The sequence below is a fragment of the Lepus europaeus genome, chromosome 7, assembly GCF_033115175.1.
Source record: "Lepus europaeus isolate LE1 chromosome 7, mLepTim1.pri, whole genome shotgun sequence".
NCBI classification, from domain to species: Eukaryota; Metazoa; Chordata; class Mammalia; order Lagomorpha; family Leporidae; genus Lepus; species Lepus europaeus.
In genome coordinates, this window is record NC_084833.1 from 43,041,233 (window position 1) to 43,113,321 (window position 72,089).

Here is a 72,089-nt window from a genome sequence, read left to right on the forward strand (position 1 = left end):
CATTATTATTAACGGTAGAGCATTATAAAGAGGTCTGATGATAACTTTTTAAACCAAAAAAAAAAAAAATCATTCCAACCAACCAAACAGCTCCCACAAGCAAAATGAAGATAATATACAGACAGGAAATTTAGTGATTTGCACTTATTGCTTGGTACACAAATGTCGCATTTCCTGTTGAATTATATTAAGAAATGACAAGCAAAATGCCTCTTCCCCATCTAAAATTCTATGACTCTATGAAAGTAGAAATTACAGTCCCCTAGCCCAACATTAGGTGTATGCTATTTTTGGTTTGTTGTGAAGATTATTTATTATGCTCCTGTGCATGGATATGTATAAGATTTACAGATATAGATAGATAGATATACTTTTAATATAATTTATTGTCCTATATATTTAAAACAAATATCTCTTAAATGGGAATTTGAATAATAAAATTGTCTACTTACAGTATCTCTAATAAGTTTATCTTTTCATATTATATATATAGCTCTGTGGCACAAGTTTCATATAGTATTTAATTTCTATTGAAGAAAGATATCTAAATCATTTTCTATTTATTTTATTGTTAATATTGCATTTTAAGGGCTTTACCTCCATATTAAATTTTATTAGATTCTTTAAGGTGTATATATATTTTTTTCCTAATGCAAGTTACAACCGGTACAAAGTTGTAATAAAAAATACATTGAAGTCTATTTCTTTTTATATTTTTTTGCAAAAAGTTATGTGATATGTTACATGAAAAAATTGGATTTTATTGAAATGTGAAGTGTTTTATACTGTTAGGTAAATGAGTGGAAGAACATGAAGCATACCCCTCACTTCATAAGTTCTCTTTCAGAGAAATAAGTGTTTGTGTCCAAGCATTACTTATAAAGTTGTGCAAGATACTCCTTTTTAGGACCAACAAAACATCTCACATTATGGTATCATAATAATTATTCAATACAACTTGCTAGCAGCTAGTCCACAATGTATTTCTTCAATTAAGAGATAACTCCATGATTTACATTTAATAAATGTTGTCAAAACAATAATGCAACCAACTTAACAGTTTTCTCCTCTTTTTAAAACAGGACTTCTGTGTGATATCTTGCAATATAGTGTAACAAATATATAAGTGCATTTTACATGATCAAGTAACTTTGGCCTCTAACCTTTGTAGGATGAAGTGTGTCAACTATTTTAGTTGTGCTTTATTAAATGGTGATGAGTTTTAGCTCATATGAACCTGATGAGTAACTACTTGTTTCTACAGTTTTGACCAGTCAAACCTTAAATTACAAATCCAAGAATGGATGACTTGGAAATGATGAAACTTCACAAACTCTACAGATTGCACTTGATGGTAATTTCATGGGTTTGTTCTGATTTAATTTTCATTTTTTACAGCAAGATTTGCCTGGTTGATATGTTTACATGTTCACACCACATTTTTTGAACTTTTGTGCAATCACAATTAATTTAATCACAAACACTAAAAATAAATCCAGCAATTAGTTTTGTTATGAATACTCATCTCGGTCCTTATAGGTATATGAGTCTTGTACCCCTTCTTGTACAAATTCCTCTTTCTTTTCCCAACCATTGGGCCAACCTCCATTGGCCTGTGTTGTGGCCCCATAAGACTTGGTGGTACCATAATTTATATAATTTTGAGTAATGTCCCCTGTTTCTTCATCAAGTTCATCTTCATGGATAAATCCACATTTTTCTTCACTTGTTTCCTCAGGGTCTGCCCAGGGTTGTTTCTCTCCTGACGCAAATATTGCATAAAATATAACTCCACCATAATGAACGAGGGCAGCAATCAGGAAGACATACTGCCACTCTTCACGTGACTGCAGTGACAAAAAGTGGCACCATGAGAATAAACTCTCCATGATGGAAAAGCTTAACATCTTCATCACTGAGTTCTGCCTAAAGCACTATCTTTGGGGAAATCTACATCCTAAATATGTAAAACTAATATTCTGATAGAAAACTATAACACTATTACTTTCCTTATCTAAATTTTTAAATCTAAAAGTGCTGAAATAAAATTCTAAATATATCCATGGTCTTTTAATTTTACAAATATTCATATTTTCTTCATTTACATTGATTTATCTACCATTTTATCCTATTCCTTTTGTTAATTTTCTTCTGGTAAACCACAGTTTTGAAGTCCTAAATATACACATAAGGACTAATAGCTAATAATCATATTCTTCCATGGACAACTGTATATTTGTCTAATGTGAGGTTAACAAATCATGCACAGAAGACTTCTATGTGCCTTCTGGGAGTAAAATGAATTTTTAAAATTGCATCAGGGGTACCAGGAAGGGTGTTGAGAAGCATATTGTTGATTGCTTGACAATGTGGACTCAGAGTTTCTAGAAAGAGATTTTTTCCTTAACTCCAATTATCTTCCTGGTCAGAGGTATATGTCAGTGCATTCAATGCCAAAAAGAAAATATTAACTCTTTGGCAACCATATGAGGGGATCTTCTACAACTGAATATCTGTTTTGCTCCATCTTACCTTATTCTTGGTCATTGCACCAACAATAATAGGGCAAACCATTCCTGACAATGTGCCAACCCCATTCGAAATGCCCATTAAGATGCTCGCATATCTTGGAGCAATATCCAAGTGGTTAACATTGAAACCTGAAATACACATATAAGCTTTGACTCAGACATTCACAAATCTCTTAGAAGTAAGTATCTGTAGATTACCACACCATGACTCCTTAACAGATGCTGGGTATAAAACATGTGCTTGATAAAAGCTTTTTGATAATTTACCTCAGGGATATAATATAATTGGATATAATTTCTTGCCCAACACCTAATGTGCAATCCTCACTTTAAGTAACAACAATAAAGATAAATGGTGACAGTGGGGGTGAACTGAGTAGTAACAAATCCAAATTATGTTTTCTAAGCATTGGCTTATTTTTAATGTGAATATTTTGTTATTCATCACATAATATATATATATTTGCAAAAATATGTATATGTGGTTTTATATATTGGGTACTTTAAGAAATTTGTGGAAAATGAAAGTTAAAAATTTTGAAATTCATTTGTATTTTCCATTATATGTATTTTCTGAAAAATGTTGGGAGTCCCCTCATATTTATATGGCTGTACAGTTGTCACATACAGGGTTACAGGAATATTAAAAGGTGATGAGAAACACATTGTTTATTGATTGGGGAATTTTTGTATAGATATATAGATGTAGATAAAAATATTTATGTAAACAAAGTTATTTATACATATATAATTATATATAGTGTCTGTACATAAAACATTTATTAACAGTTAAAATCATAATGTCATAAGTGCAAAGAAAAATGTATCTTACCAGATATAGCAAATCCACTGAATCCAACTGCAAGTACCAAGAAGGAGATTGCTACACCTCTGGTATGAGAATAGCCAACAACTAGAAGCAATGTGGCTTCCATGCCAAAACCTTCAAAAATAAACACACGAAATTCATTAGAAATGAGTACTATTTCTATTGACTAGAAATATCACCTCGGAGAGTTCATATTAAAAAATACTTTATCCTTAAAAAAAAAGACTTTAATAGTAGTAATAATTGATGTCAGAGATTATTCTTCCTGTGTTTTAACAAAAATACCCAAAACAACTTAGTTTCAATGATACAGAAGAGTTGAGATAGTTATAATATATACTAATTACATTATTATGCATTTATCTAGAATTAGAAGTTATAAATAGCTGGAAGTAAGATAGAAAATGATTTTAAATGAACAATCAAGGCAAGAATTTAAATGTAACTAAGTAATTTGCTATGTGTTGCAAGTTTTTCATTCATATATAGGAGAATTTGCTGAAACGTGAGTACTTACCACCACAATTCATGATCTTTCTCACCATAGTAGTTGAAAGAATTTGCTTGCTTCTCAAAAAATCTGCAATTTGCCCTCCAATAGGCACAATAATTGTCATTACCAAGTGTGGCACAGCAGACAGCATACCAACCTGATGGAAAATAAAAAAGGCAATAAATATACATGACAACAAACAGTGTGTGTAATTTAATGGCCTTGATTTTCTGAATCAGTCATCAACTCTTTAGCAACAAGGGAAGGAAAAATGCTTTCTCCAAATGACCACTTACTACCAGAATAAGCAATAACTTCCCAGAATGACCAAAGCTAAGTAAATTTACTTTGATCCATTTTTGTCTTCTAGAAAAAGGAAATGCTTTTTTATGCTATGTTTGACTCAGTAAATTTTGAATTTATGAATCAATTATCCTGAATCTTGTCTCATAGTGGCTTCATTTGTATGTCCATTTTATATCTTAAATGTTTTTCTCCACAAATTCATCATTAGCAATAGAGAAGGAGAAGGGGGGTTGAGGAGTAATAGAGAGAAAGAAAAAATATTTTTATTAATTGGATAAGCAAAATGCAAAGCTTTGATTATCAATATTTCACTCTTTTGGCAAAGGGAGTGTGCAAAGCACTATGAGAAATGCAATATAGAGGATAAAGAAATAGAATTTTTGTGAAGTTTTAACCTACTGTCTCAATAATTCAGGGTATTGAATCTCCTAGTCCCTTAGACAATATATAAATGTATTCTGTTTGTGACCTCAAAGGGTTATAGTCATTTCAAAACTTCATGATGGTTCTTCAACTGTCTTTACACTTTTCATTGTCTTATAAGTAACACTTCAGAATGACTAAAACCTTCTTAGAGGAGAATGCAGTTACCCTAATGATTAAGATTCCAGTGTCATACATAGGAGTGCCTAGATTTGACACCCAGATCTGGCTCCTTTTCTAAATTTTTAAAATTTGTTTTATTTTAATTTTTAAAAATTTTATTTAAGGTATAAATTTTATGTATTTCACATATACAGATTTAGGAATATTTTGATACTTCCCACCCTACCTTTTCTCTCTCCTGTACTCCTACCCTACCTCCTCCCTTTCAATTGTTTTAAATGGTTTGAAAAGAATTGGAATTAGTTCTTTAAAAGTTCTATAGAATTCAGCTGTGAAGCCATCTGCTTCTTGGCTTTTCTTTCTCAGTAGGTCTTTCTGATTCAATCTCTGTCTTGGTTATTGGTTTGTTTAGATTTTCTATGTCTCCATACTCAATTTTGGTAGATTGTATGTATCCAGGAATCTATCCATTTCTTCTGGATTTTCCCATTTGTTGGGATATAGCTCTTTGTAATAAGTACTGATGGTTCTTTTTTTAAAGATTTATTTGTTTATTTGAAAGGTAGAGTTACAGAAAGGCAGAGACAGAAAGACAGAGAGAAGTCTTCCAACCACTGGTTCACTCCTCAAATGGCCTCAAGGGCCAGAGGTGGGCTAATCTGAAGCCAGGAGCTAGGAGCTTCTTCAGGGTATCCCATGAGGGTGCAGGGGCCCAAGGACTAGGGCCATCTTCCTCTGCTATTCCAGGCCATAGCAGAGAGCTGGATTGAAAGTGGAGTAGCTGGAACTCAAATCATTGAATATATGGGATGTTGGCTCTGCAAGCAGTGGCTCTACCCGTAACGGCCGGCCCTTGATGATCTGTGGTATCTGTGGTTACATTTCTTTTTTCATCTTTGATTTTATTAATTTGGATATTCTCCCTCTTATTTTGATTAGTTGGGCCAATTGTATATCAATTTTGTTTTTTGTTTCCAAAAAAAAAAAAAAAAACCCAGCTCTTTCTCATACTGATCTTTCATAATTATTTTGGTTTCAATTTTGTTTATTAGTTCTCTAATTTTAGTTATTTCTTTCCTCCTTCTAATTTTGGGTTTGGTTTGTTGTTGTTTTCCTAGGTCTTTGAGATGCATTGATAGCTCATTTATGTGTTGCCTTTCCAATTGACTCCAGCTTTCTGCCAATGCAGGCCCTGGGAGGCAGAGATGATGGCTCAAATAACTGGGCTCCCGCCACCCACATAGGAGAAATGAATTGAAGTCCGTGCTCCCAGCTTTAGCCCTAGCTGTGACAATTGTGATCATTTGGGAAGAGAACCAGCAAATATATCTCTCTTTCTCTCTCTCTCTCTTCCTCTCCCTCTCCCTCTACATCTCCCTCCCCCTCTGCCTCTGTTTCTCTTTTCTTTCTGTGTGTATTTATCCCTCAAATAAATAAATTTTTAAGTACTAAAAATAACTTCTTAGAGTATCATTATTTATGACAATGACACAATGGTTTGGTCCTTATTTTAAGGTTTTCAAGGGTAAGCTAAATGTTTTGAACATATAGATAACTGATTCTTCATAGAAATCCCTGCTCATTAGACCTTGCCCCATCTTCCTCTTTCTTTATCTGGGTCAAACTCTGGATTGTATCTTTCTCCATATGGCCCAAATTCTTTTTAGAAATTGGCATGCTGCACTGTAGGAAAGGGCAGACATCCAACACTACTTTCCTCTGGTCCTCATTAAGAAGCTGAAAACAAATGAATGGATGCTCTAATCGGACTGATCTCTACAATCTAACTTTTCAAAGAGGTGGCTAATCTTAGCACTTGTCTTCCCCTGATATGCCATTCCCAAGAGCTTGAAAAAATTTACCTCTGAATATAGAATGGTATTAGTTAACATATTAGTTCTAAAATATATTATATATAATCATCCTAATAAAATTTTATTTAAGTATATAACATGTTAAATAAATAAATTTTCTCTATATATACATATACACACATATGCGTGTGTGTACATGTGTGCTTACTTCAAACATTTCATGGAGAATGGAGTTAAATGGTGCTTATTTTGGCACAAGAAAGCATTAAAATTCATGCATTCACGGGGTCTTCATGATTTTCATGGAAAATGTATATGAGAAAACTATGCATGGATTTTGAAATTTTATTGTGCTAAAGTAAGCTTATGTTTAATTTTGCTCAAACTTTTAAAGTACTTTGAAATTATGTGAGTATAGATCATAAAAATAGATACAGATATGGATACAGTTATACAGACATATAGGTATAGATACAAAAATAGATATATGTTAGTTCTGTTCCATTGAGTCAGTATACCTAGAAAAAATAGCAAATCTTTGTATTTGTGGTTTTATCTATAGGACACACTACTTAACCAAAGTTGGGGAGAATAATCATCTGTGCAAATATTTTATTTCACTTAAATTTTGCTTCACTTCTGAAACATAGTGTTAACCATTATCTATAAGTAGGAGAGTAAGACCAGCAATTATTCCAAAATTTCCCAAGGTTACATATCAGAACTTTATTGTGGAGTTTGAATTCAAAGCCATGTCACCCTAGATTCAAAGCCCAAGCTCTATTTTTTCCATCACTTCCTCTATACATTTTTTAGGGCAGCAGATTTCTTAGCAGTCTAAGCAAAATATTCAGAACAATCTGTGTGTGCAGAATTTACTCACAATTTTAGTTAAGTATATAGCAGGTGAATCAAGCAGGTAAATCAATATTTTTGGCTATTATATTTAGTTTTTGCAAAACAACATTGTTTTTAGTCCGTTTCAGTTAATTAGAGTACAGGGCCAGAATGACTGCATGGTTTGATTAACATCAGTTGGCTCCTTCCCTCTTCCCCATAAGACCTGACTTTATTAATAGCCTCCCAGTGTCATATTTGTCCTAGATTGTGAAAATGGACTCACACCTCCAGCAGCCTTTGTTGAGAAGTGTAACACCTCACAGAGCTCCCAAAGGCTACCCTGCAATGCTTGATCCACTCCCGAGGGAAGAGCCCTGTCTAAAGCACTCATTCTTCTCCGTGATGGAGGAAGCAGTTTCCTTAGAAACAGGGATAACAAAAGAGCTCTCAGAATAGCTACTCCTAAACTCAGGTTTGCTTCAGTCCCAGGCCTCAGAGTCTTTCAAGTAGAGACATACTATGAATAGCGAGCCCAGCTGGACTTATGTAATGACGTGAACAGAGATGGCAAGACTATTGCCAGTACAGACACGTGTATTCAGGACTCAGGAAAGGGCTTGGCACAAAGATGGTATTCAACAAATACTTGTTAAGTGCCTGAATGGATATATAGTTTACCTGAATTTGAATGGCATAGTAAAGGGAATTGAAATAGAAATCAAAGGATCTCCGCCTGAGCTTGTTGCTGTCACTTATTACTAGCATGGCTTTAGGCAATTTGAATACTTTCCCTAGTTTCTATTTCCCTATCAGTTCAATGGAAATTCTGATAGGTATCCAGCTGGTCTTCCAAATACATTGCTTATGAATGTGAAAAAGCCCTCTAAATTTCAAAGTCCCATATAAAAGCAAAATAATATGTATGTATTCATTTTATTGTTATGGAAAAATCCTAAAATGATTCTATTTCCACAACTGTAAACAATTGTCTATGGATGGCCTTTCATGCTGTGCCATAATTCTTTTTTTTTCCAAAGCAGTAGGTTTTGAAAATTTGCAAGACAAAAACCAAGCTTTTATTCCCAAACTTAACACAAAGCTTTGTATATCATGTCCAACAAATGGTCATTAAATTAATAAGTCAGATGAACAAAGATTTTTTCAGAATTTTTTTGAAAAACATCATTTAGTTGTATATATTTCTGGGAATACTGAAGAACTATATTCATAATTGTCTATGTACAAATCCATTTGAATAGAATAATTTTATCTTGAACATACTGTAATGTCTCTGACCTCAGGTAAAAAGGAGGTTATGCTTACTTATAGGAAAAAGGCTACACTGCTACTCAACCGATTGGGATGTAAAGTTCATGAAAGCAGAGACCGGGTCTGTATTGCCTGCATTTCTAACACTAGAGATTGGTCTCTAGTAGGCAATAGCATACAGTAGACACTCAAACATTTACTTAGCTTCTATTTCCCAGCAGTGGATTTTCAAATGAATATATGAGTAACTCATTAGATTTAAGAGATAAAACTTTAACAATGGGATTTAATATTCACTTGAATACAAAAATCAGTCTTTGTGTAAATAAGGTTAGTTGTTACATACCTTGCTGATTTCAAATCCAAAGACTTCCTCAAAATATGCTGGCTGACTAATAAGCAATAGGTAAAAAGTCCAGCTTCTGCAGAAATTTGCAACAATTATTGCATAGACTGGCATAGATGTAAAAAACTTGCGCCATGGAGTCTTGAATTTCTGAAATTCCAAAAAGAGAGTTATTCTGACCATTTAAATGCTTTTCAACATAAATAAGAATACATGGTATTTTATATTTTCAGGATGAGTATGATGGGACATGAGAAGGAGGTAAGAGGTAATAAATTGGCAATTACAGTTGTCCAGATAACCTTAGCTACAGGAATAATCATTGAAAGGGAAAAATATAAAAGAAGAAAGCCTCTTCTTCTGATTAAATTCTTCTAGCTTTAGTAATATACAAGATTCCTTGCTTATAGAAAATTAATTCCAAAAGCATAGGTCTTGGTTTCTAAGGTTTAAGCATTTTTTTCCAGGTAAAACTCATGGCAAAAGCAGTAGTCTTGTAATATTCAAACTATTTTATTTAAAACATTGGAACTTCATTGTAGTTGGGAGAAGAAAGATAAGAAGAACAAGCAGTGTAGTTTTTTTGCCCACATCTACAGTCAATTATTACATTACCCATAAATAAATTCTCCTGATAGATAATGGAGATCAATATAAATTTTGTGACCCTGGAGTGCAAAGTTCTATAAAAGTCATAATGTATTCAGTTGGGTAAAGCATTTGGTCATTTAGCAAACCTCGGGCATACCATAACTCAATATAAAAGGTATTCACGGTATTCAAACTTAGCAATCTAATTGTTATTGGCTTTGCTGTTGATATCCTTTCAAAGTTAAACCTAGTACATTTAACAATATTAATTACATTTGCCCAAAGAATTCTTCCCTAAGACTTATATTTTAGACTTTAAGATATCTCTCATATCTCAAATGTTTACTTTCTTTATTACTTTATTTGGAACACCAAAAAACTGTTTGGCAAAGAAACATTAGCCTAAAATAATTTCATAATGATCTCCTGGGCTTTGGGTCTTGCTCTGGCAAAATTACCAAGGGAAGAGGCAGACTTTTTTACGCAGGTTTGGTAATTATTCCTGGATATATAACCTCATAAGTATTAGTGTTGATGTGACTGTTACTAAGGCTGTTAAGGATCACTTTAAATGTTATATAGTAAGATGCCACAATTCATAAACACAAATACATGTGAAATAAAAAAGAAACAAAATAAATAAAACAAAAAACTGTCCCAATGATATGTAATAAGTGCTTGTGATTCTGGTCCAAAATTTCCAGCGACAGCTTCATCTAAAGAGTTCAAAAAGTGCATTATTTAAAAAAAATTCAATACATTCTAGGAAAACAGTGCCAGATAAATATATTTATTTCACAGATAATAAAATTGACCAAAAGATAGGAATGCCTGCATTCTACTATATTTGTGAAAGAAACAGCATCAAAATACTAGCAGTAGTAAACAACTTCTCCCTGCTGAGAACATATTCCATAATTCATACTAGGATCAGCTCTCCTAGGAACTTTAGGTGGTAAAGCACACCATCAAATGTAAGAGAAAAGTAACTAAGTAAATTCCTTTAAAAATTCTGGGGAGCTAGAAATACGCTTATCATATCCTGATAAGAACCAATTTATTGAACTAACTGCTTCACAGGTGCGTTTAGTTTACAAATTTTCATGAAGCTCTTCATTTACACTTGTGCATTTTTTTCGGTATGTTTATTTAATTATATTAAAGAGATAAAAAGGATTTAAGAGGCATTACAGGCAACTGAAAAAAAAAAAGTGATCTTAATTATATCTGGACTCAACTAGCAATAGTTGTTTGCACCTGTGTGGTGGATTAGGGATGTTCCTGTGTAGGGGACCAGGTTCAGTTCCTCTTTCTGTGTCCCAGTCCTGACACAGAGTCCAGCAAGTGGCATATTTTCCCCAGAGGCTTAAACCTAAGTCCAGACCTTGAACATTCCTGGGCATTGATAAAGGTGTCTAGGCTGTTGTCTAAAACACTTAAAGGAACTGGCCCTGTCCCTGAATCAAATTCCTTAAACTAAGCCCTGTTCCCTGCAGACATACATAAGAATATCACTTTTTCTCACAGTCTGGTTGAGAATAGCTGCTGCACTTTGTGAGTTCCCCCAATAAATGCTCTGGACTCTTCACTTGGGCATTGAGTGCCATTTTCTTTGGGAATCACAGCCAATCCTTCTTCAAGATGATGTGGAGCACTCCCCTATGGGAATTCCCTTACTGCAGCTTTTGAGAGGACTCCTGCTTGAATTTGGCTGAAAGAAACAATCTGGTACTACTCTTTCTGCTTTGCCATATACTGAATTGTTCACAATAAAATGTTCAAAAGGCAGAGTTACGCAGAAAGGTCGTCCATCCACTGGTAGATTCCGCCAGATGTTTGCAGCAGCTGAGGCTGGACAAGGTTAAAGGCAGGAATCCAGAATTCAATCTGGGTCTCCCATGTGGGTGGCAGGGACTCAAGTACTTGAGCTGCCTCTCAGAGGGTCCATTAGCAGGATTTGGAATCAGAAGCAGAGCTGAGACTCAAGCCCAGGCAATCCGATATGGAATGTGGGTGTCTCAAGTAGTAATTTAACTGATGTATCAAATGTTTATCCATAGCCTTGGCAGCTCATGACAAGAGCCTTGGGTGATTACTGACGTCATAAATAAGAGTGTCAATTGTTAAATCAACAACGGGAGTCACTGTGCACCTGTTCTCCATGTAGGACCTCTGCCCTTAATGTGTTGTACTATGAGAATTAATGGTAAAACTACTACTCAAACAGTACTCTATACTTTGTGTGTCTTTGTGAGTGCAGTCCATTGAAATCTTTACTTAGTATATACTAAGTTGATCTTCTGTATATAAAGATAATTGAAAATGAATCTTGATGGAAAATGAGATGGGAGAGGGAGTGGGAGATGGGATGGTTGTGAGTAGGGGGGAGGTTATAGGGAGAAAAGCTGCTATAATTCAAAAGTTGTACTTTTGTAATTTATATTTATTAAATAAAAGTTGAAAAAAGTTTATTCTTGGTGTTTTTATATTCATTAAGGCCAAAGTATACTCAGCAACAATGGAAACAGACCATTCTACCTGGGGTGAAATGTAAAAACTGTCTTTCACCAGCAAATGAAGTAGAGAGACAGAGATGCGATCAAAGATACTTAGAATGGGGAGAGGAAGCATTGAAGAGGAGAAGAGTAGACTCATATTGTGAGGATCAGGGCCCTTTCAACTATTAGCATAAGAAAATTCAGCTACTGTTTACTGAACCTGTCTAAATACATTACTTTTGCTAACTGGATTTTTAAAATAATGTCAAATGATTGTTTATTTATAACTATAGTATATAACAATGACAGATGGAGTAAAATATTTGCTTTATCAAAATAGACCTGCATTTTCTCTCTCTGTAGGCAAATATCTAAGAACTCCAAGTTTTACATCATTATCATTATAATAATCGATATTCATAATAGTAATCATGATGATGACATTTTATCAATAAATGATTAAATTAATAGCATTTTCAAATCAGCTATTATTGACATTCTTGGTTCAGTATTTCCTAAACTACATATAAAGTAAATACACATTTGTGAAATCTACATTTTGAATACACATCAAGTATAAAATAGTCCTTTGCATGACTGTCTTAAAATTTCCTGCATTTTAAAATTAACAAATATAGGTTGTATCTGTTTCAGTTAAGGACCACATTAAACTGTCTTAACTTGATTGGATTTGCACTTATAGCTACTGTCCTCTATATTTTAAGATGCTTAAGACAGGATAAAGTTTCAATAAATTACAAAGGAAGTAGCAACCATTCCTAAGGGAGTCTTGGAATATGGATGAACAAAAAAAAAGTTATGATTGATACCAAATCAGTTTTGTTGAATATGAACTTGTAAAATAGTTTAGTTCATCAGGGGAAGTGTGATGAGGGGAAAGAATAGGAATATACACCATAATAAAGTCCTTACTTCCATTGCACCTAAAAGATTTGCACTCTCTCCAATGCTTTCTTCTATGTACCTACGTTCTTCATCTGTAATAGTAGGATGCTTTGCAGGGCTCTCATAAGACACCAAAAGCCAAAACATGTACCAGACCATTCCAAAGCTTCCTGCAAACAATAGTTCAAAATGAAGAAGTTAATGAAAGCCATCAAACATACTGCTGTTGAACAGTCTTTTGCTAGGATAAAACTACAATAATATTATGAAAAATACATTGCGTGGGATGGAGAATTGGAACTTTGTTTCTCCAACTGACTTTAACCATTTCTTCTTGTCTTTTATTGCTAGAATTCCATTTCACTGACGACAGGTCATGTGGTTTTATCTCTTTTTCTCTGTTAAAGAGTAGTGGTACAAAGAATTTCACCATAAAAGTGATTGAATAATGGAGTTGAGATGATATTCATATAGCCAATAAATGTTTACTGAGTGGTTCATATTTCATGCAAATATAATGAACACTAAAACACTCCTGCCCTTGGAGAATTTTCTGGGGCTAATCTGTTTCTTACTTGTCTGCCTTGCATATATGAAAATAGTCTGCATTTTCAGATAAAAGAGATGTTTGTTCCCCTCTCCTATTAGCACTTCCAGATCTAGCAAATGGGCTATTAAATAAAATCCAGACAACTATTTTAGCTTGAGTGGCTGTATTATATGAAAAATAGACCCTTGCAATTAACATGGTAGGATTTAACACTTTGTTTAACCACATAACTTTATTTTCAACACATTCTATTTATTGCCTATCGATCATTCTTTTGGCAGATGAAAGTTATAAATTCCAAGGCCATAAACTGCTTACAAGTCTTTTTCCATCCCCTTCTTTATTTAGTACTCACACCATTAAAACGTGTCCTTATTGCACAATATAAATCTGAAAGCATTAATAATGGAAAGAATTGCAAGTGATTTATTCTGGTTTCCCAGAAGTTAGCCATTTCATTTTTCCCCTCATTCTGTTCTCTGTCCCTGGAGTAACAATCTAAATGCCCCTGATCTCTTTAATACGTTTTTTGGCCAAGTCAATCTCTTAAGAATTGTTCCTTAATACTATACATATCTTCTGAAGTGCTGTATTCCTTTTAGTTACTGAACATAGCAGCAAACATGATTTGAGCTTGAATGGTGTGAAAAGTCATTATAATGTAGTGGTTACAGAATAGGACTCTCTCAGATTTGAAGCTTGACTGTGAAACTCATTAGGTATGCTCATATAACCCAAGCAGTAACTAAATCTTTCTAAATGAGTATAAAATGGGATAACAATTCATTTTCCTTGGATTGTGGCAAAGAAAAGTTAAAGAAGATATTATAGAAATCAACTTGCACGGTGGCTGGAACAAATACACACTGAATAAAGGACTGCTCTTCTAATTTATTAACAACTGTCATTACCACTGCCTGAACTAAAGTTCCAGACACTCTACTAATTGTTTTGTATGCATTATCTTTATTTTAACTTGTTATACATGTCATATCTCATTAATTCGTAAAATTGAATTCTGAACATAAGCCTAAATACCCAATTTTTGTTATTTACACACCAATAAATGTACTGATATGATATTTTGAGATTACAACAATGTTTATACTTTGTGTCATTCAGTAATAAATATTAAATGAGATATAACTAGATTGGATTTTATGAGTATCTTGTTTAATATCATTATTTGATAATTATATCATATCTTCAACTGAGCTATTGGTTGGGGCACAAACCAGAATATTTAGTGAATAGCCGTATCAATGTGTTCTATATACCACATAAACAAGTGCTCTTAAATTCCACTGAATTATGGACTCTTGAAAACTTAATGATAGATGTGGATTAAAATCTCATAAGATCTTCCTAGAAAAACTATATTTGTGTACATGCACATGCACACACATGACACACACATACACACAGCACTCATACATGGCTTACAGTTTTGGTTCTTTGTGGATCCAAAACCTATTCATGGATTTTGAACCATGAAAAGAGTCCCTATGACAAAATAGCCTTCATAATATTCTGCAAGCAAAAGAATTTGCTCCAATAGAACATTTCAAGATGGGAATGAATTGTGGCAAATTTGGAAGCAGCCAGATACTGTTCTATGGCATGACTTCATTAATCTTTCAAAATTGTGTACATGTGTCCAAAGATGATAATAGAATCCAACTCTTATATTTATCATTTCCTCATTATTGAAAAGAGTCTCTTTTAAAAAAAATGTCTCTTAGAGAAAAAGACTTTAGGGGTACTTAGAAGTAGTAAACTTCCATGTTCTTGTAAAAATGTGTACATACAATGTATTTTAGACATGGGGTTTCAAATGTAGGGCTTAAATTGCCTTTAATTCTAAGTAAATGAGGCCTAAGATGCACTACTACTATGTCCAACTACTGTTATTTCATCACAAAATTAAATTTTTACACCATCATTGTTTTCGAGGTTTCACTCCTACTCAGTCTTGAAGAGGCAGACTCGGGAAAAATGACCAAGAAAGAAAAAGCAAACGAAGAGGTAGATGCTATGTACATCTCTCATCCTCATAAGCTTTTAGTCTAGAACTAATTTACTTTGTTCTTCATAATCAAGGACATATAATATATTTCATGCAGCACAAAGTTTCCATAGATAATGAGGCTGCTTTTCAAAACAAGAGGGAGCAATGTAGGGAAAATAACACAGAAAAAATGTTTTCTTTGTTCTCAGAATATAAGGAAAGGATTGTTAAGGTGAGTAAATACGTGAGTAGACACAGATGTATCTCAGTGTCTACAACTACTTTTCTTTCAGCCCATGCACTTCTCATTTAATTCACTGTAGAGAAATGTTACATACCATAGACATAAAATACTGAAGACCAGCCGGTGTACTGTACAAGAATGCCAGCTAAAGGCATTGCAATCACAGCGCCAGCATAGGAACCTAAAGTAGAAGAAAAGAAGAGACAACTTAAGTGAAATCATTAAAGAAATTTTTTACTTCCTCTCATGTTCTTTGATTCCTGCAAACACACTGTACACTCAGTGGTCTGCATTGGCAACTGCACATACGGGCCATAAAATATGTAGTCATGTCTACATACACATACAACAACATTGGACTACACAAATGGATAAAATTTACCTACCTAAGGCATGGCAGAGATTTAGAAATAATGTCATGCTGGGTGATGTGTATTTTACGTATCTATTTATCAAGTTAGTGTTGGAACTAATCATACAATATGAACCTGTTCTTGATACCTCAAGCATATATCTCCTTGTTGCAGAGCCATGCCATTGCAGTTTTGTGTAGTACTTTCTGTTTATTTTAAAGCTCATGAAAGGTGATTGTGAAAACAATGAAGTATTTATAGAAAAGGCGATACTTTTGTTCTGTGATTTAAGCCCAATGCTTATAAATTCAACATCTTAGGTAATAATGCTGCTAATCTTGTATTATGGCTTAAATATAAAAATATAAAAATAAGAAGTGAAAAATTGATCAATTTACAGAATACAAAACACAAAAAGAAATACAGCTTTTAAGGAGACCAAGAAGAACAAGAATTTAAATGGTGGTCAAAAATCTTACCCTTCCTCCCAACCCAGATAATTTTATAAGTGAGTTTATCAAATTTTCAATACTTTTCTAAGTTGTTCCTAAACTTTTACCCACTATAACTATCCCTGTACACAGTACTCACCACAAAAGGAGGTGGTTGCCAATCTACTCCTCTCCAGAGGAGGGGCCCATTTGCTCCATATCCCATGACACGCCGGGTAGGTGACACCCTGTGTTAGGGGACAATATATGTCAACATCAAAGACCCAGAGTAAACAGAAAAGAAGCACATACCTTTCTCTGATGCTGCCTCTTACAGGGTGGTCACAAAGTATTAGAGAAGGGTCCTTACTGATTTCCCAAAATACCATTTTCAAAATTTTCATTTCAGAACATATAAGGTACAGCCTTATAGGTATGTTATATCTGTTCAAATAATATTCACACTTCAGGTGTTTTTTACAGCCCAAATTTCTTCTGATTAAGGCAAAAGACACTGCATTAATAAATTGGTCTGAAATTCCGGATGTTTATGAAATTTGGGAGACCTTCTTGTGAAGCATTAAATTCGGTAATTCCCACATTCAAACAATCAATACAAGGGAACGTTAAGATCCTTGGCACTTGGCCGGCACCGTGGCTTAACAGGCTAATCCTCCACCTTGCAGCGCCGGCATACCGGGTACTAGTCCCGGTTGGGGAGCTGGATTCTATCCCGGCTGCCCCTCTTCCAGGCCAGCTCTCTGCTATGGCCTGGGAAGGCAGTGGAGGATGGCCCAAGTCCTTGGCCCCTGCACCTGCATGGGAGACCAGGAGAAGCACCTGGCTCCTGGCTTCGGATCAGCGCGATGCGCTGGCCGCAGCGGCCATTGGAGGGTGAACCAACGGCAAAAGGAAGACCTTTCTGTCTCTCTCTCTCTCACTATCCACCCTGCCTGTCAGGAAAAAAAAAAAAAAAAAAAGAAGATCCTTGGCACTCACACAATCCTGAAAGTAGTATCTACAACTCAAAATCTTTAAAACAGTCAGCCTTTTCCTATTATTTTGATTCTATCATTTCTTTATCTTTTGGGGGCAAGAAGATTTTTTTTGGAGGGGTGCATTAATATTTTGTTATTTATCTATTCCCACCATAATCCATGGAAGCAGAAGGAGCAATAGGTAGGACAAACTAAAGTTTTGTTTTGTTTGGTTTTGTTTTTCCATTTATTTGAAGGGTAAAGGGATGGGGGAGGTAGTTGAGGGAGGAGGAAGCTAGTTCATTTCCTACATGCCCACAACAGCCAGAGTTAGGCCAGGCCAAAGCCAGGAGCCAAGAACTTCCTGAAGGTCTCCCATATGGGTGTCAGGAACTCAAATACATGAGCTATCATCTGCTGCCTCCCAGGATGTGTATTATCAGGAAACTGGATGGAAAAGGCAGGGCCAGAAATTGAACCAGGCACTCCCACATGTGGTGAAGACTTCACAAGTGGCAATTCAACTGCTGTGTCTCAAATGCTGTCCCAAATGAAAGTTTTTAAATAGTATTTTTTTCAAAGATTGCAATTTATGGAAAGAGAGCTAAGTACTTGAGTCAGACACCCAAAGAATATATTCAATGAAATATTCCAATGGAGACTCATCTCATAATTTCAGACCAATGGAGACTTGCTATAAAATCCTCAAAAGATATTAACTCAGCATTATCACCAGCAAAAGACAGATTCAAAATTTTTTATCACAATGCATTAAAAAAGTCGTGCTTTTTAAAGTCAGAGTCATTAAAATATATTTCATTCTGTTCAGTTCTAGAAAGCAAGAGGTAGGCAGATATAGACCTAGTTTAGCATAATTAATAGAGAAAATATCTTTCTAACTTCTCAATTATTCATTTTCATTTTAACATTATTTAGATACAACCTAATAGTGCATGTATATTTCTAAAGATAAACTGGTGATTTTCAGTGACTTGCCAATTTTAAGACGATATCCTTTTGTAGTTCCATACCTCAACAAGTCCTTGCAATATTCTCACAAAGATGACACATCCATAATGCACTCTGGCTGCTGATGGAATTAGCATATTTAGGGTAGAGGTAAGAAGTATGGCAGCTCCAAAAACCCTAAAATTGAAAACATGATAACCTGTTGAAATGATTCAGTATTATAGATACATAGACCTGAAATTCCAAGTTAACTGGAATATTTAAAACAATCAACAATTATACTTTTCAGGTAGTTTATTTTTATAGAAGTATAAAACAGTGGACTTGATCAGCTAGCTATTGAAATAAATATTTCGGCCGGCGCCGTGGCTTAACAGGCTAATCCTCCGCCTTGCAGCGCCGGCACACCGGGTCTAGTCCCAATCGGGGTGCCGGATTCTATACCGGTTGCCCCTCTTCCAGGCCAGCTCTCTGCTATGGCCCGGGAGTGCAGTGGAGGATGGCCCAAGTCCTTGGGCCCTGCACCCGCATGGAGACCAGGAGAAGCACCTGGCTCCTGGCTTCGGATCAGCGAGATGCGTCAGCCGCAGTGGCCATTGGAGGGTGAACCAACGGCAAAAAGGAATAGCTCACCCTGATGATATTCAACCTTCAAAAATCAGGGTTGGGTTGAGCACTCCCTTGACTGACATCATAAAGGCTGCCTCCATGGCCTAGTTTGTTAGTGACCAGGAGAATAAAGAGCAAGCTAGCAGCAGGAGCAATGTAAGGATAGGCAACAGGCCAATTAATGGCTACTTTACATGGTGATCTGCCGTCAAGGAGACCATACAAGGCCAGTGCCCCAAACAGTACCTGAGGAGCCAGGGCATTGAGCAAGCAGCTGTCGTGACAGGAACCGCCTTCTGTCAGCTCTGCCAAGAGCAATGCCACTGGACACGGAACTGCTGTGGGTATTGAAGGACTCCTAGTTCAGAACCGCAGACCCTGTGGCCCCAAGCTAAAAATTCTTTGGCTCTGCCCAGCCTCTGCCTAGCTTCCAGCTCTAGCCACTGCTATTGAGGGGATGGCCTAGGGTCAGTGAAATGTAAGTTGCTTATTTGTACCAGCCTCCTATTCAGCTCTTCTCCTAGTCCAGCCACATAATGTGAGTCAACAGGGTGCCTCCCTTAAGGAAATTCACATCCATGGATAGGTCTGGGCCTCACACACCCAGCCAGGCCTTAAAGTCTATCCAAATATTATTAAGCTTAGAAAGCCCTCCCTGCCAGTTCCTAAAAACAGGGCTTTCAGTAACAGCTAACTTAGATGGTCCTGCACCTATTTGAATGAGTCCTCACTGAGGACTTAAAGGGCCTATCACTTGAGGGGCGTGCAAAGTAATCCAAAATGTAGATGGTTAAATGTAAATGCTTTATTAGTCTGTTTCCTTTCCCAGACTGAGACTCTGGTCTTTTACATTGGTTTAACTTCCTAGCAAAACTAGCTACTAGGTATCCAGGGAAAAAAAAAGCATAGCCAGTCCATTAGAGTGTTAGTTATTTAACCCTTATCCTCACCCCTGGGGAGAGAAAACCAGCCCCAAAGGGGATATGGGCCATGCAGCAAACTTCTGCAAACTCCAGGAAGTCCCAGTATCTCCCTAACAGGCTACAGGTCCCTAGATCAGGCATATAGCACAGCTCCTAAACCAGGCTCTCAACAGGGAGCCAAAGCAGAGCCCCCTCCTTTAGGAAAAACAAACAAACAAAGCAGAGCTTTCATCCATTGCAAAGCTGCCATGACTAGGGCTCTCAGAAAGGGACTGCTAATTCAGTCCTTCAAACAGGCAGGCCCTAGACCTGCTACCTGCAAGAAAGTGCCCCAAACTAGGGTCAAATTAAATGGGTACGAAATCATGTTTATGCTTTCTTGGACAAGGCCAGACAACTCCAGGACCAGGTCAGACAAGGGTAACATTTCTGGCCTAACATCACATCTGGTCATGGAAATCCTGGTCATTGCCTCTCCTTGGCGACATAGCATCCACATTCTTTCTGCTCTCTGCAGACTATTGTGCTTTAACATCCTTGTTTGTTCTGTCTCTAACAGAAGACAAGCCATCTGGCTCATGCTTCTAAGACACGGCTTCCAGCCTACCTCATCAGACAAGGTGACCCACCCTCTGGATCAGCAGGGCAATGCTTCCTGAGGCCACTCTCAAACACCATAGGACAGATAGCAAGAGAAAAATACCCATTTCCATCTCAACGCTCATTTGTCAGCTTCGAAGTAGCTACAGAAGATGGAACTCCACCCATTTATCCCCATAAAAGAATTATGGGTATTCTTTTCTTGAGAGGGGATATGTTTGGTAGAAAGTCAGAAATTGAACCTATGTGTGTGTGAGAAAGGCCCAAAGACCAGCACCTACTGCAGAAGCTCCAGAAGTCCAGCATCTTGCACTTCAAAGTCCTGCCCGGATCCTGATGACCTTCCAGGGAGTCTTGACCCTTCTACCTGATAACCTTCCAGGTGCAGCCTAGTACCTGAACTTCAAAGTCCCGCCCGGATCCTCATGACCTTCCAGGGGGTCCTGCCCCTTCCACCTAGCCTGATAAATATCCTTCCTCTAAGGTGGGGCAACGCCAGCTAGGCTTCCCCTGTCTGATAACTTCAGGGCGAAAAACTCAGAAAGGAATTTTTCATATTTACACCCAACAAGTCCTTTGTTCAGGAGGAGAAGAAGGAAAGGGGAAGAGAAAAGACAGGAAGGCAAGACCCATCCCATTAAAAGCCCCAGCTTAAATGTGAATTATGCATTCTCTCTCAGGTTCTGTCTGGAGAGGTGCCCATGAGTACTTACAGATGTCCCTACCCTAATAAACCTTGCTATTTTGCTTTCCACTGCAAAAAAGAAAAAAAATTACTTATTTATTTGAAAGGCAGAGTTACAGAGAGAGAGAGAGAGAGTCTCCATCCTCTGGTTCACTCCCCAGATGGCTGCAACAGCTGGAGCTGCAATGATCAGGAGTCAGGAGCCAAGGGCGCAGGGGCCCAAGCACTTGTGCCATCTTCTGCTGTTTTCCCAGGCCCTAGCAGAGAGCTGGATTGGAAGGGGAATAGTCAGGACTTAAACTGGTGCCCATATGGGATGCCAGCACCACAGGTGGCTGCTTTACCTGCTACTCCACAGTGCCAGCCCCAGCATAGATTTTTTTATAATACATATAACTATAATTAATATGTCTGTCTTAGATTTTTCTTTTTTTCTCTCCATTTTTTTATGAAAGGGCGGATTCTGTTTGAGGCACAACTCTAGCAGTGTATATACACCTAACACTTTAAGAAGGAACTGCTAAAAATATGGTGCTAGGGGCCAGCTTTGTGGTGCAGCAGGTTAAAGCCCTGGCCTTAAGTGCCAGCATCCCATATGGGTGCTGGTTCTAGTCCCAGCTGCTCCTTTTTCGATTCAGCTCTCTACTATGGCCTGGGATAGTATAGAAGATGGCCCAAGTCCTTGGGCCACTGCACCCGCATGGGAGACCCGGAAGAAACGTCTGGCTCCTGGCTTCAATTGGTGCAGCTCCAGCTGTTGCGGCCATCTAGGGAGTGAACCAGTGCATGGAAGACCTCTCTCTCTGTCTCTACCTCTCTGTCTTTCAAATAAATAAAATAAATCTTAAAAAAAATAAGAAGAAAAAGAAATATAGCAGCTAAAAAAATATGGTGTTAAAGTTTTAATCCATGTGTATTTCATTCATCATTTAAAAAAAAATTCCGGCAGGCGCCGTGGCTCAATAGGTTAATCCTCCGCCTGCGGCGCCGGCACCCCAGGTTCTAGTCCCGGTCGGGGTGCCGGATTCTGTCCCAGTTGCTCCTCTTCCAGTCCAGCTCTCTGCTGTGGCCCGGGAGTGCAGTGGAGGATGGCCCAAGTGCTTGGGCCCTGCACCCACATGGGAGACCAGGAGAAGCACCTGGCTCCTGGCTTCGGATCAGCGTGGTGCGCCGGCCGCAGTGGCCATTGTGGGGTGAACCAAAGGAAAAGGAAGACCTTTCTCTCTCTCTCTCTCTCTCTCACTGTCCACTCTGCCTGTCAAAAAAAAATTCCATAAATTGATACTAATGAAGAAAATGTCCCCTTAACAAGGTAACTTTATGAAAATATTGTCCTGCAGAGATGTTTTGGAGATACTATCTCTAGCGCACTAATCTCTGTGTATGGGGCAAGTTTTATCAAGATCCAACATTAAGTCTTGCATTCAGTCAAGGTTGAGTACCTTAAAGAAGTTCTAATTTTTTTAGCAGGGACATGTAACTGTCAAAAACCTAGATTTGGCTCTTATTAATATACTACTAAAATTTTATATACGACCTTATGAAGGGCTGAATTTGAGTAGTTCTTTCTTCTCTCAATCATACTCCTGCCCACCTACTTCTGTGCAAAAATCTATACAGCATGTATCTGCCTTCCTTCAGTGGCTTCTCGGCAATGAAGTAAACGGTTACTCATGAGTCAACTATTCTGTTATACTCTTCCTTTGTACCTTTTGCTGAGTAGGTGTCTCTAATTTTTTTTTTTTTTTTTTTGACAGGCAGAGTGGATAGTGAGAAAGAGAGACAGAGAGAAAGGTCTTCCTTTGCTGTTGGTTCACCCTCCAATGGCCGCCGCGGCTGGCACGCTGCAGCCGGTGCACCGCGCTGATCCTAAGGCAGGAACCAGGTGCTTCTCCTGGTCTCCCATGGGGTGCAGGGCCCAAGCACTTGGGCCATCCTCCACTGCACTCCCAGGCCACAGCAGAGAGCTGGACTGGAAGTGGGGCAACCGGGACAGAATCCGGCACCCCGACCGGGACTAGAACCCAGTATGCCAGCACCGCAAGGTGGAGGATTAGCCTAGTGAGCCAAGGCGCAGGCTCTGATTTTCAATCAAAGGTGATTTGCATGCCATTAGTGGTCATTAGGGGAGAGGGAGCGGGATAGAGGAGGGTTGCAGGTGGGAGGGAAGTTATGGGGGAGAAAGCCATTGTAATCCATTAGCTGTACTTTGGAAATTTATATGCATTAAATAAAAGTTAAAAAAAGAACAACCCACCAAATACTGAAAAAAAAAATGCATTGACTGACTAGGTAAAAATAAAATGCATCAAATTTTACATAACCACATCTTCTTTAGTTTCATATCATTGTTATCCAATTTAATATTCAAGTGATGAAAATTTTACTTATAAAAATTATTTTCCTCCATAGGTGTGGGGGTCTTTGCATTTTCTCTTGACAGACAACTGAAACTGAGGCAGCCTCTGCATTCAACATTCATCCATACAACCACATTTCAATTCTTTGTGAGACTATATTCTTCTTTGTTTTTAATTTTAAAAATTTTAGATTTATTTTTATTTGAAAAGAGGAAGGGGAGGTGTGGGAAAGACAGACAGAGAGCGAGCGAGAAAGAGAGAAAGAATTTTTTTCCATTTCTGTTTTCAATGTGCAAATATCTGGCCAGGAGCCCAGAACACAGTCTGAGTCTCCCATACCGGGAGTAGGTACCAAATCAAGCACTTGAGGCATCACCTGCTGCCTCCCAGGGTGTAAATTAGCAGAAAGCTAGAATTGGAAGCAAAGCCAGTCCTTGAACCCAAGTACTCTGATGTCAGGTGAAGGCGTCCCAAGCAGTATCTCAACCAGTTTGGCAAACACCCACTCTGTGGGAGACTATATTTAGAGCAGAGTGTTGTACTGAGTAGAGGAGGCTAAGATCTACTTTCTCCATGTGTGTTAACTCATTTAATCCTTACAGCAGTTCTGAATAAGATTTTGCTCTCATTCAACAAAATGTAATTGAAACAGAAATACTAGTCAAGAAAAAAAAAAAGTAGTAAAGCTGAGATTTGAATCCAGGACAATCTGGCAAGAAAACCTGTGCTCTGTCATCTACATGATGCTATCAAGCACTCAGGAGGAAAAAAAAAAAAGGAAGGAAGAGTCTTAGAGTCTCAGCACTCAGCAGAGTAGAAAAATGAAGGTGACCAAGAGACAACCTGTGCCAAAGGGAACAGTGCAAATGGGGAAAGTGTTAAGTCTAGTGCTTAAGAGACTTAATTAAGACTCCCATATCCCACATCATAGTACTTCAGTTTGTTCATGATTCCAGCTTCTTGTTCTTTAAAAAAAAAAAAAAAGATTTATTTTATTCATTTGAAAGACAGAGTTACAGAGAGGTAAAAGAGAGGTAAAGCTAGAGAGAGAGAGAGAAAGAGAGAGAGAGAGAGACTTCCATCCGCTGGTTTACTTCCCAGATCGTTGCAAGGGCCAGAGCTGGGCTGATCTGAAGCCAGGAGCCTCTTCCAAGTCTCCCACACTAGTGCAGGTGCTCAAGCACTTGGGCCATCTTCCACTGCTTTCCCAGGCGATAGCAGAGAGCTGGATCAGAAGTGGAGCAGCCGGGACTAGAACCGGCGTCCATATGGGATGCCAACACCCATATGGGATGCTGGTGCTGCAGGCCAGGCCTTTAACCCACTGCACCACAGTGCTGGCACCAGCTTCTTGTTCTTGTAGACAACTTGTGAGGCACCAGGTGATGGCTCGAGTAATTGAGTCCCAGTCACACACATGTGAGACTTGAGCCAGATCCCCTACCTCCTTACTTCAGCCCAACCCCTGTAGTTGTGGCATGGGAGAGTAAATTATCACATGGGAGTGCTTGCTTGCTCGCTCTCTCCCCTGCTTCTCAAAAGAATAAATAAAAAAAATTTTAAAAGTACAAATAGGAAACAAAAGAGAAAAGATCTATTCCTGAGAGCTAAGAAGCAAACTTTCATAAGGATACTTTTTGCTTGGGCCAAGAAAGATGAATGTAAAGTGGAAAGAAGAAACACCGTAAGTGATAAATTGATTCATAAAGTTTCAAAAATTAAAAAGGTTGCATTATGTACCAGAAACTAAGGGAATATTGAAAATTGCTGGATGTGGCAGTACAGGTGAGTAGGAGAAGTAAGAACACATAGAGTAGGATAATGAATGAGCAGAGGTTGAAAAAAATGTATGTAGACTGGAGTCCAGAAATTCACAGCATCTTAGAAGTGATGGAGTTTAAAGTCAAAATAAGTTTGAGTGACAATTCAAGGTTATTTCAAAAAGGTCATCTAAAATGAAATTAAAACTATGAGCTCATTTTGGTGCAAATTATGAAAAATCATGAAAAAACTATATGAGTGTTTCAAAAATGTTTGCACCAAAATAAACTCATTTTAAATTCCACTTTCTAAGGGTACTCTTTGAAGTACCTTTGTATGCCCCAAAGTGAAGTAAATATGACACTTACTGGCATTAAGGGGAGAGAGATCTATGCAGTCAGAAATTTAGGAGATCAAGGTCCAGATATGTTCAGACAATTTGAAAGAGAGCAAGGGGAAAGTTCCAGATGGTGACAGAAGATGGAAAAGCTGATATAAGCAAAGTATGGAAATTTTGGTAGGACTCTGGCTTTGTCGCTTAGCAACCATATGACTGGTAATTTGCTTAACCTCTCTAGGCTCCTGATTCCTTGGCTATAAAAAGGGCAACTCTGGTTAATAGTTAGGAGCAGAGATTCTAGAGCCAGACATTCTGAGTTCAGAGTTCATCTCTGCCAATTATTGAGCGACTTGAGCAGTTTATTGAACTTTCTTTGCTTCTTTTCTTATCTACCAAGTTAAAATAATAGAACTTATAAGCCATTACAAGTAAATTGCCCAGATGAGTGTCTGGCCCATCCTAAGCTTTTAATAGATACTACGACTTGTACAATGTTGATACTAATGTATCTTATCTAAGACTATGATGAGGCTAAAGGAAATAATGCACCACCTAAAAAGCTTATAGTCTTGTGCCTGGCACATGGAAGTAAATCCATAAGTAAATAAATGCGATCCAGTAAGAAATAAGTAGTAGTATTCAGCAGTTTTTGAGTTCTTTAAGTGTTCAAGTCACTTCTGGATTCTCATTTTTTAAAAGATTAGTTTGCTTATTTTTTGAAAGGCAAGGTAACAGGGAAGAGAAAGAGAAGGAAACAGAGAGAGATTTTCCATCTGTTGGTTCACTCCCCCAAGTTGCCACAACAGTGAAGGCTAGGCTAGTCTGAATCTGAACTCCATCTGGGTCTCTCACGTGGCTGGCAGGGACTCAAGAACTGAAGCCATCATCTGCTGCTTCTCAGGCACTTTAGCAGGCAGCTGGATAAAAGCGGAGTAGATGGGACTCGGAAAAGTGCTTCGACATGAGATGTATGCATCTCAAGCAGCCTTTAAACCTGCTGCACCACAACACTCATCCCTGGACTCTCAGTTTAACACAGAACTGAGATGCTACTACTAGCTATCCCCATTTCACAGGTGGATATCCACAGGTGGATAACCAACTCCCAGTGAGTTTAAATAACTTGCCAAGGTTATTTAAATAGTAAAGTAATAGCTGTGGCTTACATTTACTCAGCCTGATAGTAGATCACTAAATTTTACCATAATAGCTGGAGCACTAATACTAGCATTAACAGTGACAGTAGCAGTAGAAAACATAAGACAAATTTCTTTAAAAATGAAAATATTTTTGAAAGATATATAGTATCAGCAGTGGGGAGTAGGAGCAGACTTCTGCTTCTTCTTTCCTGTATTCTAAAGTAAGTAGTTCAATGGAGAAGCTCATGTGAATAATTTTGTCTAAATCTGTATTACAACAGAGAAATGGGAGAAGCAGTAGAAGTGATATGGAAAAGAAGTTCAAGAATATAAGATGTTTTAGCATAGTGGTTTCTAGGTTTATAACAAATGATAATCAAGAGGTTTATTAACATAAAAATTGATGCACATCAGAGTTCATGATTTAGTGGGTTTGTGTGGAACCTGAAAAGGTGCATTTCTAACAAGTTCCCAGGTAGTGCTGCTGTTGCTTGGCCTTTCTTTGAGACCATTGTTTTATAAGTATCATGTTAGCTATTCCTCCTAGGTCATCACAAAAGATACAGCTATGTGGGGGAGAAGCCAACCTATAATAAACTGCTGGGCAGAGGGGAGTGTGGAGCTTAACTTTTTATTATAAATGGAAGAGACAAGGGTAGATGGAAATACCTGCTGATAGGGAAGATGTGCTTTACAAAACACAAATTGAAGTAAAATCATTAGATTTAGAACCCAAGCGAAGCCCCTACACCTACTTTTCACTATCTTCACTCACCAGATTGACCAAATAGCTATCATTTTACTCGGGGACATTTATATAGTATAACATAGTAGTAGTTAAGAATGTAAATTCTGTGGTTACACTGTGAGAATTCAAACTCCAACACTACTTACTTACTTGACAAGTTGTTAGTACCTGAATTCTCTAAGCCTCATTTTCTCCATCTGTAAAATGGAGATAAGTTTCCATACTTATACTTCAAGATTCAATGAATTATTAAAGATAACAGTATATGGTCCATAGTAAATGGTATCTAAATACTGTAGTTGTCATTGAAGAGAAATTTCCTGTGCTCTGGAAGTATTTTCAGTTCCTCATCATTTTTCTGCAGAGATATTTTGCCCCAATAAGATAATGCTATTCCTATAACCACAGATGCAGTTATTCCACATCACTCTGAAAATCTAACAGTGTTAAGTGCATGAAGATATGTAGTGGGAATTTTACGCCCCATTCTGAAGTCATACAAAATTGACTGAAATGCATCAGGCTCTTAATTTGTCCCCCCAGTGGTTCACTTAAAATATCCAGCAGGAAACAAATAATCAAAAAACTGGAGCCAGCGCCGCGGCTCAATAGGCTAATCCTCCGCCTTGCGGCGCCGGCACACCAGGTTCTAGTCCCGGTAGGGGCACTGGATTCTGTCCCAGTTGCCTCTCTTCCAGGCCAGCTCTCTGCTGTGGCCCGGGAGTGCAGTGGAGGATGGCCCAAGTGCTTGGACCCTGCACCCCATGGGAGACCAGGAGAAGCACCTGGCTCCTGGCTTCGGATCAGCGCGGTGCACCGGCCGCAGCGCGCTGGCCGCGGCGGCCATTGGAGAGTGAACCAACGGCAATAGATTAGAATAGAGGTAGTTTTCATCACTTCAAGCATCATGGTTCTAGTAGAATTTTTTTAAATGGCATATTCTTAGGAAATACGCATCCAGAACCTTATATAAAGGGTAATAATAACTTCCTTTCTGAGGAATACATAGATGACAACAGGTCTTTCTTCCCTGAATTTTCTTTATCTCAGTATCCTCGATCAATAGGCTATTTGTTCTTGAGTCTTTAAAGGAACAAACTGCTATTTGGAGTATCCTATCAATTCTAGGAAGTTACTTTCATAGAATAACTGTATGTTGGCATTTTTGGATTAGGGCTTAGAGTATACCTATGGATCAGTCTTCATTTGAGGGAGCTCATGAGTTCAAGTACATGGTACAGTCTGGATTCATCCTTGAGTCTTGCAAACACTGGAGTCTCCTGAAACCAATTTTCATAACATTACCTGTCCATTATGGCATCCTCATTAGCCTCTGAAACTATTATTGAAGTAGATGGGAATGCTTCAGAGGTAATGTAGTGTCTTCCTGAAGCTCCTCACCATTTATCAATATTTAATATTGTGATATATACTTTTTATGTTTGACAGTCATTTTTTGTTTGGCTTGACGTTAGAAAACAAAAACATAGGGCCGGCACCATGGCTCAATAGGCTAATCCTCCGCCTGTGGCACCGGCACACCAGGTTCTAGTCCCAGTCAGGGCGCCGGATTCTGTCCCAGTTGCCCCTCTTCCAGTCCAGCTCTCTGCTGTGGCCTGGGAGTGCAGAAGAGAATGGCCCAGGTCCTTGGGCCCTGCACCTGCATAGGAGACCAGGAGGAGCACCTGCCTCCTGGCTTTGGATCAGCGTGGAGCTCCGGCCGCAGTGCGCCAGCTGCAGCACGCCGGCCACAGCGGCCATTGGAGGGTGAACCAACAGTAAAGGAAGACCTTTCTCTCTGTCTCTCTCTCTCTCTCACTATCCACTCTGCCTGTCAAAAAAAAAAAACAAAACATAGCACTGAATGTATTTTTGGTATTTCTACAAACAGAGGGAAATAGATTATATACCAGAAGATATTTAATGTTTAGATCAATGTTATTATCCCTTACTAGTCTTAAGTTTTACACATATAATTGGGCTTCACAGCACTGTTTCCCTATAGGTAATATCCTCACTACAGAATATTCAAGTTCATCCTCTGATGAAAAGATTTGTCTGACAATCAAAACTGTTTAATTAAATAAACTTTAAAATCATTCCACAGCCAGGTTCTTTCCTATGGACCTAGCCCAGCACTAAGTAATATAGTGATTAAGGTATTTCTCTCTCTCTCTCTCTCTCTCTCTCTCTCTCTCTCTCTCTCTCTCTCTCTTTCTCACACACACACACACACATACATACACATATATATGCATGAGTTATATTACATGAGAATTTCTTTAGTAAATAATATAATTTGAAATCAGATATCCTAGGGTTCATGACCCAGCTCTGCCTCTTATCATCTGGTAGTACTTGAATAAACAACTCTGCTATTCGATATTCTTTCTCCCATGAGTAAAAGTAGTATGAGTACCTTACAGTGTCACTATAAGGAAGAAAGATGATGTACATAAAAGTGTTTAGTGATGCATATATTTATTATTCTACTCAATTCTAATTCCATCTGCCTCTGTAAATGGAAAACCAAGACAATTATGAAGATGATTTGTAATTCATATCCTCTCTATTCCCACCCTCAATATGAATCTCTGCTATTTAGAAAGATGTAGAAATTTCATTGCTGAATGACATTCACCACACTGATTGAAAAGCTTTTGTGACAGTAAGTCACTCCTTTCCACTTTACATAAGGAGAGTCTCTTCTGCCTTTCAATTCAGATGAGTTGGCTTTGTTTTTCCCCACTCTAGTCTGAAAGCTCAACATCTAGGCTTTTTGAGCTTCAGGAAAGGAGAAATAGATTCCCTAGTTCATGACATAAATTAAGCAATCTTTTACTGTCTGACTTTATTCTACCTAAAAAAGCATTTGTGTTGTTTTTTTGTTTAATTTACAATCTTACAACTTTGATATTCCATTGTGGATTTGTCCAGGTGCATTTTTAATGTACCAGTTTATTTATAAATTGAGTATTGTATTCAACAAAATAAGAAATAATAACATTGTTTATTTAAGAATATTTGAATGTATTTATTATTATTCAATGTGATTAACCAAATACACATTTCTTAAATTAATCTCTGATTTCATGTTTATATATTGTGTTTTATTGTTTTGGTTTTTTCATTATAAGACATTTCAATAAAGAAACTCACTTAATATTTGATCACTTTTTCTATATAAAGGTGAATAATGAGAAACAAAAAAATATTGGACTTTATATAAAAAGGCATTTTCTGGAGTTAAGTAAACCTTCCCAAAAAAATACTATAAATTTCTTGGATCTTTTGATTTTAGTAAATTCAAAGGTAAGCTATTTATGGCCTGACTAACCAAAAAAGAAGAGAGAAGACCCAAATCAATAAAATTAGAGATGAAAAAGGAAATGTAATCAGACACTACAGAAATAAAAAGAATCATCAGAAATTACTATAAACAGCGCGGTGCGCCGGCCGCAGCGCGCCTACCGCGGTGGCCATTGGAGGGTGAACCAACGGCAAAAGGAAGACCTTTCTCTCTGTCTCTCACTGTCCACTCTGCCTGTCAAAAATAAAAAAAATAAAAAAAATTTTTAAAAAAAAGAAAAAAAAAGAAATTACTATAAAGAGCTCTATGCCAACAAACTGGAAAACCTAGAAGAAATAAATAGATTTCTGGCCACATACAACCTACCTAAATTGAGCCATGAAGACACAGAAAACCTAAACAGACCCATCACCAAGACAGAAATTGAATCAGTAATTAAGATCCTCCCAACAAAGAAAAGCCCAGGACTGGATGGCTTCACTGCTGAATTCTAACAGAAATTTAAAGAACGAACTCCACTTCTCAAGTTAATCCAAACAACTGAAAGGGAGGAAACTCTCCAAAATTCTTTCTATGAAGCCAGCATCACCTTAATTCCTAAACCTGAAAAAGATACAACAGAGAAACAGAACAACAGACCAATTTCCCTGATGAACATAGACACAAAATTCTAAAAAAAAAAAATTATGGCCAATTGAATACAACAACACATAAGAAAGATCATTCACCCAGACGGGATTTATCCCTGGGATGCAAGGGTGGTTCAATCAATGTATACATCACATTAACAAACCACAGAAAAAAAACCATATGATTATCTCAATAGATGCAGAGAAAGCATTTAATAAAATCCAACACCCTATCACAATGAAAACTCAGCAAATTGTGTATAGAAGGAACATTCCCCAACACAACCAATGCAATTTATGACAAACCCATGGCCAGTGTCCTATTGAATGGGGAAAAGTTGGAAACATTCTCACTGAGATCTGGAACCAGACAAGGCTGCGCACTCTCGCCACTGCTATTCAATATAGTTCTGGAAGTTTTAGCCACAGTCATTAGAGAAGAAAGAGAAATTGAAGAGATTCAAATTGGGAATGAGGAAATCACACTATCTCTATTTGCAGATTAAATGATTCTAGATATAGGGGATACAAAAGACTCCACCAAGAGACTATTGGAACTCACAGAAGAGTTTGGTAAAGTAGTAGGATATAAAATCAATACACAAAAATCAACAGCCTTTGTATACACAGACAATCCATGACTGAAAAAGAACTTCTCTAAGATGTATTCCGTTAATAATAGCTACAAAAAAATCAAATACATTTACAATGAGAATTACAAAGATCTGTATGATGATAATTAAAAAACATTAAAGAAATAAATAGAAGACATGAAAAGTGGAAAAATCTTCCATGTTCATAAATTGGAAGAGTCAATTATATCAAAATGACCATTCTCCTGAAAGCAATTTAAAGATTTAATGTGATACCAATCAAAATACCAAAGACACTCCTCTCAGATCTAGAAAAACTGATGCTGAAATTCATATGGAAACATAGGAGGCCTTGAATAGCTAAATCAATCTTACACAACAAATACAAAGTCAGAGGCATCACCATACCATATTTCAAGGCATACTTGAGGGCAGTTATAATCAAAACAGCCTGGTACTGGTACAAAAACAGATAGATAGACAAATGGAACAGAATAGAAACACCGGAAATCAATCCAAGCATCTACAACCAACTTATATTTTATCAAGGAGCTAAAACAAACCCCTGGAGCAATGAAAGTCTCCTCAACAAATGGTGCTGAGAAAATTGGATTTCCACATGTAGGATTATGAAGAAGGATCCCTACCTTACACCTTACATTAAAATCAATTCAAAATGGATAAATATCTAAACCTATGATGTGATACCATCAAATTATTAAAGAACATTGGGAAACCCTGTGAGACATTGGCACAGGCAAAGATTTCTTGGAAAAAGTATTAGAAGCACAGGCAATCAAAGCCAAAATCAACACATGGGATTAAATCAAACTGAGACGCTTTTACACTGCAAAAGAAACACTCATGAAAGTGAAGAGGCAACCAACAGAATTCGAGAAATTATCTGCAAACAATGCAACTGATAAAGCATTAATATCCAGAATATATAAAGAGATCAAGCAACTCCACAACAGCAAAACAAACATCCCAGTTAAGAAATGGGCAAAGGACTTAAACAGACATTTTTCAAAAGAGGAAATCCAAATGGCCAACAGACACATGAAAAACGTTTAGGATCACTAACTGTCAGAGAAAGGCAAATTAAAAGCACAATGAGGTTTCACCTCACCCCAGTTAAAATGACTTTCATACAGAAATCAACAAACAACAAATGCTGGTGAGGATGTGGGGAAACATGGACCCTAATCCACTGTTGCTGGGAATGCAAACTGGTAAAACCACTATGGAAATCAGTCTGGAGATACTTCAGAAATCTGAATAAAGACCTATCATATGACCCAGCCATCCCATTCCTGAGAATTTACCTAAGGGAAATGAAATCACCAAATCAAAGAGTAATCTGCATCCCCATGTTTACTGTAGCTCAATTCACAATAGCAAAGACATGGAATCAACCTAAATGCCCGTCAATTAAAGATGAGGTAAAGAAATTATGGGATGCGTACACTATGGAATATTACACAGGGGTAAAAAAAATGAAATCCTGTCATTTGCAGCAAAATGGATGAATCTGGAAAACATCATACTTAGTGAAATAAGCCAGTCCCAAAGGGACAAATACCATATATTCTCCCTAATCTGTGATAACTAACAGAGCACCTAAAAGGAAATCTGTAGAGGTGAAATTGAGAATTTGAGAATCAAGGACTTGAACAGCCCTTGTCTTTACTGTTGAGGAACAGTTTTTTTGTTTTGTTTTGTTTTGGTTTGGTTTGGTTTTGCTATTTGTTTGTTTGTTTGTTTGAATGGAGAATGGGACTGGGAATGGGAGAGGGAGAAATAGGTGGGGTGAGAGTGGAGGTGAGAGGACAGATAAGATAGGAAGAATCACTATATTCCTAAAGTTGTACTTATGAAATTTGTACTCTTAAATAAACGTTTTCTTTAGGAAAAAAAAGAAAGGTAAGGTATTTATGATATCATGCAGTATATTTTTATCACTATTATATAATTATAATGTACACTATTGGTAACATTAATATATTGCTATATTATATAATACTGATATATAGTACACTGTATATTTATATTACTATTAAAATAAGCCATCAATGAAGAATTCTAGCAAATCACACAAGTATTTTCAGAAATAAACCAAGTTAACATGCCATTTTCAATGAACAAATAATCAGACCACATAGGTCTTGATTAAATTGCTGAAACTGAAGTTCCAAATAGTAAGCTGAATCCCAATCAAAATGATACTTCATTTTGTTTAAAGTCCTTATAATTGGCAGCTGAAGTGCTAACTTAAAAACCCATTCATAATGTAAATATAAGTCAGAGATAATTCATCACTAATTTGGCTGGAGTAAAAAAAGGAAACAAATGTACAAAGTAATACGTAAAATCCCAACTTTATTATTTCTTAAGAAAAGAATTAGAAACTGTTGGGTACTCTTAATTTTTCAAAGAACACTATTAAAATCTCTGTGAAATAAAATGAATGACATCTGCTTATTAAAGTTGCTTTCCAACATGATAAACCCATAGAAAACAAGTTATTATTGTTTTTCTCACAATTTCCTCTGAGGAAAATAACATGCTAAAATGAATTTGCTGTGATTATTTTCAAGTTAAACTCTAATTCCTATTTGTTTTTCTTCTACTTGGTACACACACACACAGACACACACGCAAATTTCCTCTCTTGTCTCATACAGTATGAAATGATCAAATTTTGTAATCAGTTTAAGTACACTGATCTGTACGTGTGTGTGTGGTGGGGGGGAGGCTCTATATCACTGAAGAAAATAGGAATGGTTGGAAAACCAAATGAAGCTGAAAACTTGCAATGCAAACCACCCAACGATTAATATTCAATGCAGCCCATATTGAGTTAGCTGTGAAATCCAAAGTTATATTCATTTCTATGGTCAACAGCCACAAACATCCCAGAATATGACACCCATCCCAAAAGGATTTGCCTTATAAGGGTGCCAAAATTGCTGATGACATCATTTCTACAGTTGCTATCCATTTTCCCTAAATCAATTCATCAATCAATCAATTTCCATTTGGGCAGTGGCTTGTCACTTAACAGGAGACTACTGTTTCTCACCCCAGGTGTGAGACTAATCTTCTCCTGCAGGGTCTGCAGAAGACTGATTCAGGCTGTTTAATCTATTTAATCTAATCAGATCAGGGTCTGGGCACCTCCCTTTGTCACATCTGATGCCCCTACTCCAGTATTAAAAAAGGAGACCACAGGCACAAGCCAGCCCTCTGGGTCCCTTGGTACATCATTAAGTTGTAAAAATGACTTCATCACTCATGACAGAGAAATTAGACAGCCCCAACGGTGGCATATGGCAATAGGAGAATCACTCCACCAGCTGCCCACCTGACTCCTCCCTCAAAATCAGATCCCTCCCCTCCAGAGGCTGCCTCTGCACTGCGGTTGCAGATTGCTGCAGCAGCCGCAGAAGCCAGAGCTGTAAGTGGAGCAGGGATTGGATAATGAAAAGAGAGAGAAAAGCTCTTGCAGCAAAGCACATGCAGCCCTTGGAAACTCTTCTCCACCCCCAATCCATCTATTCATCTGGTGGCAAATGGTATTTTCTTTTGTCAGAAAAAGAAAAGCTGCATTTCCCCCAGATACCTAACCTATATGGCCCACAATGGAGAGACAGCGAGATGTTGGACATGCAGCTAGGCGAGAAAGACAAAAGTCACCTCTTATCCTGAAAGACTGTGTGCTTATAAAACATTTCCATCACAGCAGAATGGTGGTCACTTGCAGTAGGTTTTGTGTTCACTGTTAGAATTAATTTCTCACACAAAAGGAATTTGCAAATATTTCTCACTGAAAGAGCTAGAAATCCCTCCATGCAGTGGGGTTGCAATGTACAGGTAAGCAGATAGAAGAAAAATGACAGATAGGTAGATAGGCAGGTAGTACGTAGGTAGGAAGAGAAAAAGTGAGAAAGAGAGAGAGGGAGAGATTTGTGTATATGATTGGTGACAGGGCTTATGAATTCATTTCCCATGCTTATTCAAATAAAAAGGATATCTTTATTGTCTTCTTTCAGTGATATAATAAGAATTCCACCAGTAAAACTGCCCTTTTCTGAGCTTGAAATATAAAGCTGTTGCATTTAAAATATCTTCCTCTGTTTCTGAAAATCATTATAACAACACTAACAACTAATTTTTTCATAATCAGAAAAGCCAGAATTTTTACCTAAAAATAATGCCTATTTCATTTTTATAACTACAAACACACATTAGTTAGCAGCTTGAAGCCATACACTTTGATATGTGTATTTTTATGTACATAAAGGAAATGAATTGAGTTGTATCAGCCCAAACCCCAAGGTAGAATCCCTTCATTTTTGCAGACATAAAGTTTAAACTCCCTCAGTCATGCTCAAATCTCTATAATCTCCTAGGAGCCCAAACTGCCCAAGAAGCTGAGTGGGAAGAAAAAGTCCTAAATGATGTGTTTTTCCTGAAGAATACCACATTATTTGTCCTAGCCATTATGAAGTGTGTGTAGTTTGCCTTTTTGCAAAGAACACAGTCACCTGTGTTGTGGCCAAGTGTTTCCGGGAGCCAGGATACACACGAAAATACAGTATGTTTCTCCTGCCAAAAAAGAATCTAAGGGTCCCTTGAGTCTGCTAAAGGCTTCTATCTCCAATTCATGTATTTCTCTGCTGGATTTGGGCATGATAGATTGTAGTTACTCATTCAGAGAGCAGATGGCTCAGCCTGCTGCTGAAAGTGAACTTAGCAATGAAGCACACAGTATTAATCAGAGATATTACATTTCACTGTGAAGGTAGCTTGTGATCATGCATTATAGACTCCTGAGTTCTAGTTAAAATCCCTTTGTGACCTTGGATAAGTCACCAGCCACCTCTCTTATTCTCTATTTGATTTCCTGGTTTGTAATTGAGAGGGTCAGATTAGATGAAGATTGTCCAAATTTAATAGGGGTTCTTTCTGTTATGGGAAGGGGATGTCCCTGTATGCTACAGCCACCTGAGCCTCAGGTTCCTTTTCAAAAAAAGAATTACTGTTTCCTTAGGAAAGGCCAAATTAAAAACCCAAGATATGCCTGAAAAGAAAACATGGTACACTAAGAAATCAACTTCCTTTAAACAAAAGATAGAAATAGGGATGAATAAACTAAGCTCAACAAAGAAGTCTAATCTCAACCTTAAATGGGTTTCTCTAAGTGTGTCTGTGCCAGGCTACAAGTTAAAGCTGTATGCAATGAATTACTAGCATTTTTAAGATAGCACCACTTTAAAGCCTACAAATAAGATTTAAGAAATTTTCAGTGAACAATATTTTCAATTGTGAATAATGTATATGGGGAAATTATTTTAGAAGACACAAACAAGACACATGAAAAGAAGGATTTTTTATTACAATGTAAATAACCCATTTGGACTACTAATAAGGACAATATAGATGTAAATAAGATTAATGGTCATAGGAGTTTTTTCTCCCTCGATTTTTTTCTGAATTTGAAATTTTATTAGTAGTAAGTGATAACAGCCAATAATTATTTAATTAACTTTCACATATTCTCTTACTCTGTAGTTATGTCTGCCAACTACAAACTGGCTCATGGACATTGTTATTGAGTAGCAAATTAATTAACACATAAAGGAGACTGAACCCATGGCTTTGTTTTAAGATTCTATGTCTTACTGTGTGTGTGTGTGTTTTTTTTTTTAATCTAAATCACCTTGCTGTGATGTCTACTTTACTAATTCAAGAAATATTTACCATATTCAAAGCACTCTGGGATATGACAATGATGCAGTAATGGAAACACATGGAGGAAACTACCTGCACTCATACAACTTATGTTTTCCTGGAGAAAGGAATATATTAGACAAACAGATAAATAGGTATGACTTTGGTACGGCAAGTGGCGACATACACTATGTAAAAAAATTTAGTAGGGTTAAGAAATCAGGAGAACAGAGGAAGGCCAGGGAAAATCTCTGAAGAAGACTTAAAGAATATTGTCACCTATAATAGTGTTGTGGATACAATGCTATACATTAAAAGTGTAAAGCTGACCAAATTTCCTTTGGTGTATTTCATCCTCTTTTGTTATTCCCTTTAACAAAAAATCTGTTTTACCTCCTATTAAACATTTGCCCAATTCATCCTAACAATTTAAACCTAAGACAAAACCAGAACTTAGCAATCCATGCTTATAGATACACAAATTGGAATAAACCCCATGTCCTATATTACTTAAAGACACAATTATTTTGCTCTCACATTTTATCACTATATTAAAATGTTGTCATCTTCAAACATTAATGATTTATAAAGGAATCCCTTTAGGAATCCTTTGAGTCCCTTTCTGGAAGCCCTGGTGGAGGTGAGTAACTTCTCTGGGCCACATGTGCCATCACCATTTAAAGGAAGACAAAGTAAACGATGCAAGGGTACTCCTCTGGGACTGAATGGACTCCCTCCTAACTCCCCCTTTGCCTAGTCTCAATAAGCAGGAAAACAAAAATATTTAGAATTTGACCTATTTAAGCACCAAGAGTCTGACTGAGAATTGGGCTGTTTTTGCTTAATCAATTAAATAGGGGAGCCAGATCATTGCTATTGGTTTTTCATGGAGATATTTGCCAGGAAGTATAACAGACAGCTCTTCTCCACTGAGGAGCCATTTCCACACACCTCAGTTCCTCTCCTGCATTCTGTCCAAAACAGGGGTAGTAAACACTTTCCCAAATGAGCTTGATTATGCACAGAGAAAAATAAATCTGTCCCTAGTATCCCACCCAAGGGAAATCTCATTCCACGTCTAAATGATCCATTTGGAACAGCTTCTCTGAATGGGTCTATGATGTTTGTAGGGAGAGGACTGGTTTTGCTATATTACTTCTAACATTTTCTTAAAATGATCACAATAAACAATATGGATCTTTCAAACCAATTCCAAAAATCTCTCTGATTTTGTATTTATAAAAATCTTTCTAAAATAAAAATCCATGTAGCATTGTCAGATTAATTGGACATTCACCAACATGATAACAATAGGTATAACTAGGCAATTAAATTATTTATGATTTTACTGTTCTTATATAAATGCCTCATTCAGTTTATAACACTTTATAATCAAAAAAGGAAATGTCATATGTAGTTAAAACATTTTTCTACAAGCAGTTTCAATTGTATATGCAATGTGCTATTTTAAAAATGAAGTAAATATATCAAATCCCTCAGATGTGATAAAAATAGCCTCCATAATTTTCTTTATGTTTATAATGGATACAGATTTTAATTTTATTTTCTCAATCTTGTAAGACACAAGATACTGTATGTGAAAATATAAAATTCTCTCCCTTGAATAGTGATTTAAAGGCACCAATGAATTTGGATCCAAACAAGAATTCTAAAATTCAGAAATTCTTCCTTTGAGGAAAATCTACAAGAAATAGAGCCTGAACCAGGATCAATCTTTTCATTACCAAACATGATACAAATGATAGCGATGAGCATGTGTGTGTGTGTGTGTGTGTTTAATTAGGAAAACCTGTTTATTGACCACCCAGTGTTACAAAAAGGGAAAGTCAAGTATCCCTGGTGTTTTTGCCTGGCAGGAAAATGTTAAGACTTTAATTTTTGGCAAGCTGAATATTTTGATTCTGAAAACAACCTTAAAAGTATCACCATTATATTTTCATTTGACATAATAGTTTCTTCTATCATTTCTCTTTTTTTTTTGATGAATTGTTGATTTTTTTCTTCTGAAGAAAATATTTCATATATGCACATTTGGTGTTTTTTTCTGGAAAATTTATATTTTGTTTTAGGAAGTAGTTTTTAAGGGAAAAAATGAAAGAATCATATATTGGGGATTTGAAAATGAAAAGTGCAACATGTTCAGAATCAATAACATTTAGCAGAATATTGTCTAAATTTTTCTATCTAAAATTTTTCTTTCCTTTATCGAATCTATAAAATTGAACTCTCTATGTAATTAATTATTTTCATCTTAAATTGATTCCTTAAAAAAAAAGCCATTGCCTCCTGCTGGGTTAGAGAACTAATCATCCTTCTTTTCAGATAAAAATATTCAAAAGGCGTTATTCCTAATCCACTGCCCTCTCCTCTTGACATTTTGAAAAACTATCCAAAACTCCTCTACGTAGGACTGTTACCTTAAAATGTCCAACAATTCCTCCCTGGGTCTCAGAGAAGCCTCGGGCAGTAAGATGCCTCTAGGGAGAAGCCCTGCCACGGGCTGGGCCCGGGGGTGGGGCTGGCGGGTTTGCAGTGAGCAGCGGGGAGGTGCTGGGTTACAAAGGCTGAGAGATTACAACCCGGGAGGTGCCTGGGGCGTGTCTTCCTTCTCTAACACGCGGTTGGTGTGGAGGGAGTGGTGTGAGGGAAGTCCTGAGGTCTGTATTTTGGGTCGCTAAGCCGCCAGACTTGGGAGGGCGAGCGTGAAGTGTTCCCCGTCGGTTCCACAACTCAAAGAACATCTAGTTTTGTTTAACAAAATACACGCGGAGAAACATACAAAGTTGCCTCTCACCCTCAGGCGGCCAAGCTGTGCTTCCCGACACCCCGACCCCGTCAGTCCTTGCGCATCAGGCATGGAGTGTCCCGGTGGTCGGCGCTCGGACTGCTCTGGGGAGCTGGCGCTAGGACCTCGGCTGCGGCCACCGCTGCTAGGCTGGAGGCCTCTGGACGCAGCTGAGGGCCGCCCCTCACCCCGCCCCCAAGGAGCCGAGCTCATTAACAGGTGGAATCGCACTCCCGTGCCTGAAATAAATCCCTCCTGCCTCCATAGAAACAAACCCTTCAGATCCAGAGCACCATCTGGGCTGGCTCGGGGACCCAGCGTTGGACACTCCCTCCGGGGAGTTCAGCTCCACGGGGAGTCTGGGCGCCCCGGGACGCAAAGACTGGAGCCGTGCACCGGTGGCTCCAGGCCGCTCTCTGCATCCCCCCACCAGCCCCGCAATGTCCCTGCTGTCCCCCCACCCCCGGTCAGGCCTAGCCTCCACTCCTCTGAGGCCTTAAGGCACGTCGACCATTTAGCCAGAAGCCTCCGCAGCGAACGCGAGGCCTCGCGAGCCCTCGGCCTTACTCTGCGAGGAGGCACCAGCCGTGCTACGGTTGGGAGGGCGTGTGCTCGGAACTGGGAGGCCGCCCCCAGTCCCGGTCCCGCCTGGCGCCTCACCTGTTGGCTGCCAACCGAGATGCGATGTAACCTCCAGGAATCTGCGTGATGATGTAGCCCCAAAAGAAGGAACCGTGTATCATCCCCACGGTTTCCGGGTCCCAGTTGAATTTGGCTTTCTAAGGGGAGTAGGAAAAAATAAAATAAGTGGCTGGAGAGAGGAGTCCGTGCTGAGGACGCGTTTTTCAGTGGTTCGCAGGCCGAGACCTTACTGGGCCGGGCTCACTGCATTCCAGGGGTGGGTGCCTCGATTTTCGTTTCCTAACCGTGCTCATTAACGAAATCTATTGTAAGCAGCTGGGGAGCCTGGTTCTGCTTCCCGACTGTTGTGCTGGTTGGATCTCCTCCTCGAAAGGCGAGGAATCCTTAAACCACCCCAGTCGTGGACAATCGGGCTCCGCATTAAGATATTCGTTAGCGGGCACGGGATGGACGCTCTGGGCCAGGGTCCGTTTGGCCGATGCCCGTAAGGCTGCAGTGACTGGGCTACGTGGAGAATAGAACCGAAACCTCCAGACCCAAATAGTGAAATTCGGGGACAGGAAGGCAGGTTTTGGTGGTGAAGGAGCCACGAGAAAGGTCGTCCCAGCAAGGAGGGGACGGGGCTGGGTCAGAGAGTGTTGGAGTCGCCCAGTGAGTTTTGGGGGAGTCGCTGGAGAGAGGGAGGCATTGCTCATTGCTTGGGGCATTGTAACAAGTGCATGCCAGGCATATGTATGACAGCCTATCCTGGTACCTGCCCGGACAAATCTGGGCCGCCCCACGAAGTGCACGTCACAGTAAGCTGGGGTGAAATAGCCTTTTCGCTCCATTTAAACAAAATTTTGAGACCCAGCGTATTTTGCAGGCTGCCCTGGACTCCCCGGAGCGCAGTGGCACTCACCGCTTCCCATCCACAGAGAGTTTGTAATTTCTCCTCCCAATTTTTGCTCAGCCTAAGATTATGGCCATCAGCCTTCGTAAATAGGAAGGCCGGACTCGCGGATTTCAGTGACCTTGAGGTGACCCTCCCCTTTCTAGGCGTCACCGCCCAACATACACTCGAGTGGGGACCGCACGCCCCGGGACCCTGGGACTCTCCCATGCTGGGCGGTGTAGACTCTGCTAAAGACCCGTGCCCTCGCGCCCAGTTAATGAGATTTCTGTTTTCGATTTTGTTTCATTATGGTTATTAAGAGTGTTTGATCGGAATCGAAGGGGAACCAGGGGGAAATGATAGTGGGCTACCCAATTCCTCCATGTAAAGGGAAACTGTTTCTATTGAGATTTAGTGGACAATGATCAACAACTTCGTGGAATTAGTCACTCTTCACAAAAAACCTAGCGGGCTAGGCTCTATTCAAATTGCAGATAGGAAGGGGAGGCGGTGATAACGCTACCATCGAGCGCCCTAGAAGGGTAGCGCTAACACGGGCACCCCAGCATCCTCTTTCTTGGGTGGTGGAGAAGAAGGAACACAGGGCTCCCACGGGCGACGGACGCGGCTTCACAGGGTCACATGGGGCGGCCCCTCCATTGCCCACCTCCTTGATGACCTTGCCCCCGCGGTGGATGGTGCTGTTGTTGACCATGTCCACGATGGCCACGCCCAGGTTGCAGCGTATGCCGAAGGAGATGCAGAAGCCCAGGCCGCTCATGATGGCGATGATGTAGCGGCGCGGAAGGCCGAAGCACGTGCAGTCGCATAGCGGCGCCTTCTTCTCGGGCACTTCCAGAGGCTTTCCATCCTCCGTCAGCTCGATGGTCTCGCCGGTCTCCTGCTTCTTCTCCAGCACCCTGCGCGGCAGAGCGGGGGAGGCAAGGGCGCCGCGCGTTAGGAAGTCCAGGCTCTGCGACGTTTCTATTTTCTAGAGCCCCTCAGGGCTCGGGGGAGGGGCGCTGACTTCTCCCTTCCCTATGGTTAGGGTTGGTAGCGTGACATCAAGCTCACCTCCCTTGGTCTCCCACCCCGCGGCGGCATGGCTTCAACTGCAATACCTTCCGGCCTAAAATTCTTGAATCTCTGTCGGGCATTTTCCCAACCCCTCGAAACACATGCACAGGCCATATGGGCCGAACTTTCCCTGAGGGTTTGCAGTTTTTTGAGGAGTAGGGAGTGGGGAGGGACTCTGGAGCGATGCCTCCTCCACACCTGCTTGGAAACCTGCTCCTCACCTCCTGAGATCTTGTATCTGCGACCACAGGTCTTAGGGAACCACTCAACCCGCACCGGCTCTTCCGGGCTCCTTCTTAACCATGTTGAAGACGTCGCCATCCCGCCCCGCTCCCTCCGCCCAGCTCATTCCCCGGGGTCCTGGTGACTAAGGCCTCTGCTGGCCTTTAGCCACGGAGAAAAGGACCGAGAGCACTCTTGGAGCCTGTTAACCGCTCTGCTTCCTCTTCCTCCAGCCTCAGGGTGCCAGCTCAGTGCTTACTCCCCTGTTACACATCTTATTACTTTTTTTTTTTTTTTCTTTTTACTTGGGTAGGAAACAAAGGCCTCCGCAGCATATGGCCTACACCTAAGCTTCCAACAGCTAGAACATGAATAATTAATTATTCACAACCTTGCGTCATTACTTCATTTACAGACACAGAAAAATTCTATGGGCCCATTTCCAAAGATGTAAAAGACGATTTCCAGATACACAAACGCATCCTCAGATCAACTTTATAACATGGTTCACACCAAAGTGGACAATTTCATTTTTAACAACAGCAAAAATCGCACACGCTTTCACGCATCCCATTCAATTCTTTGGGAGTGTTTCCTCCTTGTGGGAAATGGGGAAGGGAAAAGGAACGGGGAGTTATGGAAAGGCTGTATTTGAAAGCGATAGTGTTGTTCTAGCCAACAAGCTATCCCTGAGGTTTCTATTTAAGAAAGAAGAAGAATGGGGAAGGTAACACCGTAGTCCCTCCGGACCGGTACTTTCCTTAATTAAACAAAGAGCCTCGGTATTGGTATTTACATTTGCAGGTGTTTTCCAAGGCTTTGTATGCTTCCTTTTCTATTGTTGTTGTTGTTCTTTTTTTCTCTTGAAATCTGTGCGTCTTTAAACGATGTGTATACACAATTGTTTCCACACAAGAATGGAGCAAATTAAAATTTTAGATAAATTCCAGGAATGCAGAGCTTGGGATAATGCTGCCAAGCAATCTGAGGTTATTGGAAAAGAATGTCAGTTTCTACAAAGTCTCACCTGAAGACTAGCTCACCTATTGTTGGGTTAATGATTATAGCCAAAATGCAATCCAAATTACAATTTATTTATTCTGGGACAAAAAAATAACAAATATCGCTTAAAATATTGGATTTATATGCTCATATGTAAAAAGCTAAACTCTGCACATGAACTCTTTACCTGGTGGCACTTGGGCTGGGGCAAAACCAGAGCTTTCCACAGTGGCTGCAGGACTGCAGGGTCCTTGCAGTATCTGTTGCCGCATAGGTGCATGATGGAGCCTCCGTGAAGCCCACCAGATTCAAAGAGATGTGGAAATCTGGGAGGCACATTGTTCATTTTCTTTACATTTCTTACACATCTACAAAGGCTTCAGATTTTCAAATGTGAAATTTGTGTTCTCTTGGAATCACTTATCCTTTTGGACCTGTCCTCTCTCCTTTATTTTGCTCATATGTTAAGAAAAAAATGTATTCAGACAACATGCTTTAAAGGACTTATAGCTGTGAAATTTGCAGCATAATTTGTACATTGACTATAAAAGGATAAACATTAAAAATAATTTCTAGTGCTTCCAAAGCAATTTTGCTGGTTATTATTATGGTTGTCCTTACAATCACTTGGACATTTCCCATGCAAAAAAATAAATAAATAAATAAGTGGACTTCTATGAGAGGACAAATAATTAAAAATACATACACATCATTTCAGATTCAGAGAAGAGGGACTACTTCTGTTATCAATTATTGATATATTTTGATTCCTTTTCATTCAATACAGAAGGAAGATTCCGCTGGGGAATTATTTAGTAAGGTTTTGAAGCTGAAATCTAAATTTCTCTTTGCCATATTCATTGGGATTTCTTGGTTAATTTTTTTAAAGTGTTGAGTATTTTTATTCATTCATCTGAATCAGGGGAATTTAATTTTGGGTACTCGTAAGCCCTAAAGCAAGACTCTTGGTCTGTTTGTCTTGTGAAGAGGATAAGTTCTAAGTCGGAAAGAATGAAAATCTGCAAGTAGTCAAGCAAAAATCATGCAAAGACACAAACACAAAAAATACGAGAAGCAAACAGGTTCATTTAGTACAAAATTTCTCCATTAATAGGTACATTTGCAGAGCAGCCCTAACACAGAAATGAGCAACAAAAAGACTTTCTGATCATATTTCAATCTCTCTAGACAGCCAGAGTATACGGAAATGCCCTTCCAGATTTTTTTTCATGCAGAGCCCCAGGTAAGCATGGGCTTGCTTTCTCTTACCTGTAGATCTGGCCAAGGGATTTTCCAGCGAAATTCTTTAGCCCTTCTTTTCCTGGGGCCAAAATCCTTTGTTTTACAGACTCCATCCTTGTAAAGACTGGTGCTTTTGCCAGATTTAAATAGTGATCGCTATGAAAGGCAAGGGTTGCGCATATTGTCTTAATTCCTTAAGGTAGTTCTGGGATTTTTCTTCTCAGCAGAATGGTATTGGTGTGCCTCCAGCAAGAGTGAGAGTGAGAAAGGGGAGGGAGAGTGAGAATGAGAATACAACAGAATAGCTGCATACAACCCACGGGTTTCCTAATAGGAGAGTTGGTAGACACAATCAGAAAGTCTCATTGGAAGGGGAGGATCCGGTGGCAAAGGGCGCACGCAGTGCCATGGTATCTGGGCGGGTGCAGATGAGTCCTTGTGCTGGAAGTCAATTCACTAAAAAACAATGTGAATTCCCGGTTTTGAAAGCTTATTGCTATGAATCTGCTGTCTTGTAAATGGAGGAGCCGGATATATCACAGAAAACGTGTGAAAGGACAAAGTCAAAAGAATACTACATTTTAAAATGGTGTCTTTGCTGTAAGGAGCAGAGCACTTCCAAAAACTCTTGGGAGCATCTAAGGTCTCAGGTGAGCAATGCCGCTGTTAGTTTTCCTCTTTGCCCATGATCTCCTCCCATCACGCTGGCGTAAATCTGCTCTGCGGTAGAGTCGAATTAAGATGGAGAAGGTTTGCTGCTCTCTGAGAACGTGAGTAAATAACAGATTCACAGCTCTGATTTGGACAGCATCAGGATTTTTTTTTCCCCAGCACGGCTGACAGCGCCCGTCTGGGCGGGTCTCCGCAGAACAATTCAGCACCACGGACAGAGTAAGTTTCAGGATGCTGCTTTGGCTAACCAGGTTGGCAACTTTCTAGGGGAGCTGTGCGGATCGCCCTAACCAAAGACTATTCAGGGGCTCTTCAGGAACGGATGCTATGGAAACCAAGTGGGAGATGTCATCATCTCCACGATTTGCAGGAAGAATGTTGCATTTGGCACTGAAGGAAGGAAGACTTTATTAAAAATTGACAAGTTACTTCTAGTTTTGCCCAGAACCACACTGAAGCCAATTTTGACAGTCTTGCAGGGAAGGAATATTACAACATACTTCACATAGGTTTGTGGTATTCAAGGACATACGGCTACCTAGATTATCAAAATGCATAAAATTACACACAAAATTCATAATTATATTTCTATGTATTTGCTTAACTCCCTGTTATGAAAAGAAAGGAAAATAGTTGTAAAGGGGAGTGGGAAGAGAAGAGAGATGTAATGGAACAGAGTAAAGAAAAGAATAGCTGTAACAGTAATGCTGTTTAAATAAAAGAGGGAATTTAAAATATATTCCTTAGAACTTTAAGCTTCTTCACTTCACTAATTTATAATACACTATTGAAATGTCAATATACTGATGCAATATGTGGTTATAATCATACTCATCAAAAATCATAATTGAAGCTGTTTTGAGATTTATTTTAATTTATTTATGTTCCATTGAAATCTTTTTGTTTGTGTCATTTTCTCCTAAAGCAGGTTTTTTGAGACATTCATGTAAGACTTTTGATTTTACATATATAGGCAAAATATCAATGAATTAATTTTAAAGCAAAAAAAGAAAACTATGCTAATTAATGTGAATTATTAACACTTTTACATGAATTACAAACCTCCTAGATGTGATTCAGGCAATTTGCTATAAAACAGATTGACCTTGAACTACATTTCAAGGTCAAAACCTCAAATTTCATTTAAGCTAACAGAGAAATAGATTTACTTAGGGATTCCAGGACTAAAACTCAGAAGTATACATCTAAGTACAGAATCTTGCAAGGATAGTCCTTGAGTATTTCAAGTGATGTAATGGAAATGTATTCACTGAATTGATACTTTAAAAAATCAGAAGTAGCTAAAGTGATCTGCCATTGTTCAATTTGATATTTATCAAATTACATGCATTTTGAATTTTGGTGAAAAAGATACAGTTTCAATAAATGTATGATAAAATACATATCTTTAATGAAACAGAATTCAACTTTTCTGAAGCACTGGAATGTCTTTAAGTAATATTTCCAAAAAAGATCAAATATGAACAAACTCATTAAACAACTTACTTGCAAATGAAAGATTCAAGCTATCAGATTGACTCATCTTGGTGGTTTCAAAATACTTGATATTTCCAAACATTAATGACTAAATTAATTAAATTTCATTCATTTAGAGAAATTCATGATTTTTCAAATCTGAAAAATTATGCGAAAATTGAAATAATAAATATCTGTGACACTGGAGTGGTGATATAAAAATGAATTTACCAAGCACTCTTGCTTGAGTTTTACCAAAAATGACTAGCAATTTAATCCACCAGTATATATATAGCCAAGTCTCCAGGATACATATCTGAGTAATGATAAATCCTCCACAAAGGCATAATTTCTAGAGTAAGATAATTGCATTCACCTTTAGTAAAATAAATGGCATCCAGTTCTGTCCTCAATTCTCTTGAAAAACAGGATGTGTGCTTAAATTGGAATATTTGCTAATATTGATTAATTCACTCTAAAAATATTCATTGAGTGCCAAGAAATACACCAGGTCTTGGGATGCCCCCTGAAAGATCTCATAAGCTGCATGGGAGATAAACACACAGATACAATTATAAATAATTATAGGTGAAATTGGGTTAAATAACCCAGTTGGTGTGTGAGAGTGTACAAAAAATATTGCAGGAGGTGATGTTTCCTTGTCTGTCATAATACTTTGGAAAAGACTTAGTCATATGATGATGGAAGCCCAGTGGAATCGGGGAGGCAAGAGTAATGGTATTTAGAGAGCATCCCAGCCAGAGGGGACATTTTTAGCAGTAATAAACAAAGGAAACATTTTGTACATGGAAAATTACAAGAATTTTTACCAGGCCACCTGAGACTGAGCCGTGCTGTTTAGGCTATCCTTAAATTAATAGCTACTCTCAATCTGAGACATATAGTCAGGTGCCATTTACTAACCCAATAGGTTTTCTTCACATTTGTGGTCTCAAATTCCAAAAGTGAAACATGTATATTTATGAATCTGATAAATTCATCATATTTATCTTTATGCAAATCCATACAAGTTATTTCAATATGATGTTAGCTTACAGATGTCAAAGAAAGGCCTTCCTTTCCATGTATACCCTTCTTTAAAGGATTCTTTCCTTTACTTCCAGTATCATACATCCACTTTTAATAGCACTTTAAATCACATGATTAGACACGTTTTCCTGTAAGGGAAGAATTGCCTGTCTTCCAAAGTGCTCTGAGCAATACTAGTGAAGGTTTCATTGAATATAACTAATGTGTGCAGCATACAACTTATGAATGACTTTCATTAACAGAATGACCTCATTCCTCATAATGATTCTTGACATAGACTAAAATAGTTTTATTCCAATTTTATCTAGGAGGAAAGAGATATTAGAATTGTCTGAAGTTACACAATTATTGAAGAAGCAACATTTAATTTTCAATTAAAAAATCTAACAGGATTCTGATTAAATAGGGTCTAGAGCAGAGCCCAAGATTCAGCAATTTTGGCAAATTTCCAGGAATGCTGGTCCATGGACCTCACTTGGAAACATGGACCTCACTTGGAAAGTGTGGAGAACGTCAGGCCTGGGGGCCATATAAGGCCTTCCGAACAATTTAGTCTTGTCCTGCCATGACAATTGCAGGTGGAACTAAAAATTTATTAAATCTATGGAAGGCTAATTTTTATGTTGATAATTTTGTATTGCCTGTGAATGATGTTATAAATATTCAAGTGGCCCTTGACAGAAAAAAATCTTCCCCACCCAGAAATGTAAAATCAACAGACTTGGATTTGGGTTTTGGTTCTGCTGATTAGCATCCCTGTTACTTTGAGTCATTCCTATAACAATAAATTTACATTTCTTTATTGACTAAATGAAGGTTTATAGTGGATAATCTGTTTCACCTCTTTTACTTATAAGATCCCATGATTTTTTTGTTACTTTATTCATTTATGTAAAACTAGTTTTTGTTTGTTTCTCCCACTTTAACAATTTTTCACTATATTTGAGCTAAATTGTTAATAAACTGAAAAAGAGTAATGTATAAAGATATGTTGCTTTCTGAAAGTTCTATTTTCTTATATATTTGAAGAAAAGTAAACATATTGCTTGCATTTTATTATGAGTAGGTATTGAATTTTATATATAAGTATTTAAGTAATTCTGTTCATTGTATTTTTTGAGATATATATATATAAGACATTGCACAACAGCAACATTTACATTTCTTTATATCCTGTGTAAGAAAATACTTTTGAGACGTTTTAAATGTCTTGCAAATGTTGCCCTCTAGTGGAAGGATATGTTAAGATTTACAAAACAATTGTCCTTAGTTACATAATTAAAACTAGTTTTCTTCCATTATTTCTTCCTCCCCCTCCCCTTAATTTCATAAATTAAAATCTAAATTTAAAAATGTGAAGTCTTTTGTGAAAAATACATTTGGAATTGTCTAAATGAGTACTATATGTTTTTATAATAAGTTGACTATAAGAGAGTATCCCTTTGTCAATCAAAAAGTTACTATAAGGAAACTTCAGTGTATGAATTTAAAAATGGTGTGGTACTTACATAAGAAAAATGGTTTAGTTTCTCATCTCAATAGAATAAACTGTGATAATTTTATAAATATTAAAAAATAGTAGTATGTATGTAGTATGTGTGAAAATTTCTGTCTACATTTACTTGTTCCTAAAGGCACCATATTTGAGGTTATTCATAAATTATTTCTAGGATATTTTTAAGAAAAATTTATTTCCACAAATCTACAAAATGGCTAATTTTGAGGTTATCTTGAATGAAATATTTTCTATTAAATATTTTAACAAGTGTTCATTTAACACATATTTGTACCCACTATGGGCTAGTTCTTTTCTAAGAGATTAAGCCAATTAATTCAGAACAGGTTTATAGCTTTTTGTTTTGTTTTGTTTTGTTTTTTTGAGAGGCAGAGTTAGACAGTGAGAGGTAGAGACAGAGAGAAAGGTCTTCCTTCCGTTGGTTCACCCCCCAAATGGCCGCTATGGCCGCGCGCTGAGCCAATCCGAAGCCAGGAGCCAGGTGCTTCCTCCTGGTCTCCCATGTGGGTGCAGGGGCCCAAGCACCCAGGCCATCCTCCACTGCCCTCCCGGGCCACAGCAGAGATCTGGACTGGAAGAGGAGTAACTGGGACAGAACCGGCGCCCCAACCGGGACTAGAACCCTGAGTGCCGGCGCCGCAGGCGGAGGATTAGCCTAGTGAGCCGCGGCGCCAGCCTATAGCTTTTTATAATGAATGTTAAAAGTGAATATTCCTTAAGAGAAAAGTTATTTAAGAGTTTTTTTTTTTTACAGTATGGCTTTATTTGATTTTGAATTCCCAAGTAAATATTCACTGTAATAATTATGCATGTCTTTCAGGTAGAGGGTATACAAATAAGCTCCAGGATTCATCTGTAACTTTTCAAAGATTTTTATGTAGGCAGATTTTAGTTCAGCTGTATTTGATTTTACTTTGCAGTGTTAGTCTCAGAGACATTTCTAAGAAATTATCATTATACAATTTCTTAAGAGCTGGAGAAAGAAGAAATAATTCAGTTTGTCTTAAGAACCACGTTTGTATATATAACCCAATACTCTGCCCTGCTATATTTAGTGGCCTAGTATAAAATATCTTTCTATTTTTCTATTATTTCTCTGGTTAAACTGTAGAAGCAGGAAATTTTTAATAAATTTACAATGTTGCCTTAAACATATATGTTAACTATCAAAATATATGTATATAATTATAAATTATTCTTTTTGTGTGCATCTACACTATATTTATAACAGACAAATAGAATAATGCATATCATTCCAGTTCTTTCTGTACTAAAGTCAGTATATGCCATTGTTCTTTGTGAAAATCCAGATTTTGATGTGCAAAAAGACCAATTCCGGAAATAAATCATATTGTCTAATGTCAGGAAAGAATTTTGAATCCTACACTATACACATAAAAAAAGGTAGTAAATTACAGAAAGACTTTGAAAGAATTAATTTTTTTAAACTCTCAAAAAATATTTCCTTCAAGTAAAAGGTATGAGAAAGGTATGGAAGAAAATAGAAAAAGAAAAGGCAAACTGCAAACTGTGAATGTCAAAAAGAATAGACGAAATACATATTTCAATATAGAAGGAGATCAAAGCAAAGATAATCATTACTCATGGAATTTACAGATGAATAAACAGACTGAATGACCCCAAGTAGGTCATATATTAGTATTAATACCAACTTGGATAAATTCCCTAATTGTAATTTCTCTTCTTGTGGCAACAAGGAGTGAGATTTTACTCTCACCATCCTGGGCTACTGATTCTGTTAGACCACTGTATGTTTGCCATCACAGACGGAGGCATCTTGTCTTCTTTAAAGAGAGGCATCTGACAATATTGAAATGTACCACTTGGCTAGAAGTAAGGTATGTATTTTCTGTTTAACTTTATTCTGTTTCAAAAGTTACTTATGCTGTTCAAGGGGGAGGGGAGGGAGACTTCCACTTCTAAGATATTTACAGTAACACTTTTCAAGGAAAATATGAATATTTAGCTTGATAATAGAATTTATCATTTAAACTCAAAACTATTTTACTGTTACAAGCATTCCCTATTCATGATTTTGGAGAAGTTAAAACAGGACTACCAGAAAAGGATACTGTCGAGCTAGCTGTTTCCTAACTGCTGCCCTCTGGTGGTAAATGAGGAAATTTTTTTGTTGTTGTTAAAAAGCTTATATGAAAACGTTGATCTCAATGATTTGAAAAGTCAGTGGGTAAACATGTTTCCAATGGAACTAATATTAAACTAGGAGAGAGCTTTCCCTAGCATAAAGAAGACAAGGATAGTGGTAAATCATGATTTAAAAAGGATTCCGGCATGGTGGACGTTTGGCCTAGCATTTGACACCCAGCTTCTATGTCAGAATGTGTGGATTTGAGCCCTGGCTCTGGTTCCCTCCAGTTTCTTGCCAAATCAGATCCTGTGAAGGGTAGGGTGTGCAGCAGTAGTGGCTCAAGGTGCTGGATTACTTTCACCTATGTAGGAGACCTAGATTGTGTTACCAGCTCCTGACTTTGGCCCAGGCCCAGCCTTGACTGCTGCAGGAATTTAGAAAATGGACAAGTGGGTAGGAATTCTCTGTGTCTGTATCTGTTGTTTTCTGTCTCTCTTATTCTTTAGTTAAAAAAAAAACAGGAACACATTTTTATCCATAAAAAAAATTCTGCCTATACAACTTTTTGGTGCCTGCATATGAACTTATAATAATGGTAAAAATACCATAATAGTGTTGCAAAAACCAAAGTGGGCAGGTGCTACTGTGTAGAGTGAAGTGTCATTGGTAATTCATTGAGACCCTTTGGTTATTAAGTGTCCACTCCTTCAGTCACTCACTATGACGAAACATAGATCTGATCAAATCATAGAAACCCTTCTAAATATAACGTCTTTTTACTTTTTTGATCTAATAAAACTTTTAATTAGTATTTACTTACAACTGACAGTGGCTTGATATATCACCACAAAACATTTAGTGGATGAAGAAATAGACTATCAGGAAAAGGATTAAAAAAAAATAGAATCCATGATTAGGATGCAAACTCAAAATGCTGGAAAGACAGAGTCAGGTAAGAAGAATTATATAATGAAATATTTGAGTAGCAAAATAGGCTCAGACAAAAGGGAGCTTTGAATTTCAAGAATAATTCAACTAATATGTTTAAATTATTTTAAAATTTAATATTTTTAAAATTTAAATTTAATATTTTAAAATATTAAAATATATTTAAATATTGATACTTTTTTTTGACAGAGTTAGACAGTGAGAGAGAGAGACAGAGAAAAAGGTCTTCCTTCCGTTGGTTCACCCCCCAAATGGCCGCTACGGCCGGCGCTGCACAGAGCCGAATTCAGGAGCCAGGTGATTCCTCCTGGTCTCCCATGGGGGTGCAGGCGCCCAAGCACTTGGACCATCCTCCACTGCCTTCCCGGGCCACAGCAGAGAGCTGGACTAGAAGAGGAGCAGCCAGCACTAGAACCCGACGTCCATATGGGATGCCGGCTCCGCAGGCAGAGGATTAACCAAGTGAGCCAACGTACCGGCTCCTAAATATTAATATTTTTAAAACACTTTTTCATACTATTTGCTGAACTCTTTACTTAACATAGAGTTAATCATATGTATATAAAAGTTAATTGAAAATAGATTTTAGTAAAAATAAGAGTGTGAACTAGAAAGGGAAGAGAAAGAGGGTTGGGAGGAGGGGTGAGAGGGCATGGAGGGAAGAATCACCACGTACCTAAAGTTGTAATTATGAGGTGTATGAAGTTTGTAACTGTAAAGCTATATAGCTTGGCATACATTCCTGCAGACTTACCCCTAAGGGTACAGTTTAAAAACTTGCCATGAGACCACAAATCTCCTTAAGCTGGGTGGTAAAAATAGTGTTTTAAGTGTTAAAGTGATCATATGGATAGGCTTAAGTGTTAAAGTGATCCTATAAATAGGATTAAGTGTCTGATAATAATAACTGATAGAATTAAAAATGAGTGAATGCTCTAACATGGGAAGGAGTCCACATAGCAGACTCAGAATGATACTGGATTTAAGTAGCACTCTGACCTTAGAATCAGCCCTGAAGGCATTCTGGTCTGGCTGAAAAACCCAAGAGAGCGTTTTAGGCATAGAAAGTCAGAACACTATGACAAAAAATTTCCTACATGAAGGACTTCTGTGGATGAGACCCCAGTGGAAAGAAGTGGTCATCAAAGAAGGATGTACTTTTCTCTGAAGAGAGGAGAGAACTTCCATTTTATTTATGGCCTTTTCTAAATTCTGACAGAGTTTGTGGATTCAAAAGTCTTCCATAGCCTAGGCAGCTCATGTCAAGAGCCTTGGATGATCACTGACACCATACATAAGAGTGTTAATTGTTAAATTAACAACAGGAGTCACTGTGCACCAACTTCTCATGCAGGACCTCTGTCCTCAAAGAGTTGCATTATGAGAGTTAACAGTAAAACTTGTTCTCAAAGATTTATTTCATTTCAGCATATTAAGTGGAAGATATTCTTATGCCTCATAAGTTTTAGTTATGCCTAATTGTGCAACTCCATTTCTTGTTTTCTTAGGTATTTCCTTAATTAATGATAAAACTTATTCTCAAGGATTTATTTTTCTTTTAATGTATTAAATGGAGGTCTTATGTCTCATAAGTTATAGTTATGTCTAATTGCTTGCAAAAGATGTATCATTCTTGGGTGCTTTTCTAAAGTTAATTAAGTTTCTAAAAAAAAAAAGTGAAAATAACTTCGAGATGCAATGACTTTGAACAGTCCTTGTCTCGACTGTTGAGGAACAGTTTTTTTTTTTTTTTCCTGTGCAAATTGTTGAACTGCTTACTTAATGTAGAATTGGTCTTCTCTGTATAAAGTTAATGGAAAGTGGATCTTAGTGGAGAATGGGAGTGGGAATGGGAGACAGAGGAGGAGCGGAGGAGGAGGAGGGGTGAGAGTGTGGGTGGGAGGGTGTATGCAGTGAGAAGAATCACTATATTCCTAAAGTTGTACTTATGAAATTCATAAAATTGTATTCCTTAAATAAGAGGTTCCTTTGGGAAAATTAATATTTTTAAAATAAATTTAATAATTTGAAATTTTAAAATTTAATATATAAAATGTGTCCATTTTATGGGTTACAGTGCAATATTTCAACAGGTGTACCCAGCATAAATTGATGAACTCAAGTACCTGGCTTTCCATTTCCTTATCCCATCTTTGTGCATGGAGCCTACCAGCTCCTCTCTTTCTCTTCATAATTTATATAATATGCTATTCTGAATTATAGTCACCCCAGTGCACTGTGTAAAATTAGAACTTACTCCTTCTAACCACTGATTCCCACTCTCCCCAGGCTCAATATTTTAAGTTCAGATAAACTGTATTTTTAACTTTCACATGTGAGAGAGAACATTTAGTACTTGTTCTTCTGTGTCTAGTTTATTTCACTTAACAGACATTTCTAAGTAATGACTATGTACCAGAAAAACAGAAATAAATAAGATCTTGCTCCCAGAGAACTGAGACTTTAACTAGGAAAGTTAAACTTTATCTTAGAGATAATTAGAATTTTTTAAAAAAAAAAATGATCAAGGAAGTAGTCTAATCAAGCACAATAACATTCTCAGAAGTTTAGTTGGGCAATAGTGTGCTTGATTGTGTAGAGGAAGGTGTAGGCAGGGTTCCCAATTCAGAAACCATCTATTTTACTAGTTTGCATGTTAGCTGATTTTTTAAACAAGTAAAAAAAAAAAAATAGTGTTCTTTCTCTGAATGATAACCAGGCTTTCAGGAGTGAGCAAAATTATTGATAGACACAAAGACAATATACAAGAGCCAGAATTAGGACACAGTTGTTTTGCTGAGCTCCGTTAGAAAATTCTCAACTCAAATGATAGAGGCAAATAACTTCCCTGGGTGGATTTAATTTAGTATACTTTATCCCTGGCCAACACTCCCATTTCACCACTGTTAGAAAATCAGTCATTAAAATAAGAAAGAAAGCCAAACACATTTATCTAAGGCATGGACAAGAGAAAAATATCAGTAGTAATAGTATCATCTAACAGTCCTTACTCTTCTTATCCTTGGACTCAAGTTTGAATATGCTCACCATCCGAAAATCCCTCCTCCAGATAGATGTAGGCAACAACAGATCTAATGTGACTAATTCCTCTAAAATTGACTCTTGGGAGCAATGATACTCCTTTTTTGTCATTTGAATTTTTCTTCTATCAAGTGTTGCATGTTGAACCAGGTCTTAATGCAATAACAGAACACATAAAACATATAGGAGCCCCCCACATTTGAGTGGAACTCAGCTTCTTATAGTGCGTCCTATGTAAGAGTCTATCTTATCAAGGACAGAGAGAGAGGGGAGAGTAATTTTCAGTAGCTCATTACTTCCTATTATATGGAAGCAAAATTCAGACAATGACAGAAAGTAAAGCATCATTCTGAAGTAGTAAGAAATTTTATAAAAATATCTTTAAGCCATGATGTATTTTACTTTAAATTTTGTTTTATCAAAATGATACACACACACATACTTATATTTTAAAATGAGGTACATTTTTCTCATTTTTCAATTTTTGGGTTTTTTAAGTTTTTATTTCTTTATTTGAGACAGAGAGAGAGAGAGAGAAAGAGAGAGAGAGAGCTCCCATCTGCTAATTCACACCCCAAATACCCACAACAGCTAGGACAAGGCTGGATTGAAGCCAGAGCTGGGAAAAGAATTCAGGTCTTCCACATGGCTGACAAGAACCACATTGCTGTCTTCAAGCTTTTTCGTTAGCAGGAAACTGGAGTCAGGAGCTAGAGTCAGATATCAAACCCAGGCACTCCTATGCAGGATATAGGCATCTCAATTGCTAGACCAAAGGTCCATCCCAAATACATTTCTTAGGGCTGCTCTTTGACTCATTTCATCCGCCAACAAAATTTTGTATCAGGTACACCACTTTTGGGGAAAGAGAGAGAGAGTATATGTGTGCATATGAGTGTGTGTGTCTTACAAGATAAAGAAGTGTCTGCCACAGACTAAACACCATATATGCTAGCAGTTTTTATCATTATACTGCTGTTGGCTACTTTGTAATTTTTGAAATATCAGTTAATATCCTCTTATGAAATATGAGGAATTAATTTTAATTTTCTCTTCTTGGTTTCTCTCTCTCTCTCACACACATACACACAGACACAACTTCCTGTCCCTCATCCTCTCACAATTTTTATTGAAATTAAAATTCTGTGTCTATATAATGACAATAATAATAACAATGGGAAGCAATTCTCCGAAGTTTAACTAAGTAGCAGAGTTAAAATTTCAGCTGAAGCAATCTGCTCTTATTGCTCACAGCCAAATCATAGGGTTACTTTGCTTTCATTTCCTGTCTTACATAGAATTATCTTTTCCTTAGAGTTTGTAATTGCATCCTTTTATTTGTTGTTGTTTTCTGTGTTCCTGTCATTAACACATCTCAAAATACTCCAAGAGAGCTTGCAATTCCCTTTATATAATCAGACTCATCAGATAATCTATCAATTCCATTTTAGTCACTAGCCACTTTTCTCCTGGTGCTCCCTGCCCTTCTACTTCAGTCTAATCTATGTGCTCTCTTGTTCTGTTACACAGTTGCCAACTTGGGGTCCTCAGTTGCCATCATCCTGGGGATCCTCCTCGTTCCCTCTGTGTCCACTGCTTGTTTTGAGGTTTCCATATCTTTCCTGAACTACAGACTCACAGGTTCCTCCAACAGAGGACTGTCAGATTTGAAAGCTTACATAGTTAAATTTTATTTTCTTCTATCTTCACACTTGATTAATATTTGCTTCTATGAGTTCTACGTACATTATTTTATCCTGATACATTTTGTAAATATTTATTTATTTATTTGAAAGGCAGAGTTACAGAGCACTAGAGGCAAAGAGAAAGAGAGAGAGAGAGAGAGAGAGAGAGAGAGAGAGAGAGAGAGAGAGAGAATCTTCCATTGAGTGGTTTACTCCCCAAATGACCACAACTGCAGAAGCTGGGCTGATCCAAAGCCAGGAGCCAGAAGCTTCTTCCAGGTCTACCATGCAGGTGCAGGGGCCCAAGGACTTAGGCCATCTTCTACAGCTTTCCCAGGCCATAGCAGAGAGCTGGATCAGAAGTAGAGCAGCCAGGACTCGAACAGTGCCCCTGTAGGATGTCAGCACTGCAGTTTGCAGCTTTACTGCTACACCACAGTGCTGCCCCTCCTGATAATTTTCATGGCATTGTTCATTTCTTTTCATCACCTAATTTTTTTATTGGCTAGAATAAAATCGTTCTGATTTCTGAGCCACTGTATATGCTTTTTAAAATTCCTTCTCTGGAGGCCAGCGCTGTGGCACAGCGGGTTAAAGTCCTAGCCTGGAGCACTGGCATCCCATATGAATGCCGGTTCTAGTCCTGGCTGCTCCTCTTCTGATCTTGCTCTCTACTGTGGCCTGGAATAGCAGTAGAGGATGGCCTAAGTCCTTGTGACCCTGCACCGGCATGGGAGACCCGGGGGAGGCTCCTGGCTCCTGGCTTCGGATCTGTGTGAGGCTCCAGCCGTTGCGGCCGTTTGGGGAGTGAACCTGCGGATGGAAGACCTCTCTGTCTGTCCCCTCCTCTCTGTGTAACTCTGTCTTTCAAATAAATAAAATAAATCTTAAAAATAAAATAAAATAAAATTCCTTCGTTGGAAATCTTGTTTACTACTCTCTCTAGGGTTAGAGAGAATGATGGCACATATTAACATGTGACTACTTGTGATCTTTGTGCTTGTCACTCAGAGCCTGAAAATGTTTTTATTTAATCTCTGATAATTTAGTCTCTTCCAATTTCTCTGTTCCATCTCAAAACACTTAGATATTAGTCATCCTAAATTCTCCACACTTGATCTTAGCCAAAAGGCTAAGAAGCGACCCATCCTAAATTCTCAATTAAAAATTATTTCCCTCCATTTTTCATAGATTTGCTTTCTTTGTATCCTAAAGCATTAATTTTTAAAGCTTCCTTTTTTAAAAAAAAAAGATTTATTTATTTATTTATTTGAAAGGCAGAATTACAGAGAGGCAGAGGCAGAGAAAGAGAGAGGTCTTCCACCTGCTGGTTCATTCTCCAGATGGCCACAATGGCTGGAGCTGGGTTGATCCAAAGCCAGGAGTCAGGAGCTTTTTTTGGGTCTCTCACGTGGATGCAGAGACCCAAGGACATGGGCCATCTTCCGCTGCTTTACCAGGCACAATAACAGGGAGCTGGATTGGAAGTGGAGTAGCCAGGACTCGAACCGGTACTGCATATGGATTGGCGGTACTGCAGGTGGTGGCTTTACCCGCTACACCACTGAACTGACCCCAAAGTTTCTAATATTACACTTTTTATTTTTAAAAGTCCTTTAGTCTCTGAATCTTCCTTTTTTTACTGACAGCATTTTGTTCTTGTTTTACAGAAGAACTATCTTTATTCTTTTCCTGTAAATAAAAAATTAGCTGTTCTCATTTCAGATTTTCCTCTGTTCAGTGTTTCCTTTAATTTTCATGTTTGTGTTTGTTTGATTAGATAATTGTCAGGACTTGTTTAAGTATCTCAGGGACCTTAACTATCCATTTGTATTTGAGGGTAAAGCTCTATGAGCACAAGGGGTTTGTCTGCTGAGATTATTGCCACAGCCCTTCAGCCGTAGACTCCAGAGAGTAACAAACATAAAGGCACTTCACAAAATTCACAGGAAAATAGAATTTAAAAATAATGCATGGGGCCGGCACTGTGGCACAGCAGGTAAAGCCGCTGCCTGCAGTGCCGGCATCCCATATGGGCACCGGTTTGAGTCCCCGGCTGCTCCACTTCTGATCCAGCTCTCTGCTGTGTCCTGGGAAAGCAGTGGAAGATAGCCCAAGTCTTTGGGCCCCTCAAGCCACATGGGAGACCCTGAGGAAGCTCCTGGCTCCTGGCTTCGGATCAGTGGAGCTCCAGCCATTGTGGCCAATTGGGAGTGAACCAGCCGATGGAAGACCTCTCTCTCTCTCTCTCTCTCTCTCTCTCCTTCCCTCTCTTTCTCTGACTCTCCTCTCTCTGTGTAACTCTGACTTTCAAATAAATAAATAAATCTTTTTTAAAAAAGCACATTTTCCATGAACATGTTGAAGACCCCTTGTGTATCTTTTCCTCAAATTAATTAGTTTCTCTATGTAAGAGTCCTTCAGTCTCTTTCCTGGGGAATGTTAGGCAGCTGAAAGTAGCACTTCGAAACTTCAGTAGGAAAGGGGCTAGCATAGCGTCTCACCAGTCATTATACGAATTGATTTTTTCCTCATGATTTCGCTCCAGACCTCATCAATATTTTCTGTGCTTGAAGTCTTCATTATCTTAAGACACTTTCCATTTGTCCATTATTTTTGTCCATCATCTAAAGTCTTATCATTTTCTAACTGCTATAGCTTTTTAAATACTTTTTTCCTATCATTTTATTGAGGTCCCAGGAGAAGATGGATGTACACTCCCCAAATGGCTGCCATGTCTGGAGCTGTGCTGATCCGAAGCCAGGAGCAAGATGCTTCTTCCTGTTCTCCCATGTGGGTGCAGGGCCCAAGCACTTGGGCCATCCTCCACTGCCCTCCCGGGCCATAGCAGAGAGCTGGACTGGAAGAGGAGCAACCGGGACTAGAACCGGCATCCATATGTGATGCTGGTGCCGCAGGCGGAGGATTAACCAAGTGAACCACAGTGCCAGCCCCTATACATATTTTTTTATTTTTTCTGTTGCTGCTTTAATAAATGGCCATAAATGTAGTGGCTTAGAGAAGCAACAATTGTCTAAGTCTGTAGATTAGATTAGAAGTCTGCCATAGGGCTGGTGCCATGGCTCACTTGGTCAATCCTCCGCCTGCAGCAACGGCATCCCAAATGGTCACTGGGTTCTAGTCCCGGCTGCTCCTCTTCCAGTCCAGCTCTCTGCTATGGCCCGGGAAGGCAGTGGAGGATGGCCCAAGTGCTTGGACCCCTGCACCATCACGGAAGACCAGGAAGAAGAATCTGGCTCCTGGCTTCGGATCGGTGCAGCGCCGGCCATGGCGGCCATTTGGGGAATGAACCAACGGAAGGAAGACCTTTCTCTCTGTCTCTCTCTCTCACTATCTACCTGTCAAATAACAACAACAACAAATAAAGAAGTCTGACATAGGCCTCTTGTGCCTCTATGGTCCTGGAGTCAGCAGGGCTGCATTCTTCTGGGCACTCAAGGAGAAGCTATTCCTCATCTTTGCAAGCTTGTAGAGGCTGCCTGCATTCCATGACTTGAGGTTTCAGTCAACAATTGAAGCACTCGGACTCAGCCTCCATCTTCATCTGTTCTTTACTGACTGCTGCTTCACTCCTTCACCTATAAGAATGCTATGATTACACTGAGCCCAGCTGGGTAATCCAGGATAGTTAAACATCTCAAGATCCTTAGTCGCATCTACAGAGTCCTCTATCCCTCATGGGGTCATATATTCAAAGGTTTTAGGGATTTTTAAAAATATTTGAGTGGCAGAGAGACAAAGAGGAAGACACACAAGCTTGTGCGTGTGCACTCTCACACACACGGAGAGATATCTATCTATCTATCTATCTATCTATCTATCTACTGGCCATTCCCCCAGTGCTCACAATGGCGTAGGCCAGATTGGGTCCCCAAACCAGAAGTTTAAACTCCCACATGGATGGCAGTAACCTCATCATTATGTCTAAGGATCTGTATTCACAGGAAGGTAGGAAGTTAGTATCCTGAGCTGGAAATGAGTATTAAATTCAGGTATTACAATATGGAATGCAGGTGTCTCAACCTATGTCTTCATTCCCAAGTCAAACAACTCCAGACACCTTTGCTCCCAAGATCTAGGGATTTGAAGAAAACATTTTTGGGATGCTATTTTTCTGCTTACTACAGTATCTGCTGGTCCTTTGTTTTGTTTTGTGTTCTACCTTTCCAAGACAACAAAAGATATCTCCTCAATGGTAGAAATTGTGTCTGTCTTATTCAAAATTCTATACTCAACAGTTAGAATGAATTCTGCTACAAAGATAATGCTCAATGCCTTTGTTTTTCCAAAAAATTATATTTATTTTTGGTCATGCTTATTTTTCTTTTTGCATATAACAGCCTGTAGAAGAACAGCTCTTGAAACCACACTATGGTTGTTCTAACCAAACAAGGGCTCAAGCAGTGGGAGCTGCAAGCCAGTCTTCAGTGGCAGGCTGAGCACGGCAGTCATTAGGATGTGCTGAAAAGGCACAGAAGGCATTTGTGCATTTTCAGATAATGCTGCAACCTCAGGTTGAATAGTAGTGATCTCAGGAGCTGAGCAATACATTCAGTCTGAAATTCTTTCTTCATTATTTTTTCATTGGCAGCCTGGTTTGCTTTTCAATATGTTCATGATCTCTGTAGAGTTGGAGATCAAGCATGACCTCATATGGGTTCCCAATGGTGTCACACATGTGCAGAACTTCCTTGGTCAACCAAGGGAGCTCCCTTGGGGAATGTGATGGCAATATTCATATAGTACAGACAAAAAACTTCTACATTGTACATGACAATGTTTTCAGCAGGTTAATATAAGTTGTCCCTGTGAGATACTAGTGGTCATCCCTGAGATCAGCAACTAACAGATGACTTGGTTCCCAGAAGGCTGCTTCAATCTGGTTAGTGAAGGCTCCAAGGTTCAGCAATAGGAGTGGCTCTACTTGCAACAGAAAACATCTGCACAGCCCACTGGCCATTATTTCTAAGGGATAAAATAATGACATCAATGCCAGCAGAAGTTTATCCCAACTCCTTTTCAGATTTATGATGTAGGTAGCACAATTTTTCTTTTTATAGCTGTACAGTTTCATTTGGAAGTCGATGTTAGTATCACTTGCAAAAGATTGGAGGACATTCTCCTCCTTCAACTGCAGGACATTAAGGGCTTTAGAGATTGTGAAAGTTCCCCTAATGCTATTCTAGGAACCCAGGACAACATCATATGGATCCCTCTGGGTAACATGGAAATGCTCAACAGATATTTTTGAATAAGTGAATGATTGGGGTTTGAACATAAGAGTTGTCTTTCTAGTAATGAAAGGAGTTTGTTCTATCTACAGTATTTGTGTCCTAAATAGATCTTTGTCAGGGTCTCCAACCCATTTTTCCAGCTTCTATGGAACTCATCTTCCCAAAGTAGCACCTTAACTGTTCCATTTGTTTTAACAAAATATTCCAAAACTTCAATCTGTATAAGGAACACTTTCCCACCTCTTCCTGACATTTGTTCATTGACAAACAACTGGGCTGAATCTACCATAAAAATTGATTTCTTGCTTTTCCCTCATGATGTTCTACATACTCCAACAAACTGAAACATGCTATTACAAAACCCATTCCCTGCTCTTCTGCTTTTATGCTTACCAAATGTTCTCACTCATATCACATTTCCTTTGCTCTCCATTTATGTAAGTCCCATCATTACTCATCCTTCAAGAACTAGATCAAATGTGTTTTCTTTGATGAGGTTCTTTCTTTTTGCTCTCATTGTAAACTGGAATCCAGCCCTAATTCTCTTTGATAAAAATGGACAACCTTGGTGAAGATAATTAAAATTTCTAAAACATAAGTTTCTTTAATTGTTCAATGGAAAGAATTATATCTATCATTTGAAGATTAAATAAAACAATGCACTTGTCGCTTCTCATGATGTCTAGCATGAGTACTTTACATGTGGGATTATTATTATTATTTATGTAAATCACTTATATGTTACTTGTCACTTCCTACTGTGCATTCTTTGAAAATATGATCCATATTTCCACAGGTCATAACTGTTCCCAAAATACCTGACAAATAGTTTAAATAGTAAAATAAATTGAATAAGTAAATCCTCCCAAACTTTATTATGAGGCTTCCCTTATGGAAAGTGTAATGCATTAAATTCTTAGAGTACTCATAACAAATCACCACAAAGCAAGTGGCTTGGAATCACAAAAATTTATCCTCCCATAGTTTGGAGATCTTAGAAGTCCCAGGTCAAGGTTTCAGCAGTGTTGGTTCCTAGCTGTTAATGGTTGATGGCAATCTTTGTAGTTCCTTAACTCATTGAGGTGTCACTCCAACCCCTGCCTCCATCTTTTTAAGGCTTTCTTCTTTATACCTCTGAGTTCTCTTTCCTTTTTTTTTTCTTTTTTTAATTTTTTTTTAACAGGTAGAGTTATAGATAGTGAGAGAGAGAGACAGAGAGAAAGATCTTCCTTGCATTGGTTCACTCCCCAAATGGCCGCTACGGCCGGTGCTGCGCCGATCTGAAGCCAGGAGCCAGGTGCTTCTTCCTGGTCTGCCATGCGGGTTCAGGGGCCCAAATTTTTGGGCCATCCTCCACTGCCCCCCTAGGCCACAGCAGAGAGCTGGATTGGAAGAGAAGCAGCTGGGACTAGAACCAGCACCCATATGGGATGCCAGCACCACAGGTGGAGGATTAACCAAGTGAGCCACGGCGCCAGTCCCTGTGTTCTCTTTTCTTTTAAGAACATTAGTTATTGAATTTAGGACCCACCCTAAATCCAGGATGATTTAATCTCAAGCTTTTAATTGCATGTATAAAGGCTCTATTTCCTAATAATGTCACATTTTGAGGTTCCAGGTGGTCATTAATTTTAAGGGGCACTATTATATCTTTTTATAAATATTATTTCTATATAATTATAAAATTATGTTTATGTATAATTATTTGTATTTTTTTCATAATTCTTTTTTTTAAACTTTTATTTGATGAATATAAATTTCCAAATTACAGCTTATGGATTACAATGGCTTTCCCCCACCCATAACTTCCCTCCCACCAGCAACCCTCCCCTTTCCCACTCCCTCTCCCCTTCCATTCACATCAAGATTCATTTTCAATTCTCTTTATATACAGAAGATCAGTTTAGTATATATTAAGTAAAGATTTCAACAGTTTGCACCCACATAGAAGCACAAAGTGAAAAATACTTTTTGAGTACTAGTTATAGCATTAAATCACAATGTACAGCACATTAAGGACAGAGATCCTACATGATATTTTTAAAAAATTGATTAATTTTCTATGCAATGTCCAATTTAAAACCAAGTGTTTTTTTTTTTCATTTTCAATTATCTTTATATACCGAAGACCAATTCAGTATATACTAAGTAAAGATTTCATCAGTTTGCACCCACACAGAAACACAAAGTGTAAAAATACCGTTTCAGTACTAGTTATAGCATTACTTGACATTGGCCAATACATTAAGGACAGATCCCACATAAGACATAAGTACACAGTGACTCCTGTTGTTGACATAACAATTTGACACTCTTGTTTATGGCGTCAGTAATCTCCCTAGGCTCTAGTCATGAGTTGCCAAGGCTATGGAAACCTTTAGGGTTCACCGACTTAGATCTTATTCTGACAGGGTCATAGTCAAAGGGGAAGTTCTCTCCTCCCTTCAGAGAAAAGTACCTCCTTCTTTGATGGCCCCGTTCTTTCCACTGGGATCTCACTCGCAAAGATCTTTCATTTAGGTTTTTTGGACAGAGTGTCTTGGCTTTCCATGCCTAAAATACTCTCATGGGTTCTTCAGCCAGATCCAAATGCCTTAAGGGCTGATTCTGAGGCCAGAGTGTTGTTTAGGACATCTGCCATTCTATGAGCCTGCTGTGTCTCCCGCTTCCCATGTTGGATCATTCTCTCCCTTTTTGATTCTATCAGTTAGTATTAGCACACACTAGTCTTGTTTGTGTGATCCCTTTGACTCTTAGACCTATCAGTGTGATCAATTGTGAACTGAAATTGATCACTTGGACTAGTGAGATGGTATTGGTACATGCCACCTTGATGAGATGTACATTTGTATTTGTATATATTTTATATATTTTATTATTTTTTTTAACTTTTATTTAATGAATATAAATTTCCAGTATACAGCTTATGGATTACAATGGCTTCCCCTTCCCATAATTTCCCTCCCACCCGCAACCCTCCCATCTCCCGCTCCCTCTCCCCTTCCATTCACATTAAAATTAATTTTCAATTCTCTTTATATAAAGATCAATTTAGTATATATTAAGTTAAGATTTCAACAGTTTGCACCACATAGAAACACAAAGTGAAACATACTGTTTGAGTACTAGTTATAGCATTAAATCAAAATGTACAGTACATTAAGGACAGAGATCCCACATCAGGAGCAAGAGCACAGTGGCTCCTGTTGTTGACCCAACAAATTGACACTCTAGTTTATGGCACCAGTAACCACCCTAGGCTGTCGTCATGAGTTGCCAAGGCTATGGAAGCCTTCCAAGTTCCCCGACTCTGATCATATTTAGACAAGGTCATAAAAGACAGGGTGAGGATAGTAACCAATGATCCTAAGAGTGGCATTTACCAGGTCTGAACAATTATACAGCATTAAGTGGGGAAGAGGACCATCAGTACACATAGGTTGGGAGTAGAGCCATTGGTGGTAGAGTAGAGGTTATGATTACAAAGGAATGAGGCCCAAGTGTACTAGACAGGGTCTAGAACAAAGGACAGAGTCATTATTAGAGGAGCTAAGAAAGGTGTTGTCTAAGCTACAATTAAGTTTTCTGATTGAGAGGCAAATAGAACCTGATAGAAGGGGCTTGATAATAATCTGGTGGGCTTTAGGCCTTGTAAGTTAAGAGGCCCAGACCTATCTATCTCTTCACATGGCGTATATCCTAAGGGAGGTGTGAACCTCCTAGGGGAAGGCACTCTGTTGACTTTCATTACTTGGCTGGCCTGGGAGGAGAGCTGGCCAGGTAAAGGCAGGGGGCATCTCTAACAAGAAATTTACAGTTCTGCCTGCAATGTTGCTGACCCTACTTGACCATCCCCTCAGCTGCAGTGGTCACTTTGGAAGTTGGGCTGAGTGAAGGGCTTTTCAGCTTGGAGCCAATAAGATCTGTGGCTCTGACCTGGGCATCCTTCGACTCCAGGGCAGGTCCATTTCCAGTGACCCAACTCTTGGCAGAGCTGCCAGGGCTCTTCACAAGCTTACTTCTGCTGAAGCCCAGACTTACCACATTGAAAGCCACTGCAGTGGACTGGCCTGTTGGGTCTCCTTGAGGGCAGATCACCGTACAGATCAGCCATTAATAGGCCTGCCACCCATTGCTTCTGATGCCTAGCTTTCTTTTCCTCCTGGTTTGTGTTAAAGCAGACCAGAGGATGCAAGTCAAGGGAGTGCCCATGTCCCATCTCTAATCTTCGGTGGCCTGAACTACAAGTCTATAGTCACAGGCATGTTCTGTAGTAGTTTTTCTAAGGTAGACAATGCCCATGAGAAAAATTATATTCTCACTTTAAAACTTTCTTTCCCTTTGGTCTGAAAGGGAGGTTTTTTTTTTTTTTCTACTTACTGTATACTTCGCTGATGGCGATGTGAATCTAGCTATGAGATTATTATTTAAGCTCTTATTTTGGCTATGCTATTACAGAAAAATGTTAGCCATCTCTTATAAGGTCTAAAGATTAAATTGTGCGTCCTACAGATTCCTTCATAATAGAATTAATTCCCTACCTTGAAGAGAATAGAGAAATGAAAGAACAAGTTGGGCTTAGAATAGAGAAATGAGGGAGCAAGTCCTAGATCACTTGCTGAAAATAGCAATATTACATGAATACTTAGCAAACCGTTTCAACCCTTAGATAAGCACTTAATAAAACATTTACCAGAAGGTCCAATGCCTTCTATAAATTTTAAGAATCATGTATTTGAAAACACCTCTTAAATATCTAAGATGGTGTAGTTTGTTTAACCAGTAAATTTAAGCACAACCATTAAAATGTTTTTAGTTTCTTTCTACCAACAAGTTTAAAACATATGATACACAGATTCAGGTCACACAAATTAAAATGTATCTTTGATTGATTTTAGCAGCTTAAATTTATGGACAATCTTATCTAAAAGCCATTTAAAATAAAACTTAATAAAATTTCCCCATGTGGACATACAATATGTACGCACATATAACATAGCATAATAGACCAATATCAAAATCCAAAATATCTGGTTGAACTAAGATTCCTTAAAATCATGACATAACATAGTCCAAATTTCATCATTGTTACAAGGTGATTATTCAAGTCTTTGAAAATAAGCACATAGTTAAATAACCCATAGCTCTTAATAAAAATTCAGCTGTTTTTGAACAATTAGAATTTAACAGACATCAAGAGAACATAATAGATTACTTTAACACATTGCTCTAACAGTGCATCAGAGTTTAATTCTATGTCAAAGAGAAATTGAGCTTCCTGTGATCTTTTGCTGTGAGGTTTCCTTCCTTTACCTTCTTTCATATTGGTGACCATGTTTCTGTGTTTCTGTGTGTAACACATCTTTAAGCATCTTTTGCAGGGCAGGATGAGTGGCAACATATTCTTTCAGTTTCTGTTTGCTATGAAAAGTCTTAATTTCACCTTCATTCACAAATGAGAGTTGCAGGATATAATATTCTGGGCTGGCAGTTTTTCTCTCTTAGTACCTGGGCTATGTCTCGCCATTCCCTTCTAGCTTGTAGGGTTTCTGATGAGAAGTCTGCTGTGAGTTTAATTGGAGATCCTCTGAGAGTAATCTGACGTTTCTCTCTTGCACCTTTTAGAATCTTTTCTTTATGTTTCACTGTGGTGAGTTTGATTATGACGTGTCGTGGTGAGGATCTCTTTTGGTCATGTTTATTAGGGGTTCTATAAGCTTCCTGTACTAAGATGCCTCTGTCCTTCTCCAAACCTGGGAAATTTTCTGCTAGTATCTCACTGAAAATGCCTTCTAATCCTTTCTCCCTCTCCATGCCTTCAGGAACTCCTAGAACCCGAATGTTAGATTTTTTAATAGTATCCTGTAGATTCCCGACAATATTTTTTAGATTTCTAATTTCTTCTTCTTTTCTTTGGTTTGCCTGTTTCCTTTCCTGTTCTCTGTCTTCTAAGTCTGATATTCTCTCTTCTGCTTCGCCCATTCTGTTTTTAAGGCTCTCTAATGTGTTTGTCATTTGATCTATTGAATTCTTCATTTCATTATGATTTCTCGTCACAATCACCATTTCTTGTTCCACTAGTTGTTTCATTTCATTTTGATTCCTCCTTAATATTTCACTTTCACGAGAGAGATTTTCTATCTTGTCCTTTAAGGATTTCTGTAGTTCAAGAATTTGTTTTTGAGAACTTCTTAATGTTCTTATCAATATTTTGAGATCCGCTTCTTGCATTTCTTCGATCACCTCATCTTCATAATCTTGAGTTGGGGTGTCTTTTTCATTTGGGGGCGTCATAGTGTCTTCCTTGTTCTTGTTACCTCGGTTTTTGCGTTTGTTGTATGGCATGTTGGAGATATTTGGTTTCTTCACTGTGGTGTTTTTTTTTTTTTCTTGTTATACTATGACTCTAGATTAAGTGGACTGTCTGCTTTTAGTGGAGCCTTAGAGGCTTGAGATGGGTGTGGACTGAGAGCTGTGTTTGGTTCCTCAGGGTTGAGGGTGTGTCAAGATGACACTCCCAGGTTAGGTGTGGTAAATGTCTCTTTCTTTTGTTGATTCAAAAGGGAAGTAATTCCACACAGCTGAATGTAATTGGAGGTAGTTAGCAGGCAAATGATATACCCACAGGAGCCAGAGATCGGAAGCTCTTTCCCAAGGACCACACAGGGAATCTCTGCTGCCCTCAGTGTGGGCTCCAATTCTCCTGCAGTCTCCCACTGGGTTGCCAAGTTAGATGCTAATCTCCAGTTATTTCACCCCTCCCCCCAGAGTCAGGTTTTTCTGCTAGGCTCAGGGCCGGTGCAGACCTGAGGTCGCCCTGCTTATGACGTATGTCCAAAATGGCGCCTGCTCTTTGTCTTGCTCGCCCTTGAGGGGTGAGCGGAGAGAGAGAAACTCGTGTCCGTTTCGGTCACTTTTTTTTTTTTTTCCTCTCTCTCTCTTCTAGTTAGCCTGGTGAACTTTTCCCCACGGAGTTTCAAGCCTCGTTCCCTCTAGCCTCCTCTTTCCGCTTGCCCGCTGGTGTCTCGGGCTATGGAGGTTCGGCTCACCTCGCGTTCCAGCGCTGGTGCGTTGAGTCTGCTGCTGGTGTCCCGAACTTGGGCTCCCACGCTCTCCACGCAGGTCCGCTGTGAATCACTAGTTCCGGTAGAGTTTCCTCTGTTGTTTCTTCCCCTACTCTTCCTTGACCCTGCAGTATCTCCACTTTTATTAACCTGTGTCTTGCTGAAGAATATCAATGTGCTCCCTTCCTATTCCGCCATCTTGGATTCTCTCGATATTTTATATATTTTAAGGGACACACCACAGGTGTGTATGAAAAGCTTCTTTCCCTTTTAAACAAGCTATATTAAGAAGGAGAATTCCAGAGCTAGACTACATCAATGTGGGCTTCTACCTACTCTTACTACATATAAAGCTTTGGGTAAGTTACTTAACTATACCTACTTTCAGTTTCTGCCTAAGCAAAATGAGGATGATAATATCTGCCTTAAAGGTACCATGATGACTAAAATAGATAATTTTATAAAGGGCTTACTATAGCTTTGATATTTTTAATCAACCTATTAATGTTGGTTTCTTCTTTTATTCATTTTTTCTTACTATAAGGCAATTCACTCTTCCTAGGAAACATACTATGCTTCCCACTGTTTATCTCTTTCTAACCCCAGGAAATTTGTATCTCAGCTTAGGTAGCTTTTTCTGAGGAAGGCATTTTCTGACATACTCAGTAGAAATGAATAGCCCTCAAGACCCTTTTGTTAAACCTTATGCAGTCCTATAGCAATTATTATAATTAAATCACAAACACATTTTGAGTAGTTGATATTTAAGATCTGACTGCCCAGTGAAGGTGGATGTTCTGTTGGGACAGAACTCTTTACTTTGTTATGACTCAGAGTGCCTGAGGTTGAATCATGGCTCCTTCACTTTTTCCTTTTGAGACAGCCCCTTAATCTGCCCAAGTGTCAGTTTCTTTATTGTAAAAGGTGATAACAACAGTATTTACCTCAAGCAATTGTTATGAGGATAAAGTGAGATCCTATTTACAAAAAATGCATTGCTCACAGTAATTGGCATGTAAGTGACTAAAAGTGATTATTTATATTAACATTTTTTTCAGTGCCTGGCATCTAATCAGTTAAATGAATAAATTAATAATGAATGGAACAGGATATTAGAAAAATCTAGAAATGCAATCTGTGCCAAAGAACAATGTGACAATTCAATAGACTCCAGTGACCTTGTCCTCCTTAGAGATTTTTCTCTAACCAAAGGAGCTGGAAAGCCCAAGGGAAGCACTGCCTAACGCCACTGCGCTCACATAATTTCCTCTATTATGGCCCCTACAATCCCATTTAGAACCAGAATTTTTAAAAATTCAGAGAATCCAATTTGTTTATAGCCTTAGGGTGGTCTTAGAAACAGATAAAAGCTTTTAAGAGGGTAATGGAAAGTGCCAGGCTGAGGCAGCCTAGTTCCTAAGAAGGTGAAGTGTGACTTGAGGCAACAACACTTGTGTAAGGAGGAGGGAAACTCA

General features: G+C 38.4%; 1 protein-coding gene across 1 annotated transcript; it reads right to left on the reverse strand.

Moving 5' to 3' along the window:
• Window positions 1–1,511: 1,511 nt before the first annotated feature.
• On the reverse strand, window positions 1,512–45,909 carry SLC17A6 (solute carrier family 17 member 6). Its single transcript, XM_062198067.1, has 12 exons — window positions 45,824–45,909; window positions 42,921–43,173; window positions 41,398–41,516; window positions 18,564–18,678; window positions 16,716–16,803; window positions 15,866–15,952; window positions 12,997–13,139; window positions 8,975–9,124; window positions 3,878–4,010; window positions 3,364–3,474; window positions 2,533–2,660; window positions 1,512–1,847 (listed from the first exon to the last, which is right to left on the reverse strand). Exons 1-12 carry the CDS (start codon window positions 45,907–45,909, stop codon window positions 1,512–1,514), a joined length of 1,749 nt encoding a protein of 582 aa, XP_062054051.1.
• Window positions 45,910–72,089: the final 26,180 nt, after the last annotated feature.

Coding starts and splice junctions, on each gene's coding strand:
- SLC17A6 (XM_062198067.1), bottom strand. CDS start 45,909: ATGGAGTCTGTAAAACAAAGGATTTTGGCCCCAGGAAAAGAAGGGCTA. Junction 13,140..15,865: donor TTCAGTATTTTATGTCTATG/GTATGTAACATT, acceptor TATTGTTTGCAG/GAAGCTTTGGAATGGTCTGG. Junction 1,848..2,532: donor GTGCAATGACCAAGAATAAG/GTAAGATGGAGC, acceptor TTGTCACTGCAG/TCACGTGAAGAGTGGCAGTA.